At 35.7% G+C, this 72,089-nt stretch overlaps 2 protein-coding genes across 3 annotated transcripts; one reads left to right on the forward strand and one right to left on the reverse strand.

Annotated features, from left to right (window-relative positions):
• The first annotated feature begins 22,573 nt into the window (after nucleotides 1-22,573).
• On the forward strand, nucleotides 22,574-27,767 carry LOC149580594 (uncharacterized). 2 transcript variants are annotated; one of them, XM_089792132.1, is made up of 4 exons: nucleotides 22,574-22,671; nucleotides 22,827-23,053; nucleotides 23,184-23,275; nucleotides 25,757-27,767. In XM_089792132.1, the coding sequence occupies exon 4, from the start codon at nucleotides 25,923-25,925 to the stop codon at nucleotides 27,528-27,530; it is 1,608 nt and encodes a 535-aa protein (XP_089648258.1). In that variant the 5' UTR covers nucleotides 22,574-22,671; nucleotides 22,827-23,053; nucleotides 23,184-23,275; nucleotides 25,757-25,922; the 3' UTR covers nucleotides 27,531-27,767. The 2 variants fall into 2 exon arrangements, with proteins under 2 accessions (XP_089648258.1, XP_089648267.1); XM_089792141.1 differs by having other exon boundaries at nucleotides 22,827-22,974.
• A 21,662-nt stretch (nucleotides 27,768-49,429) lies between these two features.
• Nucleotides 49,430-51,746, reverse strand: LOC149580595 (uncharacterized). Its single transcript, XM_089814254.1, has 4 exons — nucleotides 50,183-51,746; nucleotides 50,005-50,094; nucleotides 49,839-49,904; nucleotides 49,430-49,752 (listed from the first exon to the last, which is right to left on the reverse strand). Exons 1-4 carry the CDS (start codon nucleotides 50,261-50,263, stop codon nucleotides 49,612-49,614), a joined length of 378 nt encoding a protein of 125 aa, XP_089670380.1. The 5' UTR covers nucleotides 50,264-51,746; the 3' UTR covers nucleotides 49,430-49,611.
• Between the last annotated feature and the right edge of the window lie 20,343 nt (nucleotides 51,747-72,089).

The following is a 72,089-nucleotide window of genomic DNA, read 5'->3' on the forward strand; positions in this document are numbered from 1 at the left end:
AAAACATAGCAGCAAAGTCACTATAAATGGTAACAAGGTAATTGCATCTACATAAAATTTAAAAAATATAAAGAGGAAACCATATGTCATTGTTTTGAAATGTTGGAGTTGACAAAAATTCTTTGAAAATCTTGACAATAATTTGTTGTGTTATGTAATGGAGTTGATTCTATTAAATTTTTTTTGAAGAAATAGCGTAGAAAGCACAAGAAAAGAATAGCATCATATAAAAATACTTCTTTAATAATATCTTAACCCAATTTTATGAACCTTGTAATTAATAAGAACTCAAACTCAGTCAAGTTCATTCTAAAATTATCTTTGAAGCTTGCAATTGTTTAAGGTTTGTTAATAGCCAAAACAAAAATGGGCAATTACCATTGATGTTGTTGCGAATCTAATAATAATTAATAGTCAAGTACTATAGTAGATGCAAAAAGTAGACTTCATAGTCTTTCGATAGTGAAGCTATTCAAATTCTGCTAAGATGTCAGAGATTTTATTTGAGATGTCTAAATGTCATCTATACCAAACTAAAGCAATGAAAATATGCATCCAGTTTATATTCTAAAATTGCTGAATAGAACAATTTTAAATAGTGCTTAAATAAAGATTTATATACAAGATGAAATGAAAAAAAAGTATCTATTAGGATGAAGGGAGGTTAGGAACTGGAAGCGTCTATGTGTGAGGGTTTCGGAAGCTTGTTTTGCTACCATTGGTCTGTGCATGCTTAGGGATGTATATGAGCAATGTTAGTATGCTAATAGAAACCAAATTTAAATAAAGCTTCTACAAACTAAACAAAATTCATAAACTTCAAGATAGACTAAGATGAACTCTCAATTGAGAATATGAGCCATTAATGGACTCTCTCAATAAGAAGCTCTCTTGTTGAGTAGCTTTATCTAAATGGATAGGATGTATGCTCAATATGCTTCCAAAGGCTTCAATGGATGATTGTGGATTTTTAGTGTGGATAGATGGCTTTAGTATGGATTTGGCTCTCAAAATAGCATTATAACTTTACTTCATGGATTGTGTTATTTTGCAAAGGGGAAGGATCCAATTTATAGGCAAAAGGCTTGAGGGATTGAGGGCTAAGATGCAAGGATGGGAAAAAGCTCATGGAGGGCTTAGATTGCATGAGAGAAGAGCACATGGATTGTGCTTCCTTACAACAAATCAAGGAGTGACACATGTCACATGGTGAGAGGATAGAGGAAAGGGGAAGGATGAGTCAACAAAGGAGGCTCAAGGGATAAAATCTTCATAAAGACCCTTCATAAGTGCTTTGTAAGAACATTTATGACTTTGTGGGCTTTATAAAATTTTGTGGTTGAAGATATTTGTGAGAGATACCATGAAATTCGAATTTGAGGGTTTAGGGGGGTTTTAAGCTTGCTTAGGGTTGTAAAAATGATTAGAGGAAGGGTTAGAGATGGCTTAGGACTAGGCAAGTGGATGGCAAGTGGATTGCAATTAATGAGGGTGGGTGAAGGAGGAGATATTTGTTAACTTTGGCTTGAGTTAGCAAGTCTTAACCCATGTTTAGGAAATGTGACAAGGTTAGGAGGGGATTAGGATTAGGGTTAAAGACATCTTCTAGAAGAGTCTAGGCTTTGGATGAGGATGAAGACTTTCTAGAAGAGTCTAGAACTTTCTAGGATAAGATTTTATGAAATAAATAAAGTTTTATTTATTTCAAGGGTTTGGGTTGAGGAGATATTTATTAAAATATTTTTAATAAACATGAGGATTAATATTTAATCTTGATTAAATATTTTGAGTTGGGATTAGGGGTAGGAAATGATGAGATTAGCCTTTAATCGAAATTAAAGAAGGATTAGAAGATTTTGGAAGAGGTTATTGGTCTTAAGGAAATTGGCCAACTTTTGGGAAAAAAATTAATTAATTATTTATTTTGGGATTTTTGGTCAATTTATTAATTAAATAATTAATAAATAAGGAAATAATGTTTAAATAAGATTTAAACATTTTTGGGAGGGATTCCTTAATTAAATATTTTTAATTAAGATAAAGAGATTTAATGGCATAAAAATAAATTAATTAATTAAATAATTAATTAATTAATAAATGATGATGTCATCAGGACTTTTTCAGAAAATAAAAATACTTTATTTTCTAAAGGATTTTTAGGTGTCTACAAGGGAGAGCGCGCCATTTCTCTTCTATCTGGTGAGACCTTTTGTAGCTTCAATATTGGACGATTATTGTTGTGTAGGGTTTGTGTTTATTGTGGAAAACAAATTTTAAGAGCTTTTTTTCAAAGTTTGCTTGTCTGGCCATTATGGCTGGGAGTGGGGTTTCCACAAGTCTCATTCTTGCTGGAGCCTTTGGTTGTGATGGATCTTCTCTCGGGGCGCGGTCATAGGAGAAAGAGCCATTTTATGTTAGCAAGCGCCAAAAGTTAAATAAAGTTAATGGTTGTTTTCCACATAGTTAGGATCAGCCTATGCTGGTTATTCCTCCAAAAGCAGTAATGGAGGATGTGGTCTATTTGGCCACACATGCATTGATATGCAAGTTTCTTGGTATTCAAATTTCCCTGGCAGCTCTAGAAGCTTGGATTCGCCGTTCATGGCAAGTGGAAGGTGATATGGACATTATGTTGGCTGGGAATAGCTACTTTTTGGTGAATTTCTCTTGCATGTTAGATCAAAACTGGGTCTTTGAGGGAGGCCCATATTTTTATGATAGAGTAGGTCTTTTTATCAAACCTTGGCATCCGGGGTTCAATTCCGCTAAGGATGTTCCTTCTCGAGTTCCTGTTTGGGTCCGCCTGCCACGACTTCCTTTGGAGTTTTGGCATGAGGATATCTTGTGATAGATTGCCGATGTGCTCAGAAAGCTGATTGCTATAGCCCACCAATCTCTGGACAAAAGGTTATTTCCTATGCCCGTATTTGTGTTGAAATTGATTTAAATAATTCTTTGGCAAATTCTCTAGAAATTTGTCTTGGTTCTTCTTCTTGGATCCAACAGCTAGACTATGAATCTATTCCCTTTTGTTGCTGCCTTTGTCATGTGTATGGTCATTTACAACGTCAATGTCCTCAAGCCTCCACAGGAAATGGTACCCCTATTGGGTTTTCTGGCCCACGGATGGCTAATGATGGAAAGGGGAATGATCCAAATGTTAGTGGAAAAGGAAATGCTCAGTTTGATAGTGCAAGTACAGGGAAAGCTCATATGAACATATCAAGTTAGGGGCTAGGGCCCTCTAGTTCTACTGGTCCTGATAAGGATGGTTTTATCTCAGCTCGAAACCATGCTAAGGGGCAAGGTCAAAAACAATCTCAGCTAGATCGGCAAGTGGACTCAGGGTTTAATCATTTTGAGGTTCTTGACAATATGGCTATAGAAGAAGGTATTCCTATAGAGGCTAAGGGTGCAGCTACTAGTTTAGAGGGGAGGAATTCTACTCTTACTGGCAACCAAGATGTTGTAGTTCTGCATATGCCAGAGACTTCTATTGGCCCTGAGTCTGGTGCCCTTGTGGTTTCTCCTGCTCCATAGGAAAAGGATGATGTTCTTCTGGCAGATTTGGTTAAAGATGTGTTTGCCTCTGGTAAAGGAAAGGGGTCTTCTCTTACTTTGGGCCTGATGCAAAGACCATTTAAGAAAGTCTCTTTTACTACTCCCTCAAGAGTTGGGAAAAAGCAGGATCAGGAAAAAATTAAACTTACAGGCGATTTATTGGTAGAGTTTGGGGTTGTCAAGACCTTGGATGAGCATTTTCCCCACTCTACTCAATGATTATTCTCTCATGGAATGTGAGGGGGTTGAATAGAATCCCCAGACAAAAAGCTATTCATGATCTTGTGGTTGAGCATTCTCCGGATATCGTTTGTATCCAAGAGACCAAGCTTTCAGTGGACTCCATGTTTAGATGTGCTCCTAATATTTGGTTTCTAGGCCAATGTCAGTGTATTGGTGCTTTGGGGAGCTCTGGTGGTCTTGCCATTAGCTAGGATCCTAGGAAAGTTACACCACTTTAATGGGTTTCTTGCCTCTCAGCTCTTTCAATGGTTGTGTCCTCTCTAGAGACTGGTGAGATGATTCTTGTTACTAATGTGTATGCTCCTATTGATCTCCCTGGCAAGTCTAAGCTTTGGGATCATATTAAGCATGTCAAAAGTTGTCATCCTTTCTTACCTTGGATTGTGGCTGGAGACTTCAACTCTGTTCTCAGTTTAGAGGAGAAGAGGGGTGGGCTAGCTCGCTTGGGTCCTTCTTTTGAGCTTCTTCGACAAAATATTGATCTTTTACATCTCTCTGATGTCAAACCTCTCAATGGGCTCTTTACTTGGAACAATTGAAGAGTTGGTAATGATGCTATCTCAGAATGCTTGGACAGGTTCCTTGTTTCTTGCTTTTGGAATTCTGGTTCTCTTTCACTCTCTTCTAAAATTCTTGATTGGAGAGGTTCTGACCACTGGCCTCTTAAGCTCATAGCTAGTTATGTTTCTATCCCCAAGAACCCTCCCTTTAAGTTCCAGTTGATGTGGCTTCAAGACTCTTCTCTTCATGACTTAATGGCTCATTGGTGGAGATAGGGAGGCCCTACCTATGGCACTGCTATGTTCTCCTTCTTAAAAAAAATTTAATTTGTTAAAAGGAAGTTGAAGCATTGGAACAAGAATTGTTTTGGTAATCTCCATATTATGAAGAAGAGGGCTCAAGATTGTCTTGATGTTATTACCAGGCAGATTTGAGATCTGGATTTTTCAGAAGCTCTTGGCATTGCAAAATCCAAAGCTTCTGCTGATTTAGCTGAGTGGGATCTTAGAGAAGAAATCTATTGGAAACAGAAGGCTCGAGTTGACTAGCTTCAGGAAGGGGACAAGAACACTGCATTTTTCCATAAATCTGTGCAGGCTCGACGTAACAAGAGTTACATTTCTTCTCTTGTTACTTCTAATGGGATGTGTCTGACTTCTTCTCAAGCTATTTCCAAGGAAGCTATTCAGTTTTACTCAACCCTTTTTTCAGATGATTTACCTCCACCAGAGATTGAGGAGAATACTATCTTGTCTTGTATTCCCTTAGTTGTGACTAGGGAGATGAATGATTCTCTTATGAGGCCAATTACTATGTCTGAATTGGAAGGGGTGGTCTTCAACTTGCGAAAGGGCAAAGCTCTGGGGCTGGATGGTTTTCCTATTGAATTCTTTCAAGAATTTTGGGATATTATCAATCATGACCTTTTGGATGTGGTTCAGGAGTCCTTTTCCAACAAAGAAATGCTTCGGGCCTTGAATGCTACTTTCTTAGTCCTTATTCTGAAAAAGGAAGAGGCTAATCAGCTGAACTTTTTTAGGCTCATTGCTCTTTGTAATGTGGTCTATAAAATCATCACTAAGCTCTTAGCAAAGAGGCTTAAATTTTTCCTTCCTATGGTTATCTCTGAGGAACAAGGGGATTTTGTGGCAGGAAAACAAATTTTGGATGGGGTGGTTATTGCTTCTGAAGCTATTCACTCTATGTGTACTTCCAGAGAACGTGCTATGTTTATTAAGCTTGATATGGCTAAGGCTTATGACAGAGTCAATTGGGATTTCTTGCGGAAAGTTATTCTTGCTTTTGGCTTCAATCAAGATTGGGTTAGATGGTTTCTTAGCTATGTTACTACTCCTTCCTTCTCGGTCCTTCTTAATGGTGAATCGACAGAGCTTTTTGGGGCTTCTAGAGGTCTTCGTCAAGGAAATCCCATCTCACCTTATTTGTTTATCATTATGGCCAAGGGACTTGGTCAACTTATCAAGTTTCATGTTTCCCAAAATTTGATTCAAGGATGGCAATGGGGAAATGGTTTGCCTACTCTTTCTCACCTTCAGTTTGTTGATGATACTGCCCTTGTTGGGAGAGCTCGAATTTGGGAAGCTAAAGCCTTTTGGCTCACCTTGGATTCTTATTTGGCTGTCTCTGGGTAGAAAATTAATAATCACAAGTCCTCTATTTTTTTCTTCAACACTCCTAAGCCAATCCAGCAGAGGATTGCTAATATCTTGAGATTTCAAATTGTGTCTCTCCCTTTGACTTACTTGGGGGTCCCTATTGTGGTAGGTAGATAGCCTAGGATTTTTTGGCAAAGCTTGCTTGAAAAACTTCATCAAAGGGTCAATAATTGGACTCATAGGTGGCTTTCTACTGTTGGTAGGGTGACACTCCTTCAATTTGTAATTCAAGCTCTTCCAATATACAGAAGCATGGTTTAGGCTGCCCCAATGTATTTTCTTAAAGAATTTGATGCCCTCTCTCGCCAATTTCTTTGGAGTGGCAATTTACAACATCCCAAATGGAGCCTCATCAATTGGGATACTGTTTTTAGGCCAAAAAAGGAAGGAGGCCTTGGCCTTCGGTCTACTATCTTGTGTAGTCAAGCTCTTGCTGCCAAGCTCTATTGGCATTGGTGTACTAGTCAGTCTTAGCTTTGGGCTTGTATCCTATCACACAAGTATTTATCGAGTGTTGAACCTTCATAAGTTTCCAGGTTTTCTCTTGAGGGAAGAGGCTCTATGGTGTGGCATACCCTCAAGATTGGTGCTCACCTGGTGCAAAGAAGTTTATTTTGGATCTACAACAGAGGCACTGAGGCTCTATTTTGGAGTGATTCTTGGAATGGGCATCCTCCTCTCCTTTTGTCTCATCCTCACTTGCAGGCTCTTTGTGATTCTTTCCTTTCTGTTGGCTAGAATAAGGTGGCTCATTATAAGGAGGCTTTTAACCTGGGCCTTGTTGTGGGTTATAGATGGAAGAATTCTTCTTATTAGCCTCTGGGTGGCTCACTGGGAGATCGGCTGGAATTATCTCTGATATTGGCTTCTAGGGAGTGCAGCTTGTTGTAGGAACCAGATATTTTGGCTTGGGGAGGTGCTTCTTCTGGAAAGTATTTTGTTTCTTCTGGGTACCTTACACTGACAAAGCAACTTTTGGTGAGGTGGAGGTCTCTTGGTGGAAGAAAGTTTGGAATAGTTTTTCATGGCCGAAGTGTAACTTTTTCCTCTGGATTTTGGTTTACAATCGTTGTCTCACTTGGGATAATCTCTGCAAGAGAGGCTTCCAGGGCCTTCCCTCTATGTTCTCTACTACAATAGTGAAGAGACTGTATCTCACCTTTTTTTCCAGTGCCCCTTTGCCAAACAAATTTGGCACCTTTGGTGGAGTGTGCGGGGATGCACGTCCTGGCATGTGTCCTCTTTGTCTGAATTCTGGGATCGTTTGGGCCATTCCCCTTCCAAGACTTCTTTTCTTCAAGTTGCTTGGACTATCGGCCCTTCCCTTATTTTATGGCATGTTTGGCTTGAGAGGAATAGAAGGATCTTTCATGATTTGCAGTTTGAGATCAAGCACCTGTGGGGGAGAATTGTTAATTCTCTTCAGGAAACACTCCTTGATAAATGTGACATCGATGGGGGTTTGGGTCCTCTTGATGTTGGTATTTACTCTCGCCTCTCCTTTCCTCTTGAGGGTTGTTCTCCCTCGATCCCCCACACCCACTCTGGGAATCGAGCCAAGCAACACCCTCAGCGAATTAATCATCAGGGACGTTGGCCTCCTCCCAAGGTGGGCACTCTTAAAATAAACACTGATGGTTCTTCTTGGGGAAATCCTGGTCTGGCTGGTATTGGGGGAGTTGGGTGTGATAGTTTTGGTAATATCTAGTTTTTGTTTTCTACTTACAAGGGTCACTATACTAATAACCTCATGGAAGCCCAGGCTATCTTGGTTGCAGTGGAACAGTGTTGTCTACGTGGCTGGAAAAGAATCCTCTATGAGACTGACTCGTAGGTGGTTGTGAACTTATTGCATAATAGGAACCTTGTGCATGTGGATTGGCATTTGGCTCTGGTTATTCAACAGATCATTTAGTTAAGCAATCCTCTGGATTCTGTGTCCTTTATGCATATCCCTCATGAGTGGAACGGTGTGGCTGATTGTTTGGCTAAATGGGCCTCTGAGTAGGGGCCGGCTTGGAACATTCTTGATCCTAGGATGCTTCCCCTTGATTTATCTCAGATGCTGGATCAACTTGTGGACCAGGATAAAGCTATGTAGTTCTCTTTGTTTCTTGTGTTGTTAAGCTGTCTTTGATATTCAATAAAAAATTTACCCCTCTTTTAGTTAAAAAAAAGATTTATATACAAGCTCGAATGTTTGAAAGTATATGGGATTGAGTTTGTTGTAATTCTGCAAATGCAAAAATCTATTTTTCTTGGTATGGTACTAGTTTTAATGTGCTAATAACTGACTTCAAATGGTCTTAATGGATCATTTTGACTTAATCGTTCATACTGTGGAAGTTCTTAATAAATTGCATCTATGGCCAAGGTATTGGGCCTAGTTGACATGCATTCTAATATGGGTTTTATGAAGTGGACTTTAATTTTATTGACAAATTTGATTTTTGTATGGCATGATTTTAACTTTTTTGATATTAAATGAATTTCCATTTAAAAATTTTGTGAGATGATCATGACCATGAAAATCAAAGGATTATGAATTTTGTATGCTAAAAATAATCATAGACAATGAAATGTGCAGCTCATGAAGGTAAGGTTAGCTGTAAATATAAAATTCAGATTGTCCAAGACATAGATATATACTATGGAAAATTGCATAATACCCACGACGACGGGAAAATCATCTTAAAGAACATGGTGATTCATCGAAGAGAAAAGAAAATTGCATACGTATGTCAAAATATCTAAACAATTAGACCCTAAGAGATAAATTTCTCTTTTTCATAATAATTTTAGGACTCCAACTACTGCCACTATTTGACACTTGGTTTCTTAGTATTGATATTTGTTGGACTTTTCATGCAAATGCAACTATGTGTGTTCTGGGTGTGGTTTTTCTTTGAAGAGGTTGTGAAGATAGTGTTTATACTCTTCCTTATTTTAGAAAATAAATTTAGATGCCTCAAAATATCTAAGTTGTCAATTCGGGTGCAGATGTGGATGTGTGAACTGGGTGCGCGGATGTACAATTTTTTGGGAGGATTTAAGATGTTTTTAGATGTGTTTATATGTATATGTAAAGAAATACAAGAAATATACAAAATAAAATCATTCTTGAAAGTATGATACTTCACAATTGATCAAGATATCTGATAAATATTAAATAAGCCATTTCATATGCATTTATGTTCATGATTATAATGCAAAAGAGAATCATTACAATTACAAAATCAATATTGAGTTCATGATTCAATGTTAAATCAAGAAATGATAAAAAAATGATATAAAGCACATGTTATAAAGTGCTCTTAAGAAGTTTTCTCGAAAAATGTTAGAATTGACGTTTGGGTGCACAGATTCTCACGGAGGCTTCCAGATGCCTTGTGCATGTTGAGAGGAAGCAAATACAGGGCACCCGGATGTCCTGGATGCACTTCCTATGAGCATCTAAGTTCTCTCCATTCACTTCCTATGAGCATTCGTAGGGCATCTAGATCCGAATCAGCTTCCGGATGAATCTGCTTCAACCTCCAGGCCTGGAAGCTATGAATGGGTAACAGAGAAAAATATATAATCACAAAATGAAACATGATCATAAACTAACCAAGGATAGGCTAGGTAAGTAAGATATCAAAATCAACTATTAGCAAATGGAAGCTCAATTAAACTTTGGTTGAATTGGATGTTGAATCAAATACCAAAATTAAAAATGAATTTTGATGCTAGCTTTCTCGGTAGCATATAAAAGCATTGTCTGCAAAGAAGTACAAAAGTGAATAGAAAAGGAGAATATTTTTCACTTGTGTGTGTTCTAACACATCTTGCATCCATTATATGTGTTAGAAAACTGATAACAATTGAAAACTAAAACTATCACAATGAACATCAGCTTGGGGGTTGGCATTTTCTGTTGTGTATCCTTCATGTAGTATTTGACTCCTAATTAGTAATAAAGGGTCAATATCCCCACATCATTCCTAGCACTTCAAAGAAAAGAAAAGAAAACATGTCCAGCACATCTCCTTTTCCCTGAAATGATGGGGTGCAAGAATCACATCTTAGATCCCTGTGACACTCCCTTCATGAAACATGGTTTGGTTTCAATAACTTGTTCAATTTTTGGGCTAGAGAGAGAAGAGAAATGCATAATATGTTAGAAACCTTGAAATATTTTTCAAAAATCCTAGAAGATCTTCAGAAATATAAATATTGATTTCATGAAAAACAACAGCTAGTAATCTTTAACATAATGAATACCCTTCAATTATTACTTGAGACCACTTTGAAAAGATCTCTATCTGTAAGCACTTCTCCCAACTACCATTCCCTATATTTCACTTGTTCAACGTGAACAAGAAATTTATACATTATAATATTTTAATTTTACAATCTATGATGTATTTAAATTTTATTTTTAATAAATAACTCTCCATATTATTATTTATAGATATGTACAACTCTATGGGTACTTGCAAGAAAATACTACTCTAATTGCCATAGCACAAGCTCTCCTCTGCAGTTGTAAGTGTGCATTTCATTACCTTGTTACATATGTTCCCTGAATACAGATTCCTCAGTTTTCGTTTCACAAAATGTCATTGTAGACCTTGCTGTTCACCATAATAACAAGGCAGTCTGCATTCCGAGTACAGTAGTCAATCATGCTTCCTAGAATCACCCTGCACTTCACTTATGTTTCAATCAATCACAAACTTTTCTCATTTCTCTTGCTCAATTAATTAGAAGGAAAATAAAACAAACAAATCATACTTAGAATGCACTTTGTATGCTACAAACGTTTCAGCTTGCAGACAAATGTTTTACCTCTTGAAAAAGCCATGACTGTGACTACCCAAAACCAGAAAATCAGCTCCAAGCTTATTTGTAGCATGACACAACCTCTCCTTTGCCTCCCCAACAATTACCTCTGTTTCTGCTTCCACCTGAACTTCAAAGCCCCATAGATTCTCATTATTTTTCAACATAACAAATGCTATAGCTGTCAACAGATTCTCAGTCCAAGAGATATCAGTACAATTCTGTTGAACTATATTTGTATAGATTCATTGGTTCATACCGAATAACAAAATAGCTTTATAAATTATAGATAATCATTTACAAAATCAAAAAAATTAGTATGAAATAAAAAGGTTTTCAGGAAAAGTTCATTTCAAGAGATATCACCATAGATTTATTCTTTCATATCGATTGATAAAACAGACTTCTAAATGATTCATAATCTTATGAGAGAAAATCTTTTAAACAAGAAATGGAAGAGATACCTGTATTGATCAATTTTTCATATTGAATGACAAAATAAATTTGTGCATGTTACAAATCTTTCAAAAAGAGTCCTTAAGAAGAAGTGGAAGAGATATAAGTTAAGTGGGAGTGGCATCAATTTAAGATCGTTGTGAAATAGTAGAATTGATTTGCTAAATTATATAAAACTTTAGAAAGAAAACAGTTTTTTTTAACAAGATATAGAGGAGGTGCTCAGTATAAGCTCAGTTAAAGAGATGTCAGCATAGATCCATTCTCCTCATAGACAATATAAACATCTTGGAAAAGAAAGAGTTTTAACAATAAGTGAAACAGATATTAATACTCTTATATTAAATAATGAAATTGACTTACACATCGTATGATTTTAATAAGAAAAACAAAGATCAAATAGATATAGATTTATTCTCTTATACTGAATTACAGAACATTCATAACTGGTCTAAAATCTCTTTTTAAAAGAAAAGTCTGTATAACTCAATCCAAGATATCATGTAGATTTTTAAACAAAGAATAAGAGATATTAATTCAAGCTCAAAGCAGAGATATATCTCGTAGATTCATCTTTTAGTCTTGAATAACAAAACTGGATCATAAACAATATAAAATCTTTCCAATAAGAAATTTTTAACAAGAAACTGAAGAAGACATAATACCCACATTGTTGTTCTTGCAAATAGCAAGAGTTCGCCTGAAAATCTTTTCTGTGGTCCTACGAGAGTCAATCTCCACAAGATTTACTACATTAAATGTTAACATTGATCACAGATCAACCGTAGCAAATATCTAAGAAGAGAGGAGACTGTATAAGTATGTCAATATTCTAGATTATGGAATTAAAAATCCCAATGGCTAATGCACATTTAATGGAGATAGTTATGTTCTGAAAACTACATTAAATGTTAACATTGATCATAGATCAACCCTAGCAAATATCTTGGGTTTTAGTACAAATTTGTAAAGTTTTCCTGACTCTTTCAGATTTGGTAAGATTTGGCAATAATATCTTTGCTTTTTCAGACTCTTTCAGATTTGACAATAATAGTTGTCACTGTGCAATACATCAGCACAATAAAATTTAATACAAATGTTTCATTGTTTGATCAACTACAAACTTTTAAAAAAATCTTGAATACTGACTGTTAGATCAAATGAAGTAATAGGAATTAGAAATTTTTAAAAATAAAAAAATAACTATTCAGTGGAGAAACATTATAATTAAATAGTGTTTTGAAAAAATTCTTTTTATTTCATTGGTTCAGAATTAAAAAGAAATGGACATCTACTGGATGCTATAGTATCCTGCCTACGGCAGGAACTAATAATACTACTTCAAAAAAAAAAATATGTAAATATTATAAACATTTCTTTTAGATAAATCTATGCTAAAGATATTATTGATATTTCCCCCCAATTCATTTATTCAATTTTATTGTAAGTAACACATCATTTAAAACATACATATATTGAAAACAATGTTGATTAGTGTTCTTTACATATATGTCTACATATATGCAATCAATTAAAGTGAAATAATAATTCTTATAAAAAAGTTAAATGTATTAAATACTTAATTATAAATAAAAAATATTTATTAAAGAAAAACAAGTGACATCTAATAATGGTAATAATTTGTAAGTTGCGAATTCATTTAGAAAAGCTAACAAACATTTTTTAATTTCTTCTCGGGAACGAATATTGCTTTTTAACTTCCCCCTTTTCCTTTGTCTTCAAAAGTGAGTAAAATTGTTTTTACATGCGAAGAGGCCATCGGGTACTTGATGACCGGACAATCTTGACAGCGACGTGCAGGTGAGCATTGACCTTAACGTCTTCATCTCGTCATAGTTAGATGTCATCATTAATATGTCAGTTTCCCTACATAACCTCCGCTTGAAGATTCCCCTAATAATATTCGACCCAGTCATCCACATTTATTAATGCGGGAATCTTTCATGAATAGATGACCCATACTTTATGATAGCACAGTTGACCACAACATTTCTACAGAACACTAAACACTACAGAAAATTAAGAAACGGATTTATGAACCCTAGCCTAGCCGAACCATTTAATCTTAAATGAATGGCATTATTTCACTCAAATTATCCAACCAGTCATCAAGTTCTTAATAATGTTTTCTTGGTAAAAAAAAATTTCCCTACAAGGCACATTTTTGTTTAATAACGAGTTAACGACTGTGAAGGGGATGGAAAAACAAAAACAAATTACATTTCAATCTTCCGTCAAAGAAGTTGTGCTTGTGTAAAACCACAGTCGCCTTGTACAACAAACAGCAAATGAAGAATTACCAAAACAAACACTGAGTTAGGGTTTCGCTGGACAGACTCTTTTCAGGGATCGATTCCTGGAGAAACGAATGGTTTAGATTTAACAAAAGGAGATTCGGAAAAGTTGATTCACTCAAGCAAAACTATGTGGGGACTACATGTCACATAAGGACGACAATAGAAGTCAAAGGTGGACAAATATTGGTTTTATCAACTAAAATTTATTTTTTATAGCTTCTAAACATCATACATGATTTTGACTATTCATTGAAATAAGAAGATACAATAGTCCAATCAAACATGTCATTACATGACTATACATCTGATTTTTATTGCATCAATTAAGTCTATTTAGAGATGGACTTTATTACAACAAGAGAATACATAATATACATAAACTAGCAATCACACCTAAGGGTTGAATAAGTACGCTGAATTATAATTAAGGTGCAATAGGTACACTGAAGAAATATTGAAAGACATTTAGGAAAAAAAATGTGTTCTTTCTTTCATATAATGGTATTAGTAATAAGATCAATTAAGAACCTATTTAGTCAATGATATTTTCCCAACCCTAAGATGAAGTAAGGACCTATTTAGTCAAAGACATTTTCCCAACCCTTACCCTTATCACGACATAAAGCCAAATCATACCCTGTCCCTAACCCTAATGAAATCTCTAACTGTAATCAGACAAATAATCAGATTAATAAATCTAACCTTATTCATAATCTGTAAACTGTATTCACAACCCTAATTCCAACTTTAACTCTACCTCAACCCTAACCTTGATTCAAAAATTAAATCCCAATCAGAAAGAAAATAATAAACCCAATTCAACCTTAACCATCACTAAACCTAGAATATACTCCTAATCCATAACCCAACATAGTAGTTTTAAAAATAATTTTAGATTGTATAAAATAATATAAAAATGATATTGTCAAATTGTCCTTAATATCTAGATAAATTCAAACTTTAAACTTCTATTTAAAATTATTAAATTATTTGCAATAAAACAATCAAAAATTAAATAAATGTAATATCCAAATATATTGTTATATGTAAAATAATTACCAAACAATATTAGAATGAAAATAAATGCATCTAAATTTTTTTCAAATTATCTTTCATATCTATCAAAATTTAAAATTTAAAATTCTAATTAAAAACATCAAATTATTTGTCATAAAAATCAAAATTTATATAAATGTAATATCAAAAAATGAACAATAATACGATTGGTTGAAATGTCTATAGTTTTGTATTAAACATAACATTTATTTTTAAATTTGATTTTATGATTATTATATTAAAAAATATATTTTCAACGAAAAAGTACGATGAATATCATAAAGTAATCAGGCTTTTCTTACTACGTCATAGCTTAACATATCGGGGACCACGTTAAATCAGAACAGAGTAAATCAAGTTGTTTTGTAAATAGAAACGCTTCAGAGAAGGAGCTGGTAATAATGGTACCGGAAGCAGTGGTAGAGTAAACCTAAAAATGATTTGTGAATTGGTACCAGCAGTCAAATATACTAAAAATAATAGACAACTAGATTCATTTCAATCGTCTTACATTGTTCTAGTGCACTTCTGACCGTAGATTGGATTTTGCAATTGGACAACTCCAGTATAGGAACGCCTTCGGTGTAATTAAATTTGTCATGTAACTATGTAGAGTTAAGTTCAAGCTAAAAAAGTGGCCTTGGAGGTGGCTCACCTGCAAGGGCTACTGAACCACTGGGGCAATGCCTCTTGCACTGTTGCAAGAGTTCCTCCAGATGCTTCAGCTAATATCTCAATCTTAGGTCGCCACTCGCACACCCCGCACTCCTAGGCTTCCTACCACCGCTCTATCAGTGGTAGTGATGGTGGATGGAGGTGTCGCTCAGCTTCCTCGCCCTGTGGTGGCTCTGGTTGGTCCCAACTCCTCCTCTTGGTGCTCGATGAGTGTTTTCTGGAAAATGGCCTTGCCTAAATTTGGCAATTTCTCCTCTGCGGCCAGAGATAAAAGATGCAGAGGTTGCCACTGATCTTGCTGCTGTTGTTGATGATGATGGCTGACGATGGCTAGATTGTCCCTAGTCCGCCCCCCAATCCCAAAGATGATTGGAGTTTTCATGATCGTGATGAACCACCACTCTTAACAGACACTGCTTTGGCCGCCTCAAGTTGCTATTTATGTTTTTTTTTTTATGAATAGTGTTTGATTCCAGTTGAGTTCGCGAGTCCTGACCCTTTTTTGTGAATTGTAATTTTAGTATATTAATTATTAATAGAAATGGACTATTCATAAAAAAAATCATGATAAAATAATGTCCATTTACACTTTGAACATCAAACAATAGATACATCATATGTGTACACTATCTTGAGAGATAAACATATATGAAAAATAAATATGCCTTCTACCTATGTGGAGGTGGGAGTGTGGCATGAACACTATTACCACCTAATTACAAAGTGGTTACCTTTGTGAAGTTCTTTGCCCTACCCAATAACAAATATGCTTAATTGTAAAAAAATAAAAAAAACAATATAACCATATTGAAGAAAAACAATATATACACCAAAGAAAACTTTATCCCAAATTTACTAATGTGTACCCTCCTATATCTCCACATCCAACACCCTCACAACAAGAATATAGAAATATGAGCATTATGACCTCTAAAAGCAATGTAAAAAACTCTCAACATGTGAAACTGGTTCCTCCAAGACAACAAGGAAAATATTTCAATTAACAACACAAGCTAAACACTTATAATTTTCTCATAGTAAAACAATAACAATAACGTCAAACACAGTCAACCTTAATACCATAATAGAATTTCCACATTAGAAACTTCACAGAGTTTCACGTCAAACCTGCAACGATGAATGGATTATAATATTAATTTTACTTCACAAGTTCTGAAGATCTCTTGACTTTTCTAGCACGACAAGCCAACGTGAATGAATTTTCCAACATACAATAGCGACCATAGCCTACCAGATAATTTTTAATTTTTAATAGTTATTTTTAGGATTTTATATTAAATGTTCTCTGATTTGAAAGATTTGGAATGATATTTGGAACTTTACCTTTGTCCCTGAGCAAGGAACAAATAGAAAGGATGTCTATGGGTGTGTACTTCATGCTCCTTAACACAAATTTTGATGGAGCATCTTGTGGTAACACATAATTTGTAATTATAAATCATAATGACATCCTAAGTGAAAGGTATGCAATTCCTCTTCATCCCATTACAAACATATAAAGCAAAAGCATTTGCCTTGCTATAATATGCTCTTCATGGAGTGTCAACTTGGTCATTAAAGGGGATTCAATGATTATTATTTAAGTAATGAAGATTAGGAAATTTCCAAATTGGATAATTCGTTACATTGTGATGCAGGTGGGTTCAAATTTTAACAAAATTTGAAAACCTACTTATTATTTATACATATCATGAGGGAAACTCATCCATAGATGTGTTTGCCAACCTAACATGTAATGACAACAAGTTAGTTGTTAATGAGGCATCATCAGCTTTGAAGGAGTTTCAAATTGTCAAAGACACATTGACCAAAGATTGTGTGAATTCTCATTAATGAGCGTTGATTACTGTGTACCTTTTGCTCTTTCCATTTCATAGTTCCACAACCCACTTTCATCTCTAGCCAAGTACTAATATTTTCATGCCTTTAATCTTTTCACTCATGTTTTGACAAATTTTCCTTGATACTTCAAGTTGATAAATTATTTACTTTAGATATTGTATTTGCTTATTTTATTGACTCTAAACCTTTCAAGCATGTAATTACTCTATCAATATTAACTATACACCTTTTGTTTAAAAAGAAGGGCTCTACTCTCACTCTTTACTATTGATCCCTTTAACTATAAATGTTCTTTGATAATAGAGTCTACATGTGAAGAAAATTTCAATGAGAGTGCTCTTTCAAATTTCAATACCTCAACATATATCTAATTATATCGTTATATCAGAACCTTTGTGTTGCATCTGCTCAATTTAACTTTAGAAGCTAAGAAGTCAGTCACCATAATATTGTTTTTGTTATTAACACAATCTAAATAATCTATGAACTTAGCAAATACGTATTATAGAACATTATACCCAGACTATCTTTTTTTCTTCTTCAGATTATCCTTCCTCTGCATACTAATTGAATAGACTCAACTTCCAACACAACAACATACCATTTATCAGGAATCCTTTGAAGTTCTTCACTTTCTCAAAGCAAGAAGAGTCGTTTGTCAAAATCTGCCCATTATCATTACATAGTTCCTAATTAATTAAATCTTAGTAATCTAAAATGGAAGAAAAGTTTAGCATAAATCATAGTAAAGATACTTGCAAGTCACCATCCAATTAAGAGTAAAATATTAACTCACAATTTTACATCAACAACGTGGATACAAATGTTTGAGATAAAATAAACCTGTTGCACTTTGAGGATTAGTGCTAACCTAGAAAACATTAGTTTTCATAACAATAAAATAAAAAATAGGAATTAAAGTTCAAGAAAATGGTCGTTATTATTTTAAAAAATAATAGTGAAGTTTTGAAAAAAATAGAAGTGTTGAAATGTTTATTTATTTATTTTTAAAAAGAGGATAACAAAGAGAGCTCAATAAGGAGCTCTATCTTGAGCAACAAGTTCATCAAATTCTTGCATGATCTCAAAGGGAAGTTGCCCCCTATTCATAATATTTCAGCTCAAAACATAACCAAAAGCTCATTTGGCTAAACAATCAACAGCTCTATTCCATTCACGAGGAATGTACTGAAATGTCCCCTTTTCTGATTTGATATGGTATTTCACGCCTCTAATCAAATTTTCAAAATCAAACAACTGATATCACAAAGATCCTCCAAATTTCTCAAGAAACCCCAAATCGGGTATGCCAGAAATTGTGCCAAAAGCTTCACAGCTTCACCAATTATTAATAAATCTGAAAGTGGACATTTTTACAGAAATTTCAGCAGCATAACAACCTACAAAATGACATTTCCAGATCCGTATAACCTTTACACGACAGTTCTCAAATGTAGGACAAAAACTATGCTCATCGGGCTCCCGAAATTAACACAAAAATGCTCGGAAACACCACACAACACTAATAAACTATCTCAGAAGTTTAATCACATCCCAATACATATATTCAACTCTATTTTAACAGCTTAAAGTCTGAAATACAGCAGCAACCAAAACTGATATGAAATGCTCAACTGAAAACACCAAACTCATGCAAAAAACACACCCAAAAACCCACAAATCTACACTATTCAGCACAAAGGCAAACTCTGTATGAGCATGCACATGGAATGGCTTCAAACTCCCGTCCTTAGCCTTCCTAGAAACCTACAAACTCCCGTTCTTGGGTCTCCCTAGAAACCTGCAAACTCCCGTTCTTAGGTCTCCTTCTCCACAGGTTTGGCAACCTCTGAAGAATAACAAAGAATGAGCAAAAATCAAGTTCTCCAATCAGCCCAAAATGCCTCCAAACCCCTTAAAAGAGGGCATAACTGTAACTCACGTCCAAGAGAGGTTAATGAAACATATTTTAATAATAATTTTCATTTATTAGTCCAACGGTTTCCAAAGATTAACCCCCTTTTTCCGAAACTTCACTTTCTTGGGCCTGCCTGCCTTAGCAAAGATTATTATTTTTTAATTATTTGAAAAGGGGACATGACAGTTTAGCATAAATCATAGTAAAGATACTTGCAAGTCACCATCCAATTAAGAGTAAAATATTAACTCACAATTTTACATCAACAACGTGGATACAAATGTTTGAGATAAAATAAACCTGTTGCTCTTTGAGGATTAGTGCTAACCTAGAAAACATTAGTTTTCATAACAATAAAATAAAAAATAGGAATTAAAGTTCAAGAAAATGGTCGTTATTATGGTCGTTATTATTTTAAAAAATAATAGTGAAGTTTTGAAAAAAATAGAAGTGTTGAAATGTTTATTTATTTATTTTTAAAAAGAGGATAACAAAGAGAGCTCAATAAGGAGCTCTATCTTGAGCAACAAGTTCATCAAATTCTTGCATGATCTCAAAGGGAAGTTGCCCCCTATTCATAATATTTCAGCTCAAAACATGACCAAAAGTTCATTTGGCTAAACAATCAGCAGCTCTATTCCATTCACGAGGAATGTAAGTAAACCTAATGAATTCAATAGAGGTACAAAAGAGAAGAATTTGATTAACAATAGTAGCCAGCTGCCAACTAAAATTCTCAAGTTCTTACGAGGAAAGAAAGTTCACCACCACTTGGGAGTCAAACTCACAAATAATCTTGCACCATCCTGCAAACAAAACTGTTCCACACCATATAAATTGGCCTGAGCCTCCATGAGATTGTTAGTGAAATGTTTATTATTATTTTTAATTGTATTTTTCATATTCTTTATAAGATCCAACTTCTTATATATTTCTTGGTTCATTAATTTTCTTCAAGTCTTCAAAATAGTCTATAAAAATGGGACTTAACAACACAACTCAGATTAATAATCTCTTGTTTGTAAATCATTTTATTTCTTTTCAAACACATGTTTTACTTTCTTCTCATACTTATCACTCTACTTAATAAAACTTTAATATAATAACAAAAATTTAATACAAAATATTTTCATTTAATATTCTTCAAATATTAATATGTAAAGATTTCTCTATTAGATATAGAGAGATCAAAAAAAGGTTACACAGAACTTCGAGCACTACAAAAGAGGCAAAGCCTCAAATCGGAGTCATAGTAACAAAAGATCAACTAGAGAACATCAAATAACAACAAAAACCGAATAGCACAAGGCTAGTACAAGATAGCATTGTATAGATCATCCCAAGCAGTCCAATCGAGTGGGCCTTCCATCCAAACAATAGTCTTCCATTTCTGAATCTGGGACAACATAAAGATATCCTCCTTCCTGACATTATGGTTCCTCTTAATAGCTTGGATCAACTACCAACACGTGTGCTCGAACATCCACAGATTATCTATAGTCCTTAATTCGCCACTGATAGCCATACTTAAGATTGTGAACAAAGAAAGAAGCTTGCCCATCTTTAAGAAGTCTACTTAATTTGTCCTTTTCAATCACCATGGTGTTTTGCACCTGTAAGAAGATTTTAAAATGTGTGAGTTTTCGAAAAAAACTTAGTAAGAACCCTTGGCTTACATTGGTACTTTTTCTCATGCCTGCATTTCCAAATCTGCCAAAGAATGTTAGAGGATAGCATATTCTAGAAGAAATTAGCATCCTTATTAATCCCATTAATATGACCAGTAACAATTTCAATGATGCTCACACTAATGGGATAGCAAATATCAAATAAATTCCAAATTTCTTTAGCAAAAAGGCAATCAAATAAGATATGTCTACCTGTTTCAGAAAACCTGCAAATATTACAAATATCAGAATGCTAATTACCTCTTCTAATAGGAAGTCTATCAATTAACAAAGCCATTTAAAACATTGAATTTTAGGCTCACAAGGACCTTTCCAAATAGAATTCAACAACTTATTCCAAACATTAATATCAAAAGAACAATATGAGTTTATTGACATGGGCAAGAATATCCACATTATGAGCAATAACCTTATAAATATTCTTAGCTTTAAGCTTATCTAAAACAACTCTATCTAAAAGAGTCCACATGGCAAAGAGAAGGAATATCCTTGGAAGCTTGAGAAATTAAATTATATGTTTTCTTCTGAGATAGAGGTAAATTAAATCTAATCTTGAGATCTTTCCAGGGGATAAGAGAATCATGTTTGAAGATATCAACAAATTGAGAAATACCCAAGACTTGGCAGAACACCCTTGACTTTAGCCCAAGACTTAGCAGAACACCCCTGGTAGAGGGCTAGGGGCTTGTTATTCAGGCTTAGATTCCACCAGATGGATCTCTCTCCATGAAGGTGACAATCATTATAAAATCCCTATTGGTGATAAATTTTCGAACATGCTCCCAAGCTCGCCAGATGGATCTGAAAATAGGCGACCCTTGGACCACAACCGGGAACTTACCAACAATAAGGTCACATAAGGGGAGATTTTTCCAAGATCTAGCCTACTTGGGAAAACCTCTCTCAATGTTGTGTCTAACAAGAACTTTCCAAAGACTCTCACCCTCCATAGATTGAAAAATCCATTTAGCGAAAAGAGCTATACCTTACAGCTTGAGATTTTTTTATGTAAAGTTTATTAAGAACTATATTTTATATAATTAAATTAATAACTTTGATCTAATATTAATAATAATTTATTCAATATATTATATTCAAAATATTTAATATGTACTAACAATTAATAATAAATCTTTAATAATAAACATTTGTATTATTAATATAAATTTATTAGTAATACATATCTATTATTTATCATAAAGAAATGATCTTATATAATATTAATGATAATATATGATTAATTAAATGCTATCGAATAACTGTTAAATAATAATAAAAGTAGTAACGAATATTAATATGAAATATTCTTAATATTATTTGATATACTAATTATGCTATAAAGACATCAATAATTAATAAAATTATAAATTATTAACAATTAATAACCTGTAATAATTATTAACTGCGGTGTACAGCATATATTAAATAATTAAGTGGAGATAACATTTTAAAGTGATAATATGCCATTTTTTTTGGGTACGGAAATTAATTTTTTGAAAAATGTACTATAAAACAGCAGAATGACACAGAACAGTAACCAACGTTTTAGGCGTGGTTGTAACAGCTTGTAGTGAGTAGTAGATGAAAGTGCCTATCATCATATCCTAGATGATCAAGTTTTATTATTATATAGATCGAATGTCAATGTGTGTGAAGAGTAGGTATTTATAAATCATAACAACCGACAGCTCTGTATATTTTATCGTTTTATTTTGGAAAATTCGGACAGCACACCAAGTCTAAAACTAATAATTTATTTTCCCCATAAAACCCCACCGAGCTCAGTTTGGAAGTAAATGGGAATGGGGAGAAAACTCTCATGATGCTTGAGAGAGTTGCGCAGGCTGCTTCCTTCTACAAAATTTGAGTCCCCATAATTCCGACAGTCAAAGGTAAGCTCTGCGCCCTCCTGAATGTTCAGTCTTTGACAAAAGAAATACATAGATCCATTTTCTTACATGCTCTAAAATCTGATACTGTTGATTTAGGCTCTGTCTTTTTCATTTGACTTACTATTAACAGTTTGCGTTCCTGAATCCTTTCGCAGCCATGGTAATTGCAGTTTGCAGAGAGTTGAACAGCACAAAGACATTTACCTGCTTTGGTTAAACCCTCTCTCTGGGTGAAATACGGCGGGTCTAAAGAAACCCCAAAAATATCGTTTTTGGTGGCCCTAAATTTCGTACGGAGAAAGGGTTAGGGTTTGTCCACTGTTTATTCTGCGATATTTTAGGGTTTAGGGTTTGTCCAATGTTTATTCTACGATATTTTAGGGTAAGCAAATATTTACAGTAAGGAAATATTTACGGTAAAATAGCATATAATTACGGTTTGCACCTGAAGTTGAAAGTGTAGACGATCGCTGGGGAGTTTGATTTGATGTTGTGAGGGCTCACTGTTGCAGAGTGCAGAGAGTCATTACTTGAGTCCGGTGTTGAAAGTAGAGAATAGTGATATTTGCAAGCATTAACGCTTTGCTGGATCTGCTGAACAGAGGTAGGCTCCATCCGCAGTGCTATTTTAGGTTTTGTTAGCAGCTTAGTGTAGATTTCTGGATTTCATCAATAATTATTTGACAGTCAAATTTTGAGTTGCATACTTCTGATTTAGACTACTTGTTGATTATTATGCTAAGTATCACACACTTTAAACTAATAGTGGAAAAGTTGGATAAATTGTAATGGTAGACCTTGTAATTTTGGTGCGTTTATGCGTTTACTTTCTTTATTTATATTTTATTGGTGCCGATGTCTGGTTTTGAATATTTTTATATTATTATTTACGAAGTTAAATTAAGTTAGGCACTGTTTTCAATGAAATCATAATGCTAAGCGTCGATCTGTGTTCTGCTTCTTTCAGACAAATTAAGTCCACTAGTTATTCGAGCAAAGTTGTAGGGCCTACGGAAGGCGTATGGTAGATTAAATTTTACGGTTTGCTTTGCCTCTTACATCTTTGTTAAAAGATTCACACAATAAAAAGTCTAGAAGCACAGAATTACTATGATGGATGATGGATTGTGGAAATGCATTTATAATTAATGATTATTTACATTGATTTTTTCAAAGGGATGATTATACGAAGAAATTAGTGTAGAAATGTTTTCTCTTAGGATGTTTAGTATGAATCCATTGTTTCTAGTGTAAACGAACTAAAAAGTGAACGTGAAACAAGTTGTCAACTCAAACCATTGAAGATGCTTCTATATCGTGTTTCAATGCTTTCGAACATATTGGTTAAAGCAACCTCAAAAGTTGTTTTACAATTGTAACACTTAAAACATATTATATGGTAAAGTTGAAAAATGTAAGAAAATCTAGATCTTCAATTTACTTAATATTTACTTAATATTAGATGATTGTTTAGCATTTTAATTTACTATTTTTGTTAGATGATTATTATTATAGAATTTTATTTTTGTTAGATGATTATTTTAGAATTGTTTTTAAATTTAAGTGTGTATATATTTTTGTATGTGCAAAAAAAATTGAGCAACTAAAAGCTAAAAATGAAAATAAAAATTAGAAACTAAAAATAGATAAATAGAGGTGAGCAAAGAAGAGAACTCAAAGATCTAGATGGAAAAAACAAGAAAAATTATAAAAATGTAACAATAAATAAATAAAAATTGAACAACCAGAATTAAACTAGATTTAAAAAATAATATTAAATTGGTGTAAAAATTATATAATTTTTTAAAAATAAAATAAATATATTAGAATTCTAAATTAAAATTAGGTATATTATAATTTTTTAAAAAAAAATTTCTTAAATTTTTTTACTCATTTATTGTTGACTTTTTATTTATTCTTCTTAGTCTTCCTTAATTTTTATTAAAAAAATTAAAAATTATTAGTTTTATTTTTATGTAGATCTCTATCCCCCTCCTCTTTTCATAACTTATGTTTATCTATTTTTAGTTTGTATTTTCTTTCATTTTGTTTACAGCTCTTCACTTTGACCTCTTTTATTTTCGTGATGGATCAATTAAATAAGTTAACAGTAATTCGTTTAACTAAATGGTTGACAATTATTTAACCAAATAATAGTAAACTACATTCTTATTTTCATATATTTAATAAAAATAAATTACAACATTAGCAACAAGATTATAAAATTCAGCTCATTTCCAACCCAGTAAACAAGATTGCTTTTCCGCAATTAGAAAACACGAGACTTCTTTTGATGATTAGCACAAATCCCTTTAATAAAATAGGGAAAAAGCAAACAAACCTTTTAAAGTTTTTATTATAAACTAAGTTAAAGAAATATTAAAATGTTTTTCAAAATTGAAAGTCCATCCAAATTAGCCTCCACAGACTTTTGTCACTATTTTTTAGTAAAATTTTACCTAAAGCCAGTGGGAATCCGGATACTTCAGTGGTTGTTTACTGTCACGTCAGTATCACAATTGTCATGAACCGACAACATCATCTTTAACAACGTGGACAGAACGAATAATAAGATGGGAAAAGACAAATGTGATCAGACTACCCCCTGTGTGGGTCAGTTATTTCTGGACTAGATTTTTTAACTTTTTATTTATAATTTCTTCACTTTCTTATTAGTTCTTTAATAATTTTTATTTTGCTGGCAAATGCTAATATAAAATAATAAAGAACATTACCCTATTCATATCAAAACTAGAGTAATCTATAGACAAGTTCGCTATTATTAATTAATAAAACCTACTTTTTGTGCGAATTAAGCACGAGGCATTAGGGAATCTATTCTGAGTCAAAAGAATGGACAATATTACAAGATGCATTAGGGAAAAATAGAACTGATAAATATCTACACTTCGGGTCTTATGGTTTGATTGTATAAAAAATTAATTAGGAGAATAAGAGGGTTCTAGATCTGGGAGAAATTATCAAAAGTTGGAAGGGAAAGAAGAATAAAAAGTTCTAGTTGGTCTGCCATAGTTTTACTGTAAAGAAGAGAAAGAACGATCTAATCTGGTACATGTTCTAATAGGATAAGAGGAAAAGAAAAAGCTGAGGGGAGGGTTATTCTGTGATAGAGCTGCTGTGCATCATTTGGATCAATTAGGACTCGAACCTAAAACCCATTCGTTGGTGCTGGAGTGCTCTACTAACTGCCCTTCTTGGCCCGCCAACTCTGTATTTCATTATTGTACACCATGCCGGATGCAAAGAAAGTTGTACGCAGTGTGGTGCTGCCATCACTGCAACTCACACTTGGACTATTTCTGATAATGAAGACGACGCCTCTTTGGGCGGTCATTCATTGCAGCATTGCCTACTTGCTCGATTGGTGCCATTTCCCTTTCACAGATTACAAACAGCTCAGAGGATTCAAAGGCCGAGTCTTCAAAAGGGTGATCTCTCATACCACCGCAGCAGGAGATGTGTCTAAAGTGAAAAAGCAGAAGGATCCGAACAAGCCTAGAAATCTTGCGGAGATGATTGCAGAATCTAAGCTTGGAAGGTCAGTCTCAGTGAACTACCTGGGCCAGAGATTTGTACTGGAGAGAACGGCAGGAGAGAAGATGCAAGTGAAGATTATATTGAAGCCAAAGGATGGAGGGAGCATTTCAATGAAGGAGGGGCCAGCATACTACATCACAGATAAAATGTGGGAAACTGTGCTCTACATTGACAAAGTAGCTGCAGAGACGGTGTTTGTGAAAAACAATAAAGAAATATGGGAGGAAGTGGTCACAGGGGATATCATGGAGTTTGAAGAAGTGCTGGATGCAGTGATATTGGACAACCGTGCTCTTGTTCGTCTGGATCATGATTACTTTCTGCCTGTCAACTTATTATTAGCGGAAGATAAGTTGCGATCAACTTTAAACTTTGTGGGTATATTTTTACAGACTCAGAAACAAGTTCATTGGGTCATATCTGCATGTCTAAGCTTTACAGCGGCAATAATGGCGTTCAGCACAACACTCAGGTTGTCTATTGCTGGCTGGATCGGTGAAGTCTTATGCAGAGGATTACAGTTTCTGTGTGATCTTCTGCCATATAAAACAAGAAGGTCAGTGTATTCTTGGTGTAGCTGGGTGGATCGTTTAAAGCCCAGCAATGACATCCACTCGAGGATTGTTAAGGGCGATGTAGATATGGTTATTGCTGGAGGTGCAAAATTTGACTCCCAATGTCAAATTAAGCGTATAGACTTCGATGGCTGTTTGCCATCATTGGTTGATAAGCTTTGCTCTGGAGGTGGCCCATTTTTGTTCAAATGTGACCCAGACTGTAATTCAAACTGTGACCCAGTTTATATTGAGTGGATCTTCGACAATTCAAAATGTTCCTTAAGAGTGGGCCGTCTTGCATCGAACGAGAACGAGACTGGAGGGTTGTCGTTAGTAGATGATGAAGCTTTCATTCTATATGTTGATGGAGATTGTAGTACGAAGAAAAGTATAAAATTCTTGAAGGCAAGGAAATCTTTGAGGGCAGATAGTGCATCAGTGGACATCGATTCCTGCAAGGGGAAGGAATATTCGTTAATGGCAGATGATGTTCATTCGTTGATGGCAGATGATATTCACACTGCATCAGTGGATATTGATTGTAGCACAGAGCAGGAGGCCATTAAACTGTTTATATTTGCTTCTCACATGGCAGAGCTCAAGTCAGGTTCATTAAAATCTTATGACAGCAAAAGTCGTACAGTGTATGTCCGCCGTTTCGTAGAGTCCATCAACGCCTATGTCAGAAGTGGCTATCCACCACTCTACAAATTGGATGAGTTGAAGAATGTAGTTGTCCGTTGATTTTGCTCTACTCCGTTAGGAGACGGCAAATTCTGTATTCCAATTCCTTCATAGCCAAATGAAACTGTACCAAGCTGTTACCTGTCAGAGAAAGTAAGTGATAACAGGTGCCACCAACTTTGAACGATGTAGTTGATCGCTGCTATAACTATAGTAGAGGATATCTTATCAAATTCTCCTGTAAGCAATTATATTTTCTCTGATTGCGAAATGAATAAACGGTCTTCATTTTGCATTTATCAATTTCAAAAAAATATATATGAAAAAATAGTTAATAAAAATGTTAGATTATAGTCTGCGATGTTGAATTAGGGTGTAGGGTTTGAATCTAGCATCTTTCATCTTCTTTAATCTACTATTGGAGTGTTCTATCAACTGAATTACTAACAGTTTTTTCACTGTCCATTCTTAGTTTGGGTGTGGCTTATTTCAAGCACCTGAGTTTAAGAAGCTGATCTACAGATGTTGGGTGTGGCTTATTTCAGATACCCCAGTTTAACCATACTGCAGATGTTTGGGGCTGGTAAACCGGTTCTATACCAATGTTAAGTTCTAATTAATATGGTCTTAGGATTTGAATCTAGGACCTTTTATTTGTTGTTGTTATTGTGTTTTATCAGCTGAGCTTCAAGTCCCTCTTTCATGAATCTATCATTCATCAATACATGACTTTTATAAAACAATGACTGCAAATGGAGAAAACCCCTCCCCGCAATCAGAATACGTTGACTTAAGCCTGTTGGAAAAAATCGACATGTAATGACATTATTAAGAAATAGAAAAGTATGCGAGCCAAGGCCAAGGTAAAGTTATAATGGCATTATAAGAAAATAGAAAAGTACATGAAAATATTATCTTTTATAGCTCATGAGACCAAAAGATGACTATTTTATTTTGTAGTTTTTAATGACAATGGCTGCGTTTTGATCATCCATAGCATGCAATTAATGAAGGAATGGTACAAACTCCTGCGAACCATTAATCTAATGAAGGAATGGTACAAATTCCTGCGAACCATTAATCTGTATATTTCTGTTTGTTTGCAGACGTTGTTGCTCTCTTTCATGATGAGACTTAATGGACGAATGGCACTGTTAGTGCGTATCATATGCAGTTAGAGGGATCACAATTAGCTTAAATTCTCTTCCTTTCTTTCACGGGTGTGTGCTAACTCGCGGGTTTTACAGGTCGCTTTGGTCTTGTAGACATTATTAAAATTTCTTATTCAGTCTAAATAATTCTAAGAACTCTAAAAAATGATAGTACATGTACACAGCCAATTACATATGTTTTAATAGTTAATCAGGACATACCAATTAAAAGTTCTAGATGCCTGAAGTTAGCCTTTTGAGTCTTCTCACCTATACCTAAATCACTAATAACACATGTTCCATGAGCATATATGAGCATATAATACAGTGCGACATTATTGTAAGTTTGAGTGATCATTATAATTAAAGTTGTTGGGAGTGTTTTGATTTTATGAAATAGAAATTGTAGTTAGTATTTTTTTCAATAATTTTTAATTTAAATAAAGTATTTATAAATTTAAATTTTAAAATCTGTTATTAAATATGATGAAATAATAAATAATTACATATTTAAAATTATATTTAATAAAATAAATAATAAATGACTTTTTTTTCAAGTATATAATTTTTGTTAGTAATTTTTGAATTGTAAAATAAAAAATTTACAAGAAAGTAAATCAATTTTTAAAATATTAGCTACAAATTTAAATATTTGGTCTAAGAGATGGTCCAACCTTAACAAACTAGATTTCTTGGTAGATGATAAATAATTCAGAATGAATGAATAAACTTAATTTCAGCATGGAAAACTAGTGATTTCTTGGTAGAAGATAAATAATTTAGAATGAATCAACTTAATTTTTGGCATGGAGAACTAGTGATCTCTTGGTAGAAGATATACTTTAGAATGAATCAACTTAATTTTACCATAAGTTAAGCAAAATTGATTGTCAGTGTCCAGAACAAATTTTGTTATTATAAATGCTACAATATTTAGATTTGGTTGCTTACATTCACATATTATTGAAGGATATAAAGAAATAAATTTTGATTAAAATCAGTTCTTTCCACCAGTCAAAACTAAGTGAAGTTTTCATTATGATAAAAGTAACACATTTACTATAGTATAAATATTAAATTTTTAAGTACAAAAAACTTGTGATTGGGTTAGGCAAAAATGACATAATGTCATTTTGATAAAGCCTTTGCAAGAATGAATTTTGTTATTATAAATGTTACAATGTTTAGAATTAATCCCGTTACATTCAAATATTATTTAAGAATGTTAATATTAAATTAGTGATAAATAATTCTTTGATGAAACTATTTATTTGTGATGATTGATCAAAACAAGGATGCCCTATATTGCCATTTCTTTATGTTTTAGTTGTTAATACCTTTAATATTGCAAAAATATAAACAAACAAATTTGATTAAAGACATACCTTATTAGTAATTGCTGCTCAATTCAAAAACTTGAAAGTTATTTATAATATTGTGGACCATTAAAATCTAGGTGCTATTTTCATAATTAAATGATCTAAATGATATTTTTAATATATAATATTATAAATAATAATATGTAAAATGATATAAACTATTACAATCTATAATATACTATAATATATCTTCCAATAATATATTATGTATATAGTCTTTTTTATCATATATAATTAAATAATATATTAATATAATAAAAAAATTTAAAAAATAAATGATAATTATTTAAAATAATTATAATATAAATATTCAATAATTATATTAATATAAATATTCAATAATTATATTAATATAAATAAATTAAATAATTTATTCATTATTTAATTTTTTTGTTAATTAAAAGAATATTATTTTTAAAATTTATTCTTTCTGCAAGTGCTTAGCCTATGACACTTTTCTTAATGTAATGAAATTGCTTTAATATATCACTAGCTGATGACAATATGCTTTCCATCCAAAATTTTGAATCTTAAATAAGTAATGTTTTGAGAGTTAATTTATAATTCTCGATATCAAGGCTAAAAAAAAATGTCCATATTATTTTTATGATCAAATCTGACCCCATGTAGTTTCTTAATGAACAACAAAAAAAAATGAAACATGGACAAATCAAAAGGTACTTAGACATCCCTTTTAGTGTAGAAGCCAACTTGCATGATATGTAGAAAACCAAGCTAAAAAAATATTAAACATTATTTTTCAATAATAGAAGAAACAATTTTTTTAATAATTTGTTGGCAAAATACTATTACTTCAAATGATCTCTCCCATTTACAATTTATCATTGGATGTGTTCCTTGAAAAAGGCTATGGGGATCTAAACAAATAATTTGTCAATTTTTGTGAGGAGATAGACTTCAAAACAACTTATTATCAGTTCTATTGCGTTTTACCTAAATATAAAGATGGACATGATTTGTTGGATCCATAGGTCCTATCCAAAAAATTCTTTAGCAGCTAGATGAATTTAAGAGTGACATAGGTAGAAGAACAAAGAACATTATGAAAAATTATAATTGGTGAGCATATTGATAATTGTATCATGAAGAGAAAGTGGAAAGGTGTGGGGTTGCTTGACAACATATTGCTTGAATCGCTTAGCTAATCATAACAAAGATTTAAATTTTTGTAACAAAAAGATACATTCTTTAATGTATCATATTTTCCTTCTTCCTCTTCCTCATTTGAACTAACCTTGATGATAGGTTTAGTCCCCTTCCTTTCACTTGTACTGCTAAAACTTAGCTTCCTTTTCATTGTTACTGATTATTTAACAGTTTTAACAATTTCGTCTTTCTTCTCTATCACTGGTTGACTAGTATGCATCTTGGGAGTGTGGTTAACCTCTTGATATGGAATATCCTTTATTTATTGTATCACCACTCATTTTTTGTACTTCCTTATGTTTCTATGTCATAACCAAGTATTTAGGTGTCTTCAATTTGACTTGGCCAATTTAATTTATGATGGAATATAGGTTTGAGAAAGAACTGTATTGTCCTTTTTTCTTTTCTCTTTGACAATCTCCTTCTCCATTGTCTCCTTTTCAACTTCCTCCTATGTAACCTTCACTTTCATCCATGCTCCCACAATTTTATTGTGCGCATTTTGAGGATCCCTAATTAGAATCCTTGTAGCCTTGTTTCTAAGTCTAAAATCTTGTCTATGGGTTTCAACCGTGATCCTAATATTTGCAAGATTAAATTCACTAGCTATTTCCATAAGTGTTTTCCATAATTTCTCTGTCCAATTATAATGCTGACAATGTGGTCCTTTTAACATCTTCTTCCGAGAGTCTTCAGAGGCTCCTAAACAGTTTGGGCTCCTTCTGTGACTTATGATAGCTGACTGTGAACCTGAGTAAGACTCAGGTTATGGTATTCAACCATGTGAAGAGCTCTGATTCACACTTTTATTTTCAGGGACAGGAGATTGAGATCACCTCTTCTTACACATATCTCGGTGTCAAGTTTTTGGGACATCGCTTCAGTATGAGACCATGCATCTAGCCCAGAGTTAACAAGGGGATGTGCTCCCTTGCTATGCTAGGGAGATAATGCTTCAGACACCACTTCCAGGATACAATGTCCACGTTGTCCTACTTGGACTCCTTGGATAAACCAATAGTGCTTTATGGTTTAGTGGTTTGGAGATTGTCTCTTCTTGACTCAAATTGGGCCTCTATTGAGCATGTTCAGACTGCTTCTCAGATGCATTATCAGATGCCACAGATTCATCCCCCATGACATTATTTTGGCAGAATTCAGAGCTCATCCTTTTAGACTAAGTGCCATTTTTTATTTGGTTTGGTTTCTTCACCATCTTTGTGGCTTTGCGAATTCAGCAGTTGGTCATCACCAATATTCTTACTTAGCCTATTGCTCCTCTACTGTCGTTGCTATCTCAGATCCCTCAACTAGAGGTTGATGTTGGTACACTCAGGCAACCTGTTTGTTGAACTTAATAGGGGGTAAGTGCACAAAGTTGTGGTGCCAAAAGGGGGGTATAAGTGGACACCTTTTTCCTGAAATCTGCAAATTTTGAACTTCAACAAGAATTTGAAGATAGTTACGCTCAAAATTTTCAGATATGACAAAAAAAAAAGTCACAGTCCTTTGAATCTAGTTTCTAAACTACTAATTTTTTTTCAAAATGGTTTAGTTTTAGGTCCTCAAAAAAGGGGGCCACAAAAAGTGGTACTGTTTATTCCAAAAAAAATAACACAGTACAAAGTGTGGGCCCCCTAAAATTTTAACTTTTTTTTTGAAATTTTTTAATCGCTCTGGTCAAAAGTTACTTAACACTATGTAGTTTATCCCAGATTTTTCAAGTAATTTTATAATGTCTATTTTTTTTTTAATGAATTTTTTAACTAGACACATCCCAAAAACGTGAAATATCTGTGTGCTCCCCCTAGAAATAATTGAAAACTAATCTAAAATCAAAATTTTTTTTTTTCAAAGTGTGTAGAATGGATTCTAGTTTCTAAAAAACTAAGTTGTTACAAAATTTGATGAACGAGCTAAAATCTATAGCCCAATTAGTACGTGGTGGTTTTTGACAAAAAATGAACATACATTCAAAAGAAATTATAGATGAAAGGCTTGAAATAGTTCAAATTAAAAATGAATTATATGGTTAGATAGCTAACACAAAGATGTATAATGCTATGTAACCTGATCTTATTGATACCCAACCACGAGAAATTTTGAAGGGGAGCACAGAAGAAAAAACAATCATTTTTTGTATATTTGTTGGAAAACACATCTTATGCCTGTTCATCAAATCCAAACCTTTGGGTTGGATCTCCAAGGCAAAACCAAGCCTTAGGCTTGGGTTTGATTAAGGTTTAAATAGCGCGTGCGCCCTATAGCGCGCACGCGCTATTTAAACCTCAGTTCTAAATAGCGCGTGCGCGCTATAGGGCGCAAGCACTATAGTGCACACGCACTATTAAGATGTAAGTTGCAAAAGAGAACTAGGTGGGGGGGGGGGGGGGGATAGGGGAATGGCTATATGTGTGCATGAAAGAGATAGAGAGAAAGTAGGGGATAGGAGAGGGGAGAGAGTACAGGATGGGAGAGAGAAAGTGAGAAAGAGTAGGGGTGGCAAAGAGAGTATAGGATGAGAGAGAGAGAGAGTAGGGGTGGCAAAGAGAGGAAGTGTGAGAGAGAGTACGGGTGGAAAAGAGAGAGTGCGGGATGGGGGAAAGAGATTTAAAGTAGGGGATGGGAGAGAGAGGAAGTGTGAGAGAGAGTACAGGTTGGGAGAGAGAGATTAAGAGTAGGGGATGGAGGAGAGAGAGAGTAGGTGATGGGAGATAGAGTGGGAGAGGAAGAACTTGAGAGAGAGGAGGATGGGAGTGCATGTGTGTGAAAGAGAGAGAGTATGGAATGGGAGAGGGGGAAGACAAAGTAGCTCAAGAGAGAGTAGGGGATGGAAGAGAGAGTAGGGGATGGAAGAGAGAGTAGGCGATGGGAGAGGGAGTGGGAGAGGGGGAGACAGGGGGAATAGAAATGTGTGTGTGTGTGTGTGTGTGTGAGAGAGAGAGAGAGAGAGAGAGAGAGAGAGAGAGAGAGAGTAGGGGATAGGAGAGAGTGTGAAAATTTAAGAGAGACTAGAGGGTAGTAGAGAGAGAGAGAGAGAGTGGAGAGGGAGAGAGTAAGAGTGAGAGTGAGAGAGAGAGAGTAGGCAGTGGGAGAGGGAGTGGGAGAGGGAGAGCAAGTGAGAGAAAAAGTAGGGGATGGAAGAGGAGAGAGTGGGGATGGGTGTGTGTGTGTCAAAGAGAGAGAGTCAAGAATGAGAGAGGGGAGAGAGAGATAGAGAGAGTAGGCAATGGTAGAGGGATGGGAGAGAGAGAGAGAGAGAGAGAGAGAGAGAGAGAGAGAGAGAGCAGGTGGTGGGAGAGGGAGTGGGAGAGAGAGAGAGGTGGAATGGAAGCATTTAAGAGAGATAGAGTAGGGGATGGGAGAGAGTAGGCAATGGGATAAGGACTGCGAGAGAGAGAGAGAGAGGGGGAATGGGAATGTGTATTTATTTATAAGAGAGATAGAGTAAAGGATGGGAGAGAGTGTGAGAGTTTGAGAGAAAGTAGTAGGGGATGGGAGAGAGAGTGAGAGTAAGGGATGGGAGAGAGAGAGAGAGAGAGAGAGAGAGAGAGAGAGAGAGAGAGAGAGAGAGAGAACTTGAGAGAGATAGACAATAGGCAGTAGGAGAGGGAGTGGGAGAGGGAGAGGGAGAGGGAGAGAAATAGGGGGGATGGGAGTGTGTGTGACAGATGTAGAGAGTAGGGGATGGGAGAGAAGAAGAAGAGTGGGGGGATAAGAGTGTGTGTATCTATGAAAGTGAGAGAGTAGGGGATGGGAGAGAGTGTGAAAGTGTGAAAGTAGGGGGTGGCAGAGAGAGAGTATGATGATGGGGGAGAGAAAGTAGGCGATGGGAGAGGAAAAGAGAGAGGGGGGATGGGAGTGTGTGTGTGTAAGAGAGATAGAGCAGGGGATGGGAGAGAGTGTCAGAGTGTGAGAGTAGGGGGTGGATGAGAGAGAGAGTATGACGATGGGGGAGAGAAAGTAGGCAGTGGGAGAGGGAAAGAGAGAGGGGGGATGGGGGTGTATGTGTAAGAGAGATAGAGTGGGGGATGGGAGAGAGTGAGAGTGTGAGAGAGTAGGGGATGGGAGAGGAGAGAGAGAGTAGGGGATGGGGGAGAGTGTGAGAGTGTGAGAGAGTAGGGGATGGGAGACGAGAGAGAGAGCAAGGGATGGGGGAGAGAAAGTAGGCAGTGGGAGAGAGAGTGGGAGAGGCAGAGAGAGCTTGTACAAGATGGGATAGAGAGAGAGAGAGAGTAGAGAGAGTAGGGGATGGGAGACGAGAGAGAGAGAGCAAGGGATGGGGGAGAGAAAGTAGGCAGTGGGAGAGAGAGTGGGAGAGGCAGAGAGAGCTTGTACAAGATGGGAGAGAGAGAGAGAGAGTAGAGAGGGAGAGAGAGAACTTGAGAGAGAGAGATAGTAGGTAGTAGTAGTGTGAGTGTGAGAGAGAGTAGGGGGTGGTAGAGAGAGTACGACGATGGGGGAGAGAAAGTAGGCAGTGGGAGAGGGAGAGAGAGGGGGAATGGGAATGTGTGTGTGAGAGACAAATTAGGGGATGGAAGAGAAGAGAGAGTAGGGGATGGGGGAGAGAAATTAGGTGGTAGGAGAGGGAGAGAGATAGGGGGGGATAAGAGTGTGTGTTAGAGATCTAAAGAGCTGGGGATGGGAGAGGAGAGGGGGTGAGAGAGGTAGAGAGAGTAGGTGGTGGGAGAGGGAGAGTGAGAGAGAGTAAAGGATGGGAGAGAGTAGGAAGAGAGAGAGGGAGGGGATGGGAGAGAGAGTAGGGAGGATAGAGAGTAGGGAGGATGGGGAGTGATGTGTTTTGAGAAGGTAGGTGGTGGCAGAGAGAGAGAGTACAACGATGGGGGAGAGAAAGTAAGCAGTGGGAGAGGAAAAGAGAGAGGGGTGATGGGAGTGTGTGTGTAAGAGAGACAGAGCAGGGGATGGGACAGAGTGTGAGAGTGTGAGAGTAGGGGGTGGCAGAGAGAGAGAGTATGACGATGGGAGAGAGAAAGTAGGTGGTGAGAGAGGGAAAGAGAGAGGGGGGGATGGGGGTGTATGTGTAAGAGAGATAGAGTAGGGGATGGGAGAGAGTGAGAGTGTGAGAGAGTAGGGGATGGGAGAGAAGAGAGAGAGTAAGGGATGGGGGAGAGTGTGAGAGAGTAGGGGATGGGAGAGAAGAGAGAGAGTAAGGGATGGGGGAGAGTGTGAGAGAGTAGGGGATGAGAGATGAGAGAGAGAGAGCAGGGGATGGGGGAGAGAAAGTAGGTGATGGGAGAGAGAGTGGGAGAGGCAGAGAGAGCTTGTACAAGATGGGGGAGAGAGAGTAGAGAGGGAGAGAGAACTTGAGAGAGAGAGATAGTAGGTAGTAGTAGTGTGAGGGTGAGAGAGTAGGGGGTGGTAGAGAGAGTACGACGATGGGGGAGAGAAAGTAGGCGGTTGGAGAGGGAGAGAGAGGGGGAATGGGAATGTGTGTAAGAGAGACAAAGTAGGGGATGGGAGAGAAGAGAGAGAGTAGGGGATGGGGGAGATAAATTAGGTGGTAGGAGAGGGAGAGGGAGAGAGATAGGGGGGATAAGAGTGTGTGTGAGAGATCTAAAGAGTCGAGGATGGGAGAGGAGAGGGGGTGAGAGAGGTAGAGAGAGTAGGTGGTGGGAGAGGGAGGGTGAGAGAGAGAGTAAAGGATGGGAGAGAGTAGGAAGAGAGAGAGGGAGGGGATGGGAGAGAGAGTAGGGAGGATAGAGAGTAGGGAGGATGGGGAGTGATGTGTTTTGAGATAGTGCGTACGCGCTTTATAGTGCGTACGCACTATCTCAAATCACCAAAAAATGGTCAAAAACCAACCTTGGGGCCCATTTCATCTATTTTTAACTTTTGGTCTGTTATGCTCTCTATTATTCCGATAGAAAACACGGGTTTCAACATCTAGCAAACACTATTTCAACACTTTTGAAAGCTAGCAAACACCAAATTCAATCATTGGATACGTGATTTGAAGAATTTTTAAATATTCTTTTAATAGAAAAGGTTAGTGCAATCCATTTTAAATATTGTTTGTCGATATATAGATACAAATTTGATTATAATTTGATATGTTATGTAATATATAGTGAATTCATTAAAAAATGTATATTTGAATGAAATGTTATTTCGAAATGGTTAGAAATTTGACAAGTCGTTTGATATATATTGTGTATTCATTCAAATAATTATAATTTTTATATGTAATTGAATAATTTGTAATTTACACATTTTAAGTAATTCGGATGTTTGAATAATTTGACATGTAGAAATCATCATCATGCCAAGGAAGAAACCAAAGATTCAAACAAATGCAGATAGGGAGAGAGATTTGACAATTAAAAGAGATAAAATGAAATTACTACGTGAACAAAGAAAATTGCAAAGGAATGATGAAGAATTAACTTTCGAAGAGGATCAAGAACCACCAGTACAAAGAAACAAGGAGGAAGAATTAGAAAGACAAAGAGAACGAATGAGATTGTTATGCTCAAGAAGACAATTGAATTGTGAAGCTACACCATCCTCCAATGTTGGAGTCATATCGTCCGCTACACCATCTTCGAATTTTGGAGTCATATCATCCACTACACCATCTTCCAATGTTGAAGTCATATCATCCTCTCATGTTGAAGAGACACTGATTTATAGATCCGACGATATACACACTCCATCATGTCATGTTGAAAGCACAACATCAACACATCAAGTAGGTGATATTCCATCTTTTACATCTTATTGCCAAGGCACATCATCTTCAGTTCAAGGTACATAATACACTCAACCTTATATTGATGTTCAAAATGTTGAGAGAATTGAAGAGATTAGAACACCTTCTAGAATTCATTTTAGAAAACAAAAATATTTGATTGATATTGATACTAACATTTTGAAATCAATGCCTGACAAGAATAGCAAGCGTACTTGTCAAAGAAAAGTTAATCATATGTGGAGATTATTTTTTGAAGAATTAAATATTACAGGTCAATGCCAATTATTTGTTGAAATGATGAGGAATTTGAAATTTAGGCCTATCATGAAGATTCTTGGGCTAAGAACGATGGATGATTCAAATGAAAGAAATATTGTAAAGAATCTAATGAGTGCTTATGACAAAGTGGGTTCTAAATCACACACCAAAGATAGTAATATCACAAGACGAGTACTCACATCGACAATAGTAAGTAGCCAAATGAAGAAAGCTTGACTCATGAGAAAGACAAGAAAAACATAAAAAATTGGTAGAGGTACCTTAAGGAGATCCATGCTAAGGCGTGAGAGATTAGAAGATCCAACAAAAAATGAGTTATGGACATTTAGCGGTACACTACCGCGAAAGGATAAAGAAATTACTGAAGCCTTGAAATCATTGATCAAAGATTTTTGGGAAAATAACACACGTGTTTCTCCTAATCAAAGAGATGTTGTAAGAAGGAGGATTGGTAGCCGAAATCACAAGCCACATGCGAAACATTTTTTGGACTCAATTCAGACACAATTTTTTGCAAAATTTATTGGTATGTATCCTCAAATTCGAATAAGTCAAAGATTTTTTGAGATGGGTAAACCTTTTTATGTGAAAATAAATCACACATGAACAACTTGTTGTTGTAGGATACATATTGAATTTTCTAACCATTTTGATGTTTTTAGGCACATATGCGTAGTTTTGCATTCTCAGTTTGTTTTGGAGGATTGTGACATAAAAGAGCCACCAAGATCTTGAAGGGAATTCATATCCAACATTTTATGTGAAATAGGGGATGGCCAACAATTTTACAAGACACCATGCTTGGATGGTACATGCTTATTTTGTGGTTCTTTGCAACTTTTATCAACTTGTCAACATATGGATAGTACACATGCAATTGGAAATGAAATAGTAGATTACGGAAAATTCAAGACAGTGACATATGCTCTAAAAGATGGGAAACATGGTAAAAGATGTGATCTAGTTATTGAAAAGATTCCAATGTATGAGTTCATGAAGATTTTTCGTGAAAAGATTATGTACGAGTATGCAAGGCATACCCATAGAGCTCGATGGTTGGATTTGCAATTCAAGTTGTGCAAGGATACATTTCCATTGGATACCATTGCTTCGGTTGTAGATTTTGCAGAGAACTACACACTACAACCACAAAGTGAGGTGCAAGCAAAGTATTATACATCTCAATAGGTTTCTATATTTGTTCACATAACATTCATGCATTCACCTACAAGTACAGAGGATGACAAGAAGATTTTGAGGGAGTACCATTTTTACATCAGCGATGATCGATCACATTCTATGGAGTTTGTACATGGTTGTTTTCAACTATTTTATGGAGATTTGGCTAACAGGGGCATATCATATCGTCAACACATTATTTGGTCAGATAATTGTGCATCTCAATTCAAGAATGCATAGATGTTCTACTGGTTAAGTAGGATGCACAGGTTGTGTAGAATTCAATATATGTGGAATTTCATAGAGGCTGGTCATGGTAAGGGAGAGCATGATGGTGCAGACGCATGCATTAAAAGAGCCTTAGCTCGTGAAGAACTAAAGTACAAAGATGGAGCAATATTGATAGATGCAAAATCCATCATCCAATGGTGTAACGCTACAATGGGTCCAGGTAAGGAAGGTGAGTCTACAGTTCATAGATTTTTTTGGTTGATAGATAATACTAACATTGCACCATATCAAGATTGTTGCACACTAACAGGATCTAGTGAGTTACACTCTTTTAGAAGCTCTGATGCAAGTTCATGGACTATCCACACACGAAAAATGGCATGCTATTGTCCATCATGTGCAAAGGAAAATTGGGATGACTGTGAGTCAACTGAATGGGTGGACAAATGGGATATACGAGTTTTGGACCCAATTGACACCTATCGTCCCCCACAAGCACTAGAAATGGTAGAGATGGATTCATCTATTGACTTTGACCGCTTGTCAGATTTAGTGCAGCTTGGTAATATATATATATATATATATTTATATATCTTTGTAATTTCAATATGTAACTTTATAACTTTTACCCAAGTATTTTCTGAATTAATGACCGCATTTTGTACATTTGTCACTACAGGCCATGTTTTTGCTGTTATTGCACCTGAAGACAATGAAGAAGGGACAGATTATTATTTGTGTCGTTGTGTTGAAGCCAAACAAAAATTGGATCACTCGGTTATAGATGGTGAAGGTTTAGAGTACCATGTTGGTGCGATGGTTGTAACAGGCACATGGCTTAGACGATATCCTATGAAGAATCCTAACTTGTGGTTATTCGAGGGTTGGCAAACAGAGCGGAAGATTCTTCATTATTCAAACCTTTTTGTCGCATCAAATGTCCACTTGATAAAATATGGTGGAAAATCACATAATAAGATTCTTTGAAAAGTTCGCGAGTCAGACCATGAGGCAATACTTGAGACATTAAAATGTCGAGAAGATCCAGTTGGCTCATTAGATTGAATTGGGAGAGAGAGAAAAAGTGATCAATTGGATCCAAATACAATGTTACAACCTCTTCCCCAAGACTATCAAATGACTAAGGTGGACCGTATTGTTATGATGTGTAAGTGATGAGATTTAGTTTTGATTTGTTTAGAATATAGATACATTATTTGAATTTATATTAGATTCTTTAATAGGACCCATTTTTTTAATCTTATCTTAAATTTGTTACTGTGCTAATTCTTCATTTGTTGGTCACCAAAGAAGAGGGCTAATAAAGTTGACGCACAAGTGATAAAGGGTGAGATTCCAAAATCATCTGCGAAATGGTATTATCAATTCACATCCTCAATATTTATTAGTGTTCTTTGTTCGAGTACCATTGTATGCTAATCATCTTATGCCTGGAATTGCAGAGGTTAAATTATGTCAATACTAAGGTTTGTAGCATCAATACTAAGGTTTTTAGCATCAATTGGTCACGCTAAGTATAGTAGTTGTATCATGAATCCTTCTGAACCAATATGACTAAGATTCTCGGAAGAAGACTAAACCATATCATTTGTCTACTCTCTCTTTATATAAGAGTTTGTCAAACAATGAGAATGAAACATTGATTATTACTCCCCCCTCAATGTAAAATTCTCATTGATTGCATTTTGTAAAGTTTTAAGTCACTATCAACCTCTATATCATTGTATTCTTCTTATCATCAAATTACACAACAATGAGAATATGAACGATGACTTCTTCACATGAACTTGACAATTATAAATGCTACACCTTAATAAATGTTTGGGCTTGGTCTTTACCATTCGAGCTTATAATACAATACATTGGCTTCATTTGTATTTGGAAGTATTTATTATGTTTGTTCCAAAAGTCATTCTTCATTTGCCAATATGAAAATGTGACTATCATGAAAGGCATAGTCTTATAATTTGTAATTTGTATAATGGTATAAAAGCTTGGTTGTGGGTTTGAATCCATTGCCCCCATGACCCTCCTTCTCATGCATTTATTCTTCTACCTCCTCCTCCGCTTGGCTATTTTGCAACACCATCTAGATGGAACTCTAGCCTTCCTCAAAACCATTATACATGACCTCTCCTTCTACAAGATATTCTATAAAAAGTTCCTCAACCCTTGAACCTTTCAAAACCCCAATCTCAATGGAATGCTTCTAGACCAAAGGAACTAGTAGATCCGGTTCTTTAAGAGAAAGAGACAACAAATCCAATTTTCTAGTGACTAGATGGAAAATTGGAGAAATCATTTCAATTAGTTGTAAATCGAAAGGAATTATAAGTAAACTATATCAATATAATAAGTAACTTAGTAATTATATCACTATAATTTAATTACTAAGGAAATGAATTTATTACTCTAACATATAGTACATTATTTTGTAGACAAAGGTGTTGAATTTGATGCTTAACAGATTTACATACATGTGTAATAAATAATAAGTGTTGTAGCTTTTCGATCAACACTATAAAATGAAGGATGTCATACTACATTCACAGAGGTACCAAAATATTTTATTTGATATGGAGACAAAAGAAAATGTGTATTCTTCATAACTGCATTTGAGTCTCATGTATTATCATTTTCAGCTATTGACATCAGAGATACCTTTAAATCTTCATCATTGTATTGATCAACGAGTCCTTATTGCACTCACTAGTTCTAAGCCAATGACTAAGGTATGAAAGAGTTTACATTAAAATTTCATTAGTACTAAAATTCAATATAAAATTCATAGGCATAATCGAGTGGTAACTTTGATGGTTTTATTAGGGTCTTATTATTCCTGACCATCAGTGTATCCCTAAGGTGTATATACAGAGGAATTATCAGCTAGCTGTAAGAAAATATTAAGTTTTATGTGTAAATATATTTTATTTTTTTAATATAAAATAGTTATTTATTCATATATAATTTTGATTGTAACATGTCGAGTTACAGAAGATTCTAGACTAATGGAATAGTGAGCATGTTAGGAAGACCTCGTTATATACACTGGTCATCTCCCACTTGTTGGCAATTAAAGACAATTAGGGATTTATTTTGTTCCCCTAGTTGGAAAGAGTATATATCTAATGATGTACATTTTACACCTATATGGCATTATTGGGCATATGTTTTGTATAATTTTTTCTATGTATGTCATTTTTTACATATATTTCATGTATGACATTATTAGACATATGCTTATGATGTTTCAAATTATTGATAAATGAATTATATGATATTGTTGGACCTTATGGAATCAACTTTGATTTTTTGTTATCACATTGGTTTGATGCTTGTATTCAATCAATCAACATATTTTCCTTTTAATTCTTCCACATTTGGCATATCCATCTAACAATGAACTTATGATACTCCCATCAAGAAGTGCATGATTGCATGGTTTTATGGTGGATGTCCCTATCTTTTTTAAATTCCAATTTTATTCATCTACATGAGTAAGGGAGATCAATTCCATTTCTTTCAATTGTATTTAAAGGTCATTAAAGTTTTTTCAAACAATGTGATTAAATAAATATTATTCAGCATTTACCTCTATCATCAAGGTTGATTCATTCCTCCTCTTATTTTACCAAATAATTTGGATGAATCACCCATGGCTCCTTACATTTCTTGAAGAAAATTTTCAAAGACTTTGCAACATGTCTTCTCTTCTTCCATATAGTTCATGTTCATTGAAGACATTTGGTCAAACAATATATATGCTTTGTATATTCTCACAACACCAATAGTCATGGTACAATGCTTACAAGATCCATAGTTGAAGAGAAGCTATGTGAAGCTTCTAGAACCATGGACCTATACTTAATTTAGTATTATTGCATCCATGTTACTTATGAAAGTGTAACTTTCACATAGATAAGTAGGGAAACCAAAATTGAAAGCCAAACTTAACATAGAAAAGTAAAGCAAGCCTCAACTATATTCTCATTAAACACTATGAATTCAAATATCTTTGACGGGGCATATCTCGAAGCTCGTGCAAGATATGGATGAGGTTCCAATTCCTACAGGATTATGTTGCAGAGACCTACAATAACGTCTCTCGCTTTTTGGAGATTGCATTCCGTTTTCATTCTACAATGCCATTTGGGGTGATATTGAAACTTGCAGTGTTGGCGAGTACAAAGTTGCCAACTGCCAAATCTCTCTCATCTTTCATCGTGGGATCAAACTGTCTACTCCATTAGCTCCGGGTGGTTGAGTAAACCCTATCCCCAACCTCGTTTTGTCCCCTTTAGTGCTCGAACGTTCTCAGGCACACTGAACCAGAATGTCCCTAAGGGTCACTAAATGCCACAGGGCTGCAATCTTTGACGGGGCATATCTCGGAGCTCGTGCGAGATATGGATGAGATTCAAGTTCCTACAGGACTGTGTTACAGAGAACTACAATAACCTCTCTCGCTTTTTGGAGATTGCATTCCATTTTCATTCTACAACGCCATCTCGGGTGATGCTGAAACTTGAAGTGTTGGCCAGTACAAAGTTGCCAACTGCCAAATCTCTCTCATCTTTCGTCATGGGATCAAACTATCTGCTCCATTAGCTCCGAGTGGCCGAGTAAACCCTATCCCCAACCTTGCCTTGTCCCTTTCAGTGCTCGAACATTCTTAGGCACGTTGAACTGGAATGTCCCTAAGGGTCACTAAATGCCACAGGGTTGCAATCTTTGATAGGGCATATCTTGGAGCTCGTGCAAGATATGGATGAGATTCCAGTTCCTATAGGACCGTGTTGTAGAGACCTACAATAACCTCTCTCACTTTTTGGAGATCGCATTCCGTTTTCAATCTACAATGCCATCTCGGGTGATGTTGAAACTTGTAGTGTTGGCCAGTACTAAGTTGCCAACTGCCAAATCTCTCTCATCTTTCGTCGTGGGATCAAACTATCTGCTCCATTAGCTCTGAGTGGCCGGGTAAACCCTATCCCCAACCTCATCTTGTCCCCTTCAGTGCTCAAACATTCTCAGGCACGCTGAACCAGAATGTCCCTAAGGGTCACTAAATGCCATAGGGTTGCAATCTTTGACAGGGCATATCTCGAAGCTCGTGTGAGATATGGATGAGATTCTAGTTCTTATAGGATAGTGTTGCAGAGACCTACAATAACCTCTCTCACTTTTTGGAGATCGCATTTCGTTTTCATTCTACAATGCCATCTCGGGTGATGTTGAAACTTGCAGTGTTGGCCAGTACAAAGTTGCCAACTGCCAAATCTCTCTCATCTTTCATCGTGGGATCAAACTGTCTGCTCCATTAGCTTCGTGTGGCCAGGTAAACCCTATCCCCAACCTCATCTTGTCCCCTTCAGTGCTCAAACTTTCTCAGGCACGCTGAACTGGAATGTCCCTAAGGGTCATTAAATGCCACAGGGCTGCAATCTTTGACGGGGCATATCTCGGAGCTCGTGCAAGATATGGATGAGATTCTAGTTCCTATAGGACCTTGTTGCAGAGACCTACAATAACCTCTCTCACTTTTTGGAGATCGCATTCCGTTTTCATTCTACAATGCCATCTCGGGTGATGCTGAAACTTGCAATGTTGGCCAGTACAAAGTTGCCAACTGCCAAATCTCTCTCATCTTTCATCGTGGGTTCAAATTGTCTGCTCCATTAGCTCTGGGTGGCCGGGTAAACCTTATCCCCAACCTCGTCTTGTCCCCTTCAGTGCTCGAACGTTCTCAGGCACGCTCAACCGGAATGTCCCTAAGGGTCACTAAATGCCATAGGGCTGCAATCTTTGACGAGGCATATCTCGGAGCTCGTGCAAGATATGGATGAGATTCCAGTTCCTACAAGACTGTGTTGCAGATACCTACAATAACCTCTCTTTCTTTTTGGAGATCACATTCCGTTTTCATTTTACAAAACCATCTCGGGTGATGCTGAAACTTGTAGTGTTGGCCAGTACAAAGTTGCCAACTGCCAAATCTCTCTCATCTTTCGTCGTGGGATCAAATTGTCTGCTCCATTAGCTCTGGGTGGCCAGGTAAACACTATCCCCAACCTCATATTGTCCCCTTAAGTGCTCGAACATTCTTAGGCACGCTCAATCGGAATGTCCCTAAGGGTCACTAAATGCCACAAGGCTGCAATCTTTGACGAGGCATATCTCAGAGCTCGTGCGAGATATGGATGAGATTCTAGTTCCTACAGGACCGTGTTGTAGAGACCTACAATAAACTCTCTCACTTTTTGGAGATCCCATTCCATTTTCATTCTACAATGCCATCTCGGGTGATGCTTATCTTAATTATATTGTTGGAAAGCGTATCTAGCATGTCATTTTTGGAAAGAAAAATCATGGAACTTGGTAAATGTTTCATAAGTTAATGAAATGTGTTACTACCAAATTATGTAAACTTAGGATTATATGATCTCCAAGAGTTTGGTTATGTTCTTTAGCGCACCTTGGACACAAGGTAGTGTGTAGCTTCTACTCCCTCTTTGTGAGTAATGTTAGTCACTTTGTATATGTAAATTGGTTTTCAATTGGGTATGTTATTTTCAACCTTAATGGTGATGAAGGATTAGCTTGAATCAGCTTGTAACTATCTAGCCACCAAATTTTCTGTGATTCCATCAAATGTGGGTTTTTTTCATATTTATTTTAAATTTTTTTTTTTTTGTTGTGCTCTTGACCTTTGAGGCTTTGAATTTAAACTTGTACACTTTGGTTTTTGAAATTTTATGTTCTTGAGGTGGCTAGGAGGTATGTTCTATGTTGCTAGTTATGTGTTGTGATGTTCTCTATCAGGTTCAATGTGAAACATTGATAGAATGTATAAGGGAGTAGATTGTGAAGAACATACCATTCTCCTTTTTGTAATACACTATTTATTATGTTTTAATTAAACTCACTTCTAAATCCTATCTTCCACTTGGACCCATTCCTCTTTTGGCAATCCCCTGAGATTGCCAATTCTTATTAATTCGAGTAGAGACAAGATGAACCAGATTAATACAGTGACCTATAGATCGAAGGAGGATGGTTAAGAAATGGTCTACCAGAGATCAGCCAAGGATAAGGATAGCATAGTAAGAAAATGATTATTTATCTGGTGGATATAAGTCTTTTATATAAAAAACCATTTATATGCATTGTAAAAGAACTGAATATAGATTTGAGACATATTGATCACCTACAGTCTGATCATCTTCACAAGTATGCAACTTTTGTTTCACTATTTCATGCGAGTTTATTGAACTTTCTTTATCAGGTCATTTACAAATGGGATGTTCAAAGGTTGAGTTCCTATGGGCTGTCAATACTTTGACTATCCTTTAAGTCAACGATTATCAATATGGGAAAAAATGGAACTCGTTGTATTTTGAAGTACTGAGAAGATGACCTTGCCCTTCCCCAGGAGTTTCAGAAATGGGAGACATTAGGTAAGAGAGTGAAAATGTTACTATTGCTTCAACGCACATGACACAATTGGAAATGCAAATTTTGATGGTAATCATTTTGTGATAAGGGAGAGACTAGGGATGATCATTGTTACTATCTCTTTAGTAGTGGATTTTTGTTTTCTCTTGAATTTGGTGGTGGGGGATCAGTGGTAATTCTCCTTGGATATTCCTTCTTATGATGTTAGTGACAAGTGTTGCTCTTTGAAAACACTTGTACAATCTTTTTTAAATTATTAGATAAAAACAAAGAATTGTAAGTATTAAACATGATTAGCCTTTAGTTCCTAGAAGACCTTTATTTCCCCATCAATGCATTTAGAAAGTTAAGTTTTAAGAAGATCATAAATAGAAAAAATTAGAGAAGTGATTTAAACATTTATATTGATTGGAAACATGCGAGTCTTGAGTTTCCTCTGCCTTTTAAAGAACGTTCCTTAGCTAGCATACCTAATTCCATATTCCATAAGAGTGTCATTGCGTTAAAGATTTAGGAAACCAACTGCTCTAAGATAAAGCTTCCCGGTCACTAATAATCTACCCTATTGAGGTACATAATACTTCTCAATTAAACTTGTGTTAATTCAATATTAATTATGTAATTAACTACAATTTCAGTATCTGTGTACAAGGGGTGACTGAGAAAACTATTTGAGGTCCAATTTGAAAATATATTTGTAAGGATCTCGACCAAGGTTCACAACTTCGATGATTAATACATTCATTCAAGCTAGAACCTCACTACAAAAAAATATATATAAAAAAGGTAGTGAATAACGTCATGTCTAGACCCAAATCAACCAATGAAAGTCAAATCAGCATAATGTGGAACAACAATATATGCATTGAGTGGGTTGTCATAGAAAAGCTTCAGAATAAAATTCATGTCTATAATTAAAAGACCTTAAAGAAAATTTATGCTTGTAACACAAATGGCCATTCAAAATTGAATATGATTACAATATGTGAAATAGCATTATGAGAACTTGTAATGCTCTTGTGAACATCATGTTAATTCTTGTAAGAATCCCTAACATGCTTGTTATACTCAAAATTTTTTTGAAATTGAATTAATTTTTATCCTGTCGATTAATTGGCTTAGGGTGATATATGCTTCTTGGATGGAATAACGAGTTCGTGATTAACTCTATATTAAGATTCATAGCATCTTCTAGTTATTTGCAAAGGAAATTTATAAATTAAGCTAATGTCATATGGCTTGCTTGAGAAAGATGTCTATGTTCTTATTGATGGGTACTAATGACTATCCACATTTAGTTCTTCAATACCCTATTTGAAAAGCTTTCCATAGACATTTCTTTGCCATACTAAGTATTTTTGAAAACATATTTGAGTAGAAGCACTATAGTAGATACTACATGATGTTTTAACAAATAAAGTAATGGGTTAAAGACTATTATTTCCAAGGTATTAGGTCATAGTATTTTAATTGTAATGATCTTAGACTAATGATCATAGTATTTTAGTATTTTTATTTGAATTAATTTTTATCCTGTCGATTAATTGGCTTAGGGTGATATATGCTTCTTGGATGGAATAATGAGTTCGTGATTAACTCTATATTAAGATTCATAGCATCTTCTAGTTATTTGCAAAGGAAATTTATAAATTAAGCTAATGTCATATGGCTTGCTTGAGAAAGATGTCTATGTTCTTATTGATGGGTACTAATGACTATCCACATTTAGTTCTTCAATACCCTATTTGACAAGCTTTCCATAGACATTTCTTTGCCATACTAAGTATTTTTGAAAACATATTTGAGTAGAAGCACTATAGTAGATACTACATGATGTTTTAACAAATAAAGTAATGGGTTAAAGACTATTATTTCCAAGGTATTAGGTCATAGTATTTTAATTGTAATGATCTTAGACTAATGATATTCTTGAAAGTAACTTTGACATGTAGCAAGAAAGACAACCTACAGCCAAGGCTATATTGTGCCTACAACCAAAGCCATAAATGCTCACAGCCAAAGCCACTAGTGCACATAGCTAAAGCCATGGATGCTTATAGCCAAAGTTACAAGTGTTCGTAGCCAAAGCCATGAGTACATGAAGTCTATGATCACAATTCTTTACAACTATTCACTAGAAATAGCTTCTTTGCAGTTTTTGAGAAATACTACTAAGCAAAAAATAACATCCACTAGTTGGTAGACATAATGGCAACTCTCTAGCAATTGAATTTAATTTCATACATGCACATATCTAATTTAATGTCATACACGAACATATCTAATTTAATGTCATACATGAACAAACATATAATATAAAATGATAACCAATAATGTCATATACATTAACAAACACATAATATATTATGATAACCAATAATGTCGTATATGAACAAACATATCATATATTAACCAATAATGTCATACATCAAATAAATGTCATACATCAAATATAGAATGTCATATGTACATCAAATGTATGTCGAATATGTCTCTCTGATGCCTATATATATACATGGGGAAGGAAACAAGTCTCTCTATATATATATATGTATCAAATATATCAACTACATCTTTTCCTTCCCACGAGGGGAAGGAAACAAGTCTCTCGACGTCCTCTGCCATCCTGTGGAGGGAGACAGTGGAGATGACGGGGCCCTCCTGACATGCTCACTTGACCTCTTGTTGAGGCTCTTCTCCAGGTCCAACTGATACAAAGAAAGTAGATATGAATCAATATTTATTATACGTTGAAATCAAATATATGTACACAAAAAATGAATTATTTTCTTACCACTAACAAATAGTCACTATGTAAGTCCACCTCAAATGCTCGTGGACGATCAGGCATGACAAGACCCTACAACAATTCAATAAATATAATCACTTATAAATAACATTAGAAATTTTGAGATTAACTATTATAAACAACAACTAAAATGAAGAAAATTCTTTCATACCTCCGTCAGTGGCTGTGAGCTAGCCACAGCTGCGGCCACTCCACTATCAACAGACTGTCGCAGATGAGGAGGTGTGTCCGACATCATGAGCTCCATGTCATACAATACACGTTATATCTAACATGAAACATGGAATAAATATAATCAAATGAATTAAATTAACATGAAACAACTATACCTGTGTGAAGCTCGTATGATGTCTCTGCTTTGTGTCTGTGGTAAAGGTTGAGGGTCCTATGGAGAACTGATGCACATGCATAATTTTTTTTGTCAATCCTTAATATTATTACGTAATAAATATATGTATTAATTAAAATGATTAAATTGATACATACCTCAGGACTCATCAAAGGGACAAAAAATGGGCCTGGAGGATCACTGCTAGGCCCAGCAACACTTTGACCCTAAATTTTGAACAATGTCAATAAATTCTAATTAATTAATCATTCACTATACATATGAAATGTGATCAAATTAGTAATTTACATGTGTGTTAATGCCAAATGTCTCGTTCAAGAACTCATCGGTGACAAGCCCATCATCCGCACCATCTTCGGCATGAGTGCCAAATGTGCATAGGGATCTGCATGAAGTGCACATGTGACCATGACGCATAGAAGGCTCCCCCTCAACTAATGGGCTCGTGGAATGGATGAGGGTCTGCATCAAAGCATTAATGGTCCCTAGAGTGCTGGCCTCTACATGTTCCTTCACAACTGAAGGAATAATCACATGCTCGTGCTGTGGATGGACCACAGGTGCCCTAACTACATTAGGGTCACGACGTGCTCCTGGCCTCTCAAATGATGACCCCCCACCTCTACCCGAGGAGTCTAACATATCAAAATGATTGGGGATCTCCCCAAGGACAAACTCACAATATAATTTCTTCAAAAAATACATGGGGACCTCGTGATTGTTGCAAGGAGGGGCATCAAAAACCATCCACCATCTATCCCAACAATTATTTCTAATAGCATCGTGTATGTACCAATGGATGGAGAATCATTTAGTACCCTCTCTAATAGTATTTGGCTCACCGGGTTTTCTAAATAATGCACATATACTACCTTTTGATATTTCTTTTTTTTTAACATCTTCATATGACAATTTATTTGCATAAAATCTTTTTTGTTCATCCCTCTTAGCCCGCAAAATATCTAATTGACCACTAACTGAGGCTATCTTAGTGTTAATGGATTCAAGGGATGATGCCAATTGAGCCCTCATTGGATTGGTTTGTCTAGATTCTTTCAACCGAGCAATGAGTCTTTCTAATTTAGTTTTGCCTCTCTGTATTTCATTTTTTATATTTTCTTGTGTGCTTGGCGAAGGTCTTGCAATTGGTTCGGGTTGTGAAATTTGTTTTTCTTCTTGAGGAGGGTTTTGATTTTGAGGTTCTTGAGGGTTTTGTGGATTTTCCGGTTGATTATGGACATTTCCTGATAAAAATCAATTGAAATCCAACTAAATAAACAAATCTAAATGAAATTTGTAAAAACCCTACAAAAGAATATAAAAAACCAATAAAACAATATGGAAAACATATTAAACAATGTAAAGTTAAGTTTATATCACTTACCTCATCGTCGTGGATGTGCTCGTTGTCTTGGATTTCGTCGGTGAGGAGGCATTTTGGAAAATGGTGGTGAATTTTTGCTGTCAAACCCGTGTACGCGTTGTTGGAGAGCCAAAAAACAAAATGACAATGATGGGTTGTGGGTCTGCAGCCCATCATATAACTTTTTGGACATTAGAATAGCGCATACGCACTATAGCGCATACACACTATGGCTTGGGTGACCCAAGCCATAGCACATACACGCTATAGCGCTTATACGCTATTGAAAATTAGAAAAGAAAAAAAACTTATCATCTTTTTGGCACCACAACTCAGTGCATATGCCCAGGGATTGATATTGACCACCTCCCTCCCTTCCAATTTTGATTGGATGCTCCTGCTCATCTCCTCTTGTCACCACAGGAGTTGAATGGGCATGTCAAGACAAATATTTATAGACTTGGTACATCACCATGATCTGGAGTAACTCGGCTGAGGGGTTATGTCCTTAGATGGCCTTTTATGCTAAGCACTTCTTGGTTATCACTAATGAGGTTATTATATGACCTAGCTACTTATCACGACATTGGTGTCATGCCTTACACATCTCCCTTGGATATTTTAGAGTTGGCTCCCACCATTTATAGATCTAGATTGATCATCGTATGAGCAGAGAGGACTAGATCTATCACTTATGCTCCTTGTCAGAGGCCAAGACAGAGACCCATTTCATCTTCCATTGCTCATTCTACTATGAGATTAGAGGGAGGTTCTATTTCCTATTTAGAGAGTGTAGTTCCCTCACATCTTTCTTCATGTGTATGGAAAAGAGATGCTTGATGCTCTATCTCAGGGAGGCGATGCAGTTTTGAGACTCCACTTTGTAGCACTTGACTCCCCAGAAGGTCATGGATCAGCCCTTCATCACCACCTTCTTCTTCTCCCCCTTGTCTTCGACGAGGGGGGTGAAGTAGACTTCCAGTGCCGACAATACCCCCATTGTTGGCCATTTTAGATTAGTGATACCTCAGACCAAGTTTACTACTACTACTCTTACTCCTCAGTGGCACCACTCTCGCAACTCACAACGACAGACTAGAGGTCCTTCATGCCCAGATTCATCTCGTTCGATGTTGGAGTTCTTTTAGTGGAGGAAGGGTCCCTAGTTCTTGCCTCCTTGTTGGCCCCTTTATTTTTTTGGTTATCTTGTTCTCGCTTGCTCTTTCCCAGACACCATTTGGTGTCTTGTAGTCTGTTGCTTCCTTGCTTGTTTTCTTTTAGTCCCTTAGACCCTTGGTGGTCTTTTGTTGGACATTAATAGATTTCTCTTATCTTATCTTATCTTATCTCCATCTAGCATCAATAAATTGGTAAAGGGCTTGGATACTATAATGTAAATTTCACATACTATTTTGCAAAATTTATTTATACTTCATATCACTGCCTCTTCTAACTTCTTTTTGTTTGCATCATTGCAAAATTCATAGCATCCCTCTATTTCATCTCCTTTTCCATTCTCTCTGATGTCTTTGACAATGTAATCCACATTAGGGGCTTTTGTTTTGTCACTTTTCTTTTCATTCCCTTTTTTCCTTGTCAAATTCTATAGATTATCTGCATCTTCTTTACTGATTTCGTCTTGCTTGATGATCTTTCCTTTCTTCTTTTCATTGGCTTCTTGATCTCTTACTTCCTTGGTTGGTTTTGTTTTGGGTAGTCCACATGATTTTCCTTTACCTTTCCATTGATACCTGATAGGTTCTTTTTGCTACTAGTATCTCTTCTTGCTTTTCTGCACAGACTAATTCAATGGGAATTTCTTGTCCCAATTCTTCATTGGAAGCAGTTGGTGTGCCATATTCCACACTAGCAACCTTTTTAGTTAGCGTACTTATGATTCTCGTTGACTTCCTTTATATCACTAATTTATTTAACTACTCCATTTGAAAAGCACTTCTTTCTATGTTCCTAACCTTGGTTCTAAAACATATATAGGTTTAGATAGTAACATAATTGCATACAATCTCACTTCATTCTCATCAATCTTAGATCCCATGGATGGAAACCAAAATGTTTTGCATTGCACCACTTGTAAAATGAAAGTGTTTATGTCTACAAGAAAACATATATCCTCTATGTATTCCCTAACCATAATAGTAGCAATCCTTTATCTTTTGTTCGTCCTAGATTGAAAATCCTTGAAGTAACCCCACATAACATTGTGAAAGTTATCTCCTACTTCTCTAATGAACTCACTCATTTGCATAATGACCTATCTATTATTAGACCTTTTTACTAAACCTATTTGGAAAGAAATTTTGTAGACCACTGTACTACACCATTGGCTCCTTATTTTCCATAATTTTCTTAGTTATTTTAGTCAATTTTCTCTCTATAGTTCTAATTTAACCTATCAGTTGTCTTCTACATATTTAATGTTCATAAATGGCTTGTCCATTGAGGATCTACCAATCTCAATAATATGACTTTTTATTAGTTACATCCTTCGTGATATATTCTCTTAATGCTTCTAGTGCTTTTAGCCAATTGCATTATATTTTCTCTTAGTCTTAAGATTTTCCCCAACATTCTTAAAACAAAATCCTTCTTTCATATTATGGTTGTTTAAGTCACTTCAAAACCTACTTTGGTCTCACTAGTAAATTAGTTTAATCTCTTCTTATCAAAATTTTGCAAAAATGATTCTATAGATTTAATTATCTATCCTTAGCTCATTTCTTTTTAATGCAACATTTTATAAATGGATAGTATATGTAACTTTTAAAACTACTGCTCGAGATTTGTTTCAATCTCTCTAATTATCTTTATTTTATAATTATCATGATAATTTTACATCTACAATCTTTTAGTGTACTTATGGGTTTTTATTATGCAATTTTTTTAAATCTTTAACTTAATATGAATAAATCCAACTACCCTTTAGAATTAATTTTTTTTGGGAAAAGGGGGTGAAAACTTTATTAAAGATTAGAAAGCACTATTACAAAGAAATCAAGGACCTAAGGTCCCGAGAAGGCCAAAGCATCGCTCCACACAAATATAAGACAACCCTCACCATCATCTGTCACCATTCTCAACCCCATCCACATCCAGAATATTCATTAAATCAAGATAGATCTCCCGAGGGACCAACTCCCACTCCTAAATTCTCCATCCCTCAGCATGCTCAGAAGCCCATTTTTCCAAACAATCAACTGTCCTATTCCACTCCATTGGAATATGGACAAAAGTCACCATTTCCATCAAAGAGCTAATCTATAAAATTTGCTACACAATCCTAGGTAACTGCCAACAAACATCAACCACTTTATGTTCAATAAGTAGATTGATGAAGACCTAGGAATTAGATTCACAAATTATCCTTCTCCACTCTAAAGCATGAGCTCTCTCAAGAGCAACATGAATAGCCAGGCCTTCCACCAAGTTGATGGTCTAGACCCCTTCATAGATTAAAAAAAAACACCACCGAACCCCGAGAGTCTCTACCAATCCCACCAATATTGGCTAGACCCATATTGCCCCTTGAAGATTGATCAATATTGATCTTCAACACTCCAAAGGGAGGAACCTTCCATTTGCCTACCCTGTCAATTTTTTGCTTCTCACAATGTCGTCTCTTAGCCCTGGCCAAGGCCCTAGAAGACCCCAAAATCCTTAATCTTTCAACCAACTCTGTATCTCTCTTCCCCAAAGGGAATTCCACTTCACACTTAGCCTCTACTGTCTCTTGAACCATGTCCAATATCCTCTGCCAAATTTTTTGCATTGATTTTTGTTCCCCACAAAATATCCTCCAATTACACTCCAGCCAAATCTGCCACAATAAGAAGATAGGCCCCACAAACCACACCTCCTGTAGAAAGGGAGCCATAGAAGGGGGTCGACCCATCCCCTACCAAAAATCAATCAAAGAAGAAGGATGAACACAAGGAGTAGTTCAAGCACCCCACCAAAAGTGCCAAAGCTGTAGGGCAAAAGAACAATGAAAGAACAGGTGGGCCGAATCCTCCTCATTAGCCCCACACATAACACAAATAGAAGGGCCAAGAAATCCTCTCTTCTAAATATTATCCCAAGTCAAACACTTATTCCAAGCCAACATCCAAACAAAACAATTACATTTTGGCCAAGAAAGCTTGTTCCAAACCTTTTTCCACCACTGCATTTCAAGCCCAACCAACTTATGAGACAACAACTTGCTATAACCGGATGCAACAATATATATCCCCTTAGGATTGGGAGACCAAGGAACTGTGTCATCTTCCCAGAGAGAGTAACATCTTCGACTAGAGAGGATATTTTGCAGCACCTCACACTCCTCCTGTAATCCAACAACCAACCATTCCTCTGAGGACTTCCATTTAGCCATCTCCATCTGACCATAGAGAAAGAAGGACTTAAAGTCCCTCACCCATGACCAACCAGCCTTGTAAAACTGTTGACAAAGAATCCATAGGTTGGGGTACTAAGAAGTGATGGAAGGATAACCATCCCAAGAATCTAACTAGAACTAGGCCTCCTCCCCTCCCTTTCAAATCCAAAATAATCGATCCTTAATAAGCATGGCCCCTTTCTTAAGAGTGTCCCAAATCACAGATCCCTTCCCCATAAGGGGATACCTAGAGATATTGAGAGGAGGGATCCTCAGGAGATACTTCTGAGAAAGAACCTTGGCCCAGCTCTTATCCTGCTCATAACGCCACTGCTAGTAAAGTTTAGCAGCCAAAGCTTCCCCAGTCAAAGCCGATTGTCTCAAGCCTAATCCACCATATTGTTTCAGGCTACACATCACTTCCCATTTAACCAAACTCCATTCAAAAGAATCCAAACAATTGGCCCATACAAATTGGCGCACCAAAAAATCATGATCCTTAAGAAAGCCCATGGGAGCAACTTGGAGCATACATCTATAAATGGGCAAAACCTGCACAACTGATTTAATCAACTGGACATGACCAGCAAAGGATAACTAGTGATGAGTCTAGTGATTGACTTTCACCTGAAATTTATCCAAAATAATCTGCCAAGACTCTCTGGGTAGTCTACTCACTGAGATGGAAATACCTAGATACATCAAAGGAAGACGCTCAATCTGAAATCTCAAAGTTTGAGCAATCCTTTGCTGGATAGGGCCTGAAGTATTGAAGAAGAAGATAGAAGATTTTTATTCATTAATTTGTTGGCCAGAAGCAACCAAGTACACATCCAAGACCCTTTGAAAATTAGAGGCCTCCCTCATAGTGGCCATCCCCATCAAAGCAATATCATCCACAAATTGCAAGTGAGTTTGCGGAGGTAAAGCACCACCCCACTTCCAACCTTGAATAAGACCAAATTCCACATTTCATCTAATCCATCTCCCCAAGCCTTCAGCCAAAAGAATGAACAAATAAAGAGAGAGAGGGTCTCCCTGACGAAGTCCCCTCGAAACCCCAAAAAGCTTAGAATGGCTCCCATTGATAAGCATTGAGAAAGAGACTGAAGTAACACAACTCCTAACCCATTGAACCCAACTTCCCACAAAGCCAAAAGCACTAAGAACCTGCCAAAGGAAGAGCCACCTAACTCTATCATAAGCCTTAGCCATGTCTAGTTTGATAAACATCACTTTTTCTTTTGATCTGGCCATAGAATGGATAACCTTAATTGCAATGACAATCCCATCTAGAATTTTCCTACTAGCAACAAACCCACTCTTCTCTTAGAAAATCAAATCCACAAGCCCCTTCTTCAACCTGTCAACCATAAGTTTAGAAATAATTTTATAAATAACATTGCATAAAGAGATGGGCCAAAATTGGCTCAACCTATCAGCCCCCTCCATTTTGGGGATAAGAGGAAGAAAAGTAGTATTTAAAGCCCTTAGCATCTGCTTATTGTGTTGAGACTCCTGAACCACCACCAAGAGATCAAATTTGATGATTTCCCATAATTCTTGAAAAAACTCAACTGGGAAACCATTCAAACCTGGTGCCTTCCCCTTCTTCATATTAAACACAATCCCTCAAGCTCTTCCAACGAGATATCCCTCATGAGATGCTAATTCATGTCCTCAGAAACAAGAGAAGGGATACAAGAAATAATTTGCACTTCCTCAGGAGACCCCCCCTTGTGAGTCCTCTCTAAAGAGAGACTCAAAGTACTGCATTGGCTCACTAGAGATTTCTGGGAAAGAAGAAAGACGGTCTCCCCTATCATTGACCAATCCAAAAATAGAGTTACCCTAATGCCTGGCTTTCATAGAGTTGAAGAAAAAAGCAGTATTTTTGTCCCCTTCCTAGAGCCACTCAATCCAAGCCTTTTGTTTCTAGTACAATTCCTCCCACAGTTCCCATTCTTCCAGCATTTTCATAGCCTGAGCCTCATCCTGAAGTAGTTTAGTTGTGAGCCCCTCCTCCCTAATTCTCCTTGTAATGTCATCTAGATCAGCCTGGGCCAACACCTTTGCCTGGAAAACATTCCCAAAATACAGATGATTCCATCGTTTGAGCTCAAATTTAACATATTGAAGGAGCTTAACAAAGACATACATTGATGTGCCATATGTAAGTCTCCCCTTCCTCCACCAATCCAAAACCAAATCATATAGTGATGGATCTCGTAACCACATGAGTTGGAACTTAAAAGAAGGCTTACAAAGTGCTCAAGTTGATTCCATAGTTAGCTTAATAGGCCAATGGTCCAATCCTCTCCAATCCAAGATCTCAGAGCAAGATGACCACATCCCTCCAACCCAATAACAAGAAACCTAAAATTGATCTAACCTTTCTGCAATCCAAGACTCACCAACCTGACGGTTGTTCTAGGTAAATCGGCCATTGTTTTGTTTAATATCCACAAGATTCAAGATATTGATATTGTCTCTAAGCATCAATGCAGAGGGCTCTAGCCTTCCAGTACCACCACGCTTCTCAGCCAACTCATAAATAGCATTGAAATCTCTAGCCAAAATCCAAGGATGGAAAGACATCATACTACGAACCAATCTAATGTGAGACCACAAACCTTGTTTACCCTGGATATCAGTAGGAGCATAAATATTGGAAAATAATATGATTTCTCCTATCTCAAGGCTAGTAGCAATCATAGACATAGAGGACTTAGAGGAAATCCACCAAATAGGCTAGACTCTAATAGGATTCCATAAACAAACTAGACCCCCAGAAGCTCCATGAGTGCCAATGCTCTGGCTCTCCCCATTTCTCCACAACTTAGGTGTCAAACCTTGCATACTCTCAACAGATAACTTAGTTTCTTGCAAAAAAATGACATTAGGACCTTGCCTTCTGATTAACTCAGGAACCACTTTTTGTCTAGGGCCGCTGTTCAAGCCCCTTACATTCCAAGACAGAATAATCATTTCAAAGGGCTTGAAAAAATAGAATCCAAAGGCTTAACTGCTCCTAACTCTACCAAATTCTCACCAACTAGTTTAATCTTTTCTATATCCTTTTTTCTGCTAGGTTTAACAAACTTCTCTGCCCCACCCTTCTTAATGTCTTTCTACAAAATGCCCAATTTAGGTGGAGGCTTAGACTTCGCTACTGAGTCTAAGCCATTTCCCCCCCCCCCCCAAAAAAAAAAGACGAAGAACCCACTCCTGCTATAGTAACAATGGCCAAGGGTTCCTGCATCTCAAGGACACCTTTTTGCTGATCTATTTCCAAATGCCAACATTCATCCCCTTGTGGGTCCATAGAAACCTCAAGAATAAGATCCTCCTGGACTAAGTCCACAAGCCCTTGATCCAAGTTGATCAAACCCGGGTTCATCTCCTATTGGCTGAGCTCATCCAAAATCTCAAACCTGTTGAATGTACCATCGTCATACTTTTCATTAAAAGGCCTCTTTTGACCCCTATTTCGATTACGAGACCTAACCGACACAAAACCATCAGAAGCCCCAACCTCATCCGGAGAAATACTCTTTCCCTTATCTATTATATGAAGATTACTCATGGGCTGTGAAGGTTGGGTCTCCCTAGACTTGTACCTTGGGCACCTCCACTGCAAATGACCATATTCTTGGTAGAGTTGACATCTAAAAGGAAGGGTTTCATAGTCCAATTGCTACACCAAGGAATAAGAACCCGCACACATTTCTATTGCATTTGATAAAGGCCTACTTAGATCAGTTTCAACACAAATACATGCAAAAGTCATTGCCTTTTTGCCCAAGGTCTGCAATGATGTTCCTATAGGGTTACCAAGCACCGAGGCCAAAAGATGCAGCACATCCTCTCGACAACATTCCATTGGGAGACGCGGTAAACGAACCCACACTAGGACATGGTTTGGAAGCTCCTCTACAGGGTTAAATCCAGCATGCCATGGCTTGATAAACAACCTAGGACCTTATTATGAAAATAAGGCCCCCCCTCAAATACCCAATTGCGATCAATAGTGTAATTACAGGTAACCATGAAATAATTGTTTTCCAGTAACATAATCTCCTTTTCCCCCTCCGACTGCCAAGTCCTCCGGGCCCAAACCTCCAAAAATTGTAAGGACACCCTCATCCCCAAAAACTTATAGTATAAAGAGTGATGTGAAAAATACTCAACATCTTCAACAATCATCACAACTGGGACAACCAGTTTTGGCCTCTCCTTGCACCTCTCGAGACATCCATTAGTCTTTGTAATCCTTGAGCCATTAGATGGCCCCAAATCAGCATTCCTAGAATTTGGTGCAAAAAAATTATTATCAAAGGTCTTCATCCCTTGATTCTAAGATTTTGAGCCTATCGTTGCGCGAAAATCCAATTAAGTGTTCCTCATCAACATCTCATCCTTGGAATCGGCCATTAAACTAAGCCAACAAACCAGCACCAAGAAGATGAAGAGGCAATCTGCCCCTCACCTTAAGTCAATAACCACCAAAACCCTCGCCAACCATCCTTCCTTCCCACACAACAGAGAAGAGCAAAACTCGCAACCATACAGGCCATTAACAGCTGAATCCCTTCTTCCCCCGAATGCAATAGCAAAAAAACACCAGGCGCAGGCCACACCCCATGCTCCTACCAAATTCTCACCCTCCCATAGCTCAGCTCGACCCAAGTGCAAGAGAATGAGCTGCCCAAATCCAACTCTGCGGACACATAAAGCCCCAAGCACACAGACCCAAGAATAGCAGAGAGTAGATGGAGCTAGGGCACAGACACCCTAGCTTGGTATGTAGAGCTTCAACGCCATCAATCTGTTCATCTCTCCAACTTACTAAAACATTTACATTGCCATTTTATTTTTTATCTTTAACTTAATATTAATAAATCCAACTACCCTTTATAATTATTGCTAAGACATTTACATGGCCGTTGTTATCAAAAAGTTTTTTGTAGTGCTAATGTGTTGCATAACTAAGGAGAGGATAATATTTTCATTGGATATCTTTACCATTAACTTGTGTTTGGCCCTTGGAAGATGATCTCTAAGAATTAAACGTAGATTTATGTTTTACAAGATATTTTCACTTTTAATGTTTCGATTAATGAATAATCAACGATTTCAAAAGATAAAAAATAATAATATGATATTTTGATATTTAGTGAGGAGAGGTAAGCTATATAAAAAATTATGTTTCTTACTATGAAAAGTATAGTCAATGTCTTAGGCAAGAGCTTACAATACAATGGTAAATTGTGAACCTCTTATTTTGAAGGTCTTGAATTTGATTCCTTGTGATCTTAATACATGTATTAATAATTAAACTAAACAAACAATGAGAAATAAATAACAAATAATCAAGGCTTTGACCCATTACCTATTAAAAAAGAAAATAAAAAAGAATATAGTTAGGACCTTCAATTTAATATGGTAAGTTTAGCTTTATTTGAGAATTCTAAACATGATATGGTCTTTAGGTATTATTTCTAAAAGGGTTATAAATCATCTCTTCTATAACTAACAAGAAGAGCTTACCATAGCTTGAGAGCTAAGTGATAAGGTTTATATGTTACTTAAATTTTATGAAAACTAAATCAAACTTTAGGATTGATAATTAAATATCATTATTTCTATCACTTGATCATTTGACCACCCCCTACTATTCCATGAAGACTAAACACATTTTCATTCTATCAAATTATCAAAAGAAAGACCAACATTTTGTTTTTTTTGAATTAGAAAATACTAAAAATAATGGAATGGTTCTTATTGCTATGAAAAGTGTGCTTAAAAATCATTCTATGATTTATTGAAATAATGAAGAGACATCAAACCTATTTTTCATAATAGAGGATCTAAGTAATCATCCCACATGTGAATAACATCACACACAAGTTTTGCTCGAATCCCTTTGATTACTAAGGTCAATGATGTGCAAAAAAAATAGTTACTTTTTAAGACAACAAGATATTAAAGATAATACTATAGAAGATAATGTAATATACATAATATCATTACTTAAAAATCTTCTTTCTCCTCACAAAGAGTCAAAGTAGAGTGCACTCGAGCCTCACTTTGTTTTCTCTTGTACATGTCAAATAAAGTTTCTTATGAAATGAACAACATAATTGCATTCATGAGATTATAAAATTGATAATATTAGAATAAACAAAAACATAACAATATTATGAGACAAAAGATCACAAGGAGAAGATAATATGAATAAAACTACAAAATCAACAAAGGAAAGTGGATGCTAGTGGTGGCACTTATACCATAGCAACACAAAAGATTTATGTGTTAACCCTTATGGAGTTTTCCTTTTGCATAGATAAATGCTAGCATGAATATTGATGGTATTCCTATGGGGGAGTATTCTAGTAGTGTTGAAGACATGATTTAGAGGTTGTGTGAACATAGTTTGTCATTAATGTCAACATACTGATTATTCTGTGAAGACTAGCAGAGCAACAAACATAGTTTGGCTTCACACAATTCAAGGAATGGAGATCGGCTTATGCACGATTGGGATAATGTTCGAGAGTATGTCTAGATGCTACTATTAAGAGTTTGCAAAGAAATATGAAGACATGATAGAGTTTTGATGGATCTAGTGAAGACAACATTCAGACAAAGTTTATGGAGAGCAGATACCATTTTTTGGATTGTATCTCCTAACAGGGACAAAATTTGGTTAAGTGAACTTGGATAAAGGTTGAGGACATTGAGGAATCACACACATTCAGATGATCAATGAGTAAAGAGTTATGAAGACACCAAGCCAAGAGATTGTTTGTAATTGTTAAAAGATGTAATATCTTAAGTTGGTCTTAGATATTATTATTGTAAAATGAAAAAGTCTCAAGGCCAACTCAATAATTTATTTTAGGACTTGGTATAAAGGAAAGGTCATTTCCTTATGGATTAGTATCCAACGTGGATATTGTGTAATTAGTGAGATCATTCTTTATTCTATGCAAACTTAAGAGTGTGGGCGAGATTACATGCATACATCTTTTTCAATTAGAGAGGTGTTTGGTGCAAGCGAGGCACAATGAGCTTACAAGGAACTGTATCTAGTAAAGAAGTTTTTGTTGGATAGTAGTTGATGTGCACTTGTATTATTTAGTAAGGATAGTGTAACATACGGTTAATTCCACAATTATAAATCTACTGAATTTAACATCTGATGAGATATCTAAACTAATATTGAAGTTAATTCCACAATTATAAATCTACTGAATTTAACATCTGATGAGATATCTAAACAAATATCTAAGATTCTGAATCTATTTTAATTACTGCGTATCAAGTTATTCTAAAATTTTATCTAGTATGCTTAAAAGAATTCAAATTAAGGAACGACTAAATGCATGGCAGAAATTTTTCAGAAAAATGCATACATATATATATATATATATATATATATATATATATATATATATATATATATATAAAGAAACTTAGATAAACCGGATACGTACTGATTTCCTGAGAGTCTTTTCCAATTAATTGACCAAGCTCTGACTTTGGTGAGAGGAGAAGCATTAACGTGGGCTTAACCTCCCAACCGCAGACCTTTTTACTTATCCCCACAAGTTCTAATTGAATAGAATAGCCCTCCCTACCCTGAGGTCAGACTTGGGATGTTCATCGATCTAGTCATCAGAGTACTCAGGTGGGTTGAGGTCCCAACAGCTTTTGAATAGCTGAAGAATCAGGAAAACAATGCAATCATTTGTTGTGGCATGAATGCCCTTTTTATCGCCCTGGCCAGGGATTTCAGAGGTGGGTTTTATAAACCGATCTCCACCGCTCAGCTTGACAATTAATTCTTCAAGTGGATTTACATGAGCTATATAGATTATTAGATCATTAACAATTATTCATCTATTAACAATTACTGATATCTACCTTATTTTTCTTGTATCAGATTCATCTACATCTTTTCACCATCAATAGATCTTCAGATCAGTGATTCTTGATGCCTGAATCCATTTCAATCTTACACTTAATCATAAGTTTTTGGTTTGGCTTTCTCAAATTTTATGGGTACTAGACTTGATTTTTATTACTGTTTTGATGGATGTATATGGATCAGTTCTTATCATATCTCCACAGATTATGACCTGGGTGGTTTTGATATAGTTCTATCACAAGGAAACATTGAGATAAAATTCAAACATATACGTGGAAAAGAAAGAAAGATATAATGGTTTTTATTATTTCCTTATCACCACTGTCAAGGACGTTTCATGCTTTATTGCTAACAATTTACTATGCTCAGTGATATTCTACTAAGGTGGTAAGCACATGTGAGATACTATGACTCAATTTGTATACTTCTACTCTTCACATTCATCCAACCCGACTCAGAAAATAAAGAACAGAATAGAGATGAAATTCGCGTGCAAGAAGATATGGACAAATGCAGATCATCCTTACTTATCTTCAGTGTATTGTATGCTTCTGCGTGGGGTAAACTTCAACTGGTTTTGGAATCCGTGGCTCAGAAGCATGCAAGGATGGCTTCATGCAATGTCAGGTGAATGAGTTCGTGCATATCCGGTTCTGCAGACAAGATTTTTTGTTCTTTCTCGCACAGGTACAAGAGACATAAACTGAGAGACTGAAACGGAAGTAAGAAGAGACAGGTTTTCTCCCAAAATGATAAGGTAGTATAAATAAAGATATCAATCGGCTGTTCCTCTCCTGCCATTACAAGATTGTATTATGCATGAAACTCCCCATCGGTTAGAAAGTAAGATACATTGGAACAATGATAAGAAGATATACGTTAATGTTTTATTATTATTTTGGTTAATTTATAATTAAGTATATACATAGTGGCACTATGCAATAATTGATTGCAAGTTAATCAAAGTAATAATATAATATTAAATGATATCGTTGTTTAGAAATTTAAAGGTAAGTTTTTTCTTTATTATTTAATTTTACAATTTTATATTATTTATAGCTCATGTAACTTTTCCACTTTAAACCTTAATTGTCAAGCTTAACAACCCTGCCATGGCATCTTTTGATCAACCTGACCTTCCTGATAGCTAGGTCACATGATAGTCTCGATGCCGAATAACCTCATTTCGTAATGCTTCCCCCTCTTTCTTGAGTCTTTATCCTGTAACCTTCAAAACAATCATTCTCGCCAAAACATCAATTTCATAATTCATAATTTACTTAATAATATCATTAAGAATTTCACCATAAATAATAACTGGTTGAACAATGGTTAAAACTATTTTCATTTCATATGAACATAATGATTATAAAACTGTATTCATTTTGCTTAAAACATAATGGCTAAATTCTAAATCCGTTTCACATGAATATAACGACTAACAAAAATCCATTTCACATGAATATAACGACTAACAACTAAATCCATTTCACATGAACACAACGGTTATAAACTACTTGATCATGAAAATCTTATTTTTGGTTCAATGGCTATTTTTATCATAAAAGAAAATTAGGGCAAAATTTGGGATGTAACATACCCATCCCCTTAGGTTTTTCATTGTCCACGATGAAATAGTATCAAAGAAATTAATAATTAAATTTAGAAATAAGAAAATTATTCAATTTCCAATTTTTGAAAATAAATAAGGGTATCTTTGAAAAATATCATGATAGTCTTCCCACATAGCATTATCTTCTGAATATTGATCCCACTGAACCTTGCACTGAGTCACTTCTCAATTTCGTAAGTGCAGCTTATGCACCTCGAGTATTCTAGTTGGCTTTACCTCTACCACCCCTAGCTCTCGTACCTGCAACAGCTTCCAATCAATCATATGTTCATGATGACTGACAAACTTCTTAAGGTAGGACACATGGAAAATGTTATGCATCCTGGCAAGGGCTGGAGGTAAAGCAATCTTGTAGGTCACTGGGTTAACTACCTCCAAAACTTCAAAGGGACCCACATATCTGGGGGCCAATTTAGCATTTTTGCCAAATTTAATAGTACTTTTCTGGGGCTTAATTCTTAATAACACCTTGTCCCCTATAGAAAATTCTCTGGGTGTTCTTTTCGCATCAGCATAACTTTTTTGCCTGTCATTAGCTTCCTTTAACTTCTGGCAGATCTGAAGTACTTACTCTTCCATTTCTAGAAGCATTTCTGGGCCAACTATAACTCTGTCTTCTAATCGATTCCAGCTTACTGGGGTTCTGCATTTATGGCCATACAAGGCTTCAAAAGGTGCCATTTTAATCGAAGACTAATAGGAATTATTGTATGCAAATTCAACCAGTGGCAAATATGTTTCCCATTGATACTGTCGATCCATGCAATAAACCCTTAGAAGATCCACTAATACCTGATTAACTCGCTCTGTTTGGCCATCTGTCTCAGGATGATATGCTGAACTTATATTCAATTTTGTGCCCAAGGCTGAGAATAATGTCTGCCAAAATATGGAAGTTACTCTTGTATCACGATTTGAAATAATTTTCTCTGGTACCCCATGTAATCTGAAAATTTCTTTTATGAATTTATGGGCTATCTTAGATGCTCCATCAGTTAAATTTCCAGGAATAAAATGTGCTACCTTAGTCAATCTATCAACTATGACCAAAATATTATTATGTCGATTTCGAGTCATAGGCAACCCTTGTACAAATTCCATAGATATTATTTGCCATTTCCATTCAGGTACTTCATTTGGATGTAACAGTCCCGCTGGATATCTATGTTTTGCTTTCACCTTTTGACACTCTAAGCAACTTGGTACAACCTCAATTATCTCTTTTTTCATTCCCTTCCAAAAGTATGAGGGTTTTATATCTGATAACATTTTTGTGACTCTTGGGTGTCCTAAATATGGAGCTGAATGATACTCCTCCAGAATTAATCTACGTAGCTCAGATTGATTGGGTACATAGATCTTGTGGCGATATCTCAACAGTCCATCATCTTCTAATTTAAAATATGAATATTTGGGATCCTGTGGATCTCTAATAAGTGCCAAACTGATTTCTGCATAAAAATCATCATTCTCCAAATGCTGTAAAATCTGGTCTCTCAATTGAACTTTTATCTTAGTCACTGCCGAAATGTGCCTCCTTCGGCTTAAGGCATCGGGAACCTTGTTTTCCTTTCCCTTAATGTAGCTTATGTCAAATTCATAATCTGCTAGGAACTCTAACCACCTCCTTTGTCTAGCATTCAAATTTTGTTGAGTAAAGATATATTTTAAACTTTGATGATCAGATTGAAGTTCGAAGGGTTTTCTAATCAGATAATGTCTCCACATTTGTAAGGCATGTACTATGGCTGCTAATTCCAGATCGTGTGGTGCATAGTTTTGTTCATAATTCTTCAATTTTCTAGACTCATATGCAATGACTTGTCCCTCTTGCATTAACACACCCCCTAGTCCTTCACCTGAAGCATTAGTGGCTATCATGAATGGTTTCCGTGGATCGGGTACTGTTAAAATAGGTGCAGTAGTCAGTTTTTCCTTTAGATATTCAAAAGCCGTTTGACATTTTTGCGTTCAAATAATTTTTTTTCCCTTTCTTTGAAGTGTTGTGATTGGATAAGCTATTCTTGAAAAGTTTTAAACAAATTTCCTGTAAAATCCAGCTAATCCCATAAAACTCCTGACTTCTGACACATTTTTGGGTATTGGCCATTCTTTGATTGCCTTGATCTTAGATGGATCTACTGCTATGCCCTGTGCTGATATTATATGCCCTAAATATTGAGTTTCCTTCTGGTAGAAAGCACACTTTGATAATTTTCCATATAATTTATGTTCTCTAAGTCTTTGTAGTACTATCTCTAAATGCTTTTGATGTTCTTCTTCATTTGTAGAATAAATAAGAATATCATCTATGAATACCAACACAAATTTTTTTAGGCAATCATGGAATATATTGTTCATTAAATTCATGAAAGCTACAGGGGCATTAGTTAATCCAAACGGCAAGACTGTAAACTCATAATGTCCATATCTGGTTCTGAAGGCAGTTTTATTTATGTCTAATTCCTTAATCTGTAATTGATGATATCCAGATCTTAGATTGATTTTCGAAAACACGGTCACACCTTTCATTTGATCAAATAGATCATCTATCCTGGGTAATGGATGTACCGATTTTTGATGGTGACCTTATTAAGCATCCGATAATCTATACACAATCTCATGGTTCCATCCTTCTTTCTTACAAAAAATACAGGAGCTCCCCATGGTGAGACACTGGGTCGAATCATTTTCTTATCCAACATATCTTGTAATTGAATTTGTAATTCCATAAGTTCTGTGGTGGTCATTCTGTATGGGGCTCTTGATATAGGTTCCACTCCTGGTGCTAAATCTATGGAGAAATCAAATATCTAAGAAGGGGGTAATCCAGGAAGTTCCTCAGGAAATACATCTTGATAGCTCTTTAGATAGGGATATTTTTCTTCAAAAGATTCCTTTAGTTTTTGTTTAATTTTCCCATCTTCATAAATATATTCATCTCCGAGTGTAGTTTTCCTTAAATCTTCAATTTTTACTGCAAATATCTCACAACCTTTTCTTCCATACCTCTTAAGCTGCATTGCTGAAATCTGCTGGGCTCTTATTTTATGTTTGACCCCTGAAATACTTGTAGGCCTGCCTTGATCATCCACACAACTTACTGTTTTGGCTAGGCAATCTACATTAGCCTTGTGCTCATTGAGCCAATTTATTCCTATAATAATGTCGTAAGATCCTAATGGTGCTACGTATAAATTTAGTTCTGTAGAAAAGTTTGGAAAGTCAACCTGGGCTTCGAACAAGCATTGCTCTACCTTAGCCCTTGTCTGATTTGCATATTCGACCATCCACGGTTTTGCCATAAAGCCATATCTTTTTGGAAATTTACTTAATAATTTAGGTGAAATAAAACATTCTGTTGCTCCAGTATCAATAAGAATAGTTACAGGGTTACCATAAATCTTACCCGGTGTTTCAATGGGGCCTATTTGTTGTTCTGCCTGTTGATTATTTAGGGCTGCATGAATTCTTTGTTGAAAAACCTGTTGTTTCTGTGGAAAGGGTGGGCGTGGTTGCTGATTGAGGTTAGGGCATTGTCTTTTAAAATGATTTCCTTTACAAATGAAACAACCTCTTGGTGGTTCTCTTTTTTCATTGTTCCTGTCATTTTTGTTTACATGAACGTTTCCCTGATTATCTCTGGTTCCACTGCTTCTATTATCAGGTTTGTTATTCTTAAAGTCCTTAAACTGTTTCCTTGGTGGTCCAAATTCTACACCTTCTGAATTCCAATTGGTTTTTCTCTTGCTATCCCTGATGGAATCATCTTTCTTGATTTTATGCTCCTGATGCACAGCTTTTTCCAAGGCTTCTTCCATGGTTCGTGGTGCTAAAACATGCACAGCTCCCCCTATTCTATTATTCAATCCCATGATAAATTTTCTTACTTTTATATTATTATCCTGCTGGTAAGGTGACACTTATTTAAGTAATCTGATAAATTTCTCCCAATATTTATGAACTGTCATTTCCCCCTGTTTCAGATTCTGAAACTCCATGAGTTTCTGATCATAGAAGGTTTGAGGTAGCCACCGTGTTCTAAATATGTTGACAAAATTTTCCCAGGTTATGTCCGTTGATCTAATGTTCAACTCTACCTTAGTATTTCCCCACCAAGTTGCTACTTCCCTAGTAAATTGGTATATACCCCAAACAGCCTTAGAATTCTCTGAAAAATTCCGTATCTCAAAGTATTGTTCCATCTCCGTCAACCATGCTTCAAATTCTTCCCCAGATTCAGTACCACTGGATTTTGGAGGTTTAATTTTCTTAATGTTAGCTGATAAATCAGCTACGATCTCCTTTTTCTTTTGTTTATCAGATTGCTTAGGGGAGGGAGTCCTATTATGTTCTGAGATTTCAGTCTCAGCTCTAGGTGTCTCTTGCATTTCCTCACGTTGTTGCCTCATTTGAGCTGCCATCTCACTCATTCTTTTATCCATTGCTTCTAATTTTAATTGTGTTTCTTGAAGAATTTGAAGTAATAATTCATTAGAGGTTTGTTGATTTTCTCGAACTATTTCTTGTTTTTCCACATCCCCATTGTTATTCATGTTGTATTTGCAGGAGTTGCACCTTTTAGTTTACACAATTAAGTTTAAAGTTTTAGCTTTTGTTGCTCAAAAGTTCAATTCCCCATTGTTGCCAAAATATTTATTTATTTATTTTATTGCACATCTATGCAAATTTTAATTACAACTCATATCCATTGCTTGACAAAGAAAATAAATATTAAAAAAAATTTGCTCCACAAAGAAAAAATCTTATTTAACATTGCTCGACAAAGCAATCCTTTATTACAAAAAAAATATTTCTCCAATGAGATTGCCTACATCCATAGATTATGTTTTATTTTTGTTTTGCAATTTCTGACTTAATTTGGTACATGTCCCGTACCATCCAAGATCTGTGAAAGTGAAGAATGGGATTGTTCTGCTGAGCATTCCAAATCTGAATCAATTTATTCCTGTATGCTGCTTTCTTGGCCAGGGTCCATCGAATCCTTTCCTTCTTCATCTGTCGAATGGCTTGATACATTGTTTCATCATCTTGAGGTTCAGAGCAGTAAGAATAGTCATACTTAGTCATATTTTGTAGGAGGTAAGGAAATATAGGGTGTCAAATTTTCTTGCAGGGTGTTCTACGTACTATCATCCTGTATTTGTTTTCATCTTTATTAGATTTCATGGACGTGATGAGCCTAGGTTCAGTGTTGAACCCAGTGCTCTGATACCATATGTAACATATGGTTAATTCCACAATTATAAATCTACTGAATTTAACATCTGATGAGATATCTAAACAAATATTGAAGTTAATTCCACAATTATAAATCTACTAAATTTAACATCTGATGAGATATCTAAACAAATATCTAAGATTCTGAATCTATTTTAATTACTGAGTATCAAATTAAGGAATGACTAAATGCATGGAAGACATCTTTCAGAAAAATGCATACAGATATATATATATATATATATATATATATATATATATATATATATATATATATATATATATATATATATATATATATATATATATATATATATATATATATAAACTTAAATAAACCGGATACGTACTGATTTCTAGAGTCTTTTCCACTTAATTGACCAAGCTCTGACTTTGGTGAGAGGAGAAGCATTAACATGGGCTTAACCTCCCAACCGCGAACCTTTTTACTTATCCCCACAAGTTCTACTTGAATAGAACGGCCCTCCCTACCTTGAGGTCGGACTTGGGATGTTCATCGATCCAGTCATCGGAGTACTCAGGTGGGTTGAGGTCCCAACAGCTTTTGAATAGCTGAAGAATTAGGACAACAACGCGATCATTTGTTGTGGCATGAATGCCCTTTTTATCGCCTTGGCCAAGGATTTCAGAGGTGGGTTTTATAACCCGATCTCCACCGCTCAGCTTGACAATTAATTCTTCAAGTGGATTTACATGAGCTATATAGATTATTAGATCATTAACAATAATTCATCTATTAACAATTACTGATATCTACCTTATTTTTCTTGTATCAGATTCATCTACATCTTTTCACCATCAACATATCTTCAGATCAGTGATTCTTGATGCTTAAATCCATTTCAATCTTACACTTAATCATAAGTTTTTGGTTCGGCTTTCTCAAATTTTATGGGTACTAGACTTGATTTTTATTACTGTTTTGATGGATGGACACAGATTAGTTCTTAACATATCTCCACAGATTATGACCTGGGTGGTTTTGATACAACTCTATCACAAGGAAACATTGAGATAAAATTCAAACATATACGTGGAAAAGAAAGAAATATCTAATGGTTTTTATTATTTCCTTATCACCACTGTCAAGGATGTTTCATGCTTTATTGCTAACAAGTTACTATGCTCAGTGATATTCTACTAAGGTGGTAAGCACATGTGAGATACTATGACTCAATTTGTATACTTCTACTCTTCACATTCATCCAACCCGACTCAAAAAATAAAGAACAAAATAGAGATGAAATTCGCGTGCAAGAAGATAGAGACAAATGCAGATCATCCTTACTTATCTTCAGTGTAT

The sequence above is a fragment of the Cupressus sempervirens genome, chromosome 1 (genome assembly GCF_028749045.1).
Source record: "Cupressus sempervirens isolate cs-2001-9-10 chromosome 1, ASM2874904v1, whole genome shotgun sequence".
Taxonomy (NCBI): Eukaryota; Viridiplantae; Streptophyta; class Pinopsida; order Cupressales; family Cupressaceae; genus Cupressus; species Cupressus sempervirens.

Excerpts from the sequence above, each read along its gene's own strand:
- LOC149580594 (XM_089792132.1), top strand. The coding sequence starts at position 25,923 with ATGCCGGATGCAAAGAAAGTTGTACGCAGTGTGGTGCTGCCATCACTG.
- LOC149580595 (XM_089814254.1), bottom strand. The coding sequence starts at position 50,263 with ATGCATGTGCATCAGTTCTCCATAGGACCCTCAACCTTTACCACAGAC. Across the intron at positions 50,095-50,182 it reads ATCATACGAGCTTCACACAG|CTCATGATGTCGGACACACC; the intron begins GTATAGTTGTTT and ends TATGACATGGAG. Across the intron at positions 49,753-49,838 it reads ATAGTGACTATTTGTTAGTG|TTGGACCTGGAGAAGAGCCT; the intron begins GTAAGAAAATAA and ends TCTTTGTATCAG.